The following is a 72089-nucleotide window of genomic DNA, read 5'->3' on the forward strand; positions in this document are numbered from 1 at the left end:
GCATGAAGAGACTACATCATATCAGTATAATTTTACACTCTTATCTCATGGGTATTAATGGCTTTAGAGACTTGAATACAGAATAGGGCCCAAGTGTCAGGCTCTGTGCCACAGCCATGTACACAGTACTCAGTCTCTCTTTTTTTTCCAGCTCTAACTCCCCACCAGGTCAGGGGAACTTTAAATATCTAAAGAGGGATATCTGAACTTGTATTCCGTTTACATAGCCTCAATTTACAGTCTCATTCTTGTGTCTTTCAGACCAACTGTTCAACTTTCCTCCTCTATGACAGACGATATTCGAAAACCTGTCACTGCACTGAAATTGTAATGGACCTTAAACTTTGATCCTGCAAATGCTGCAGTATGTGATTTGAGTTCACTAAGACCTCTTTTGGATAAATTAACTTAGCTGCTGTAGTAATGTATCAGGACCTGGGGCAAGTTGTCGAGGCAAGTGCTTCCTAATGTGTCAAGTGCGTAAGGCCCTAGTAAAACTAAAGAGTAACCTTTTAAAGAGCTGCAGTAAATTGTTTGTCTTGCTGGCTTAATTCCTCAAGTATTAGGCAAACAGTTACGAATTAGAACTCGAGGAGGAATCTGAACATACTGAAGGTTAGAGAAAATGTTCATAAAGTTAGAATATTTCAATTAGGATGATAAAACAAATCCAAACAATTAAGTAGGGTGATTAAGCAGTAAGAACTCATTTTCTCTTCTGCTATTCCAATAAAGCATCTAAAGCTATGTTCACTTTAATGACATTCTTATATCTTTATGGGTTGTAGAGAGTTCTTTACGTCTTTCTGTTGATGATAAGAAGTTAAGGGTATGCAGCAGAATTTTAAATGACAGTACGATAAATGGAAGCATGTCTAGATCTGTTGGACTGGTGATACATGAGGGGCCTGGGGCGTGAAGCTGTGTTTCTAGAGCCCACTGCTGGAGGATGACAGGCAGGTCAGGAACATCGCTGCTCTTCTCCTGCAGTCTCTGGTTCTGAGAAATAGGGTTACTGCAGGATTGCACCAAATGGTAATTCAAATTGTGAGATCGTCATTTACAGGATCTTGTCCTTCCCTTGGCCTGTAGAGTGAATATGGTATCCATCAATCAAGTATGGTGCCTAGGACTGAGTGATAGAAATGCCTTTTTTGAGGGAGATATGACTGTAATTCCAGTGGGGGCTGTAAAGTTTTGGAGAGCCCAGTCACTATTCTCATTTACCACACTTGAGGAAAACTTAAAGGTCATTATACTTGCCAGTCATGTGCAGTAATCTCTGGGGGAAGACCTGTTAGGGTGTTTGTATTGCACATGGTTAAAGGAAGCCACAGTGTTTTTGTGATGAGGAATTCATGATGCAGTCATGTGAGACTGGTTTACAACTTTCATGGATTTCCTGATCTATCATTACAAAACAATCCTTAAGAAAAGTCTATAAAATATTGTTAATGACAGGACTGAATATCATCTGGTACAGTTTAGGAACTCTGTTTTAAAATAGAGGTTTCAGTCTGGTTTGCAGGCTCAGGATTATCTTTGGGTTTCTGTTTCAGTACAGTCAATCTCCCTGAACAGAAGACTTCTTTTCCATCATTCTATAAAATGTTGCCTTGGTCTTATTCTAATTTGGACATGTAATTTGGTCCTGAGCATTCTTTCTTATCCAATTTTTTTGTGTCTCTAAATATAGCTGTACACACTTTACCCATGCATTCCAATGCCAGAAGTGCTAATAAGATCTTCAGACTACTGAAGACATTTACTGTGCCTTTCCTAAATCTTATCTGTTCTTTAAAATAAGTATGTTATGCGGCTGTTCATCTTATTGAAAAGGGTAATATGACTCTGATACTTAAATTGCTCAAATTTTCCTCCTATAATTTCAAGACCTAGTTGCAATTTTATTTCCTTTAAATCCTCCTTGAACACTTAAACTGTTCTATTTATACATATTTATAACAATACGTTTAATAACTTAAACATGTTAATTCAACAGCATGGTTTTTCAACCTGTTAATTTGGTAGTGCAGTTATCCAAAGAAAGTGTTATAGCCAGAGAAATAGCCAAGGACTAATCCAGTATCATGGATGGGATTCTCAGTTTTTTCTTGACAATTGTGGCTGACACTCCACCCCCAATTATGGTTGGCAATATTTGCTTACAGAAATCTTGCTATTTTTTCAGGCTTTCTGAGAATTGTCCTCAGAATATTAACATCACTGAGAAATATTTGACAAAGCACCACAAAAAAGAGGGGAAATGATTGAGTAATGAGAATCTATTGAGCAGAGATTGGTATGAGTGGGGGAGGAGGGCATAAAAGGATGTTAAGGGAATGAAATATACATACCTCCTACCTATAAAAAGCTATAAGGTGAATGAAGGACTTACTATCTTTTTTTCCTTAAAGTTAGGAAAACTACTGTTTGGGAAGACAGTTGTGGTGGAATGTCCCTGAGGATCTATGGAAAACCTGCTAGATTTCATTAGCAGGTCTGGATCTTACATTCATAGCATCTTCAGTATTTTTGAAGTGAGACATCTCGAAAATCTCTTGAGAGAAACTTGATGAAACAGAAGTTGGCTGATTAATATCTTATACTGATACTTATAACTATTATACATATACTATATACTACTCTAAATACTCATAACTACTGATTCCTCCAAGAAAACTCTTCCTTTATACCTGAGATAATACTGGCTTTTTTGTTAGTCTGGGGCAGGCACATGCCATTCTGGCAAGGAATCCCCTTGGCTTTGCTGAACTTTGCTTGCTGTTTTAGCAAACCCAGAGTTTCGTTTTCCTAACGTAGCCAGAAACCAAGTAAACATTGTTTTCTGATTTGGTATTTCCTTAAGAAAGGTCCTCAAATTTCTAAACAGCCAGGTGGGACTTTGGCCTAGAGCAGATATAATTAGGCATTTATGCATGTTTGGCTGGTGGACTTCCTTACAAGTTAGGAGATAGCAAATATCAGTTTCCACCAGAAACAGAGTTAAAATCACAGCAGATCATTTGAAAAAAAATCTGATCAATACAAAAAGTATGCAGACTTTGAATTGCCTAGTTTATGGTTAATGCTCTCTCATGACCACTCTTATGAATTTTTACTCTGTTTTTTTTGTATTTGGATGGTCTTACTTTAGAAATATGCATACAAAAATAAATCAAAATCTCACAAAACAGAGAGAGAACTGTTTATATATGACACTGGAAATTGTTAACATTCTTTGGGACTAGGTATGAAGACAGGTTTTCAGGAGCTTTGGCTTCAGCTCTCCCCTTTTCCTAATTTCATGTTTAAGTATTTGAACCAAGTATGATAATTGTTCACCTGAATTTGATTTCTCCATGTCCATGTAATGCTGTTCTGCTCTGCATGAATTATTGAGCACTCACTGTGTCAGAAACAGTGAGGGTGATGGGTAGCACATTCCTTCAGTGGAGATACAAATATTGCTCTTCTATTTACATTCGATATTAGCTAATGTTAAGTGTAACACCTTCAACAGAACAGAATGGACACTCTGGGTCAGACTGTTCTCATAGTTTGGTAATTAGGCCACTCCAATTGTACGTATGGGTGCTTTGAATCAGATACTTGCTGTAAATTGGGCAGAGGAGAAATGAGACTTAAATATAATCTCTGAGCAAAAAACTATTCTAATAACTAAGTTATAGGATCTTGGGGGGAGGGCAGGGGCAAGAGGAAGGGGTAGAAAATGCATAAATATATTCACCATGTAAATATATAACTTATCTGAAAGCCTTTGCTAGCACCTATGCAAATCTATGAATAATGTCAAGTCAACTGAATAAGCACTTTTGGAAAAAACATTACTAAAAAAATAAAGTTGCTCCAGTGCACAAAACAGACTTCAAGTTAGATGACAGCACTGTCACCAGACTGGTCTTGTTCTATATATAAAGCTGCCTTTTCAGAAAATCTTAAGCAAGTTTATACCCACACTCTCAACTGATCTCCCTGTTTTATATCTTATGTGTGTGGTTATCACTATTATAGAGAAGTATTTTTAAGCACCTCGTGACAAGGCTCCACAACTAAACACCAAATATTATGGGTTTTAGTTAAGTGTCAGTAAGCATATCAGAAAGAATTAGGAAAGGTCATAATTCTTAACAAAAGCCTCATAACCAGAGGCTTTGATCTCTTGCTGTTTGCTATATTTTTACAAAGAGTCTTTTGGGATAGTGTGCAAGACATTTGTGCAAAAAGAGAGTGAAATGATGGATGATTTATGAAACATTTGTTTACTGTGCCTATAGCTATGCAGATTTGAACAGCATTATGTGAGGTTCTGTACAGATCTTTAGTGAGCAATAATCTTTGTCTTAAATCCTAATGAAAGTGTGACATTTACATTTTTAGGTTCCAGCTTTATATTTAATTATGCCTGAAATATGCCCGTGTACATTGCTATGCTGTATGTGAAAAATAAATTAGAAATAATGGTAACATACAGTAACCTTTTTACATATATATATTTTCACAATTAAGAATCTTGGAATGATGGAAAAATCTAGGTTGGAAGGGTCTTCTGGAGATCACCTGTACAAATTCCTGTTAAAAGCAGGGCATTGGACTTGGTTATCCAGGGCCCTGTCAAGGCAAATCTTGAATGTCTTCATCAAGGGAGATTCCACCTTTTCACTGAGAAACCTATTCCAATGATTAACTGTTCTCATAGTAAAGAAATTTTATGGAATTTCCCAGGTTGTGTCTGTTGCTTCTTGCTCTATCACTGTGCTTCCTTCTAGAGAGAGTACCTCTATCTCCTCTATAAGTACCTTTTAGGTAGAGGAAGGCTAGTTCATACTGGTACTGCGCAAGTCCCATTTCAGCTGTTTACTTTTTAATATTTTGTTTAAACATCTAGCATATTTTAATTTAACCTAAATACGACAGATTCCATTGTTCACTAAAAACAGAACTATTAAATAGAGGGGAGAGTTAGTGACCCCTCATTATATATGGGAATAATTAATTTCCTGTGGTAGGGAGTAAAACTTCAAGCAAGCATAAAGATATGCTGCACTGCAGCATCTGCTTTCCAGAGAGAAAAGGAAAAGTTCACTGTAAGTAACATGTCCTTCCATCTCTGAATTTAAGAGAAAATCTAGTTCATAGAGATTATTCTTGCAGACACAACAGCATGACAAATGACTCTGGGTTAGTGCTGCCCATGTCACTTTGCATTAGGAAATACAGCGTGACTGACATGAATAATATAAAATGTCAAATAAGACACTTGTCAAAAATGGTACTTTTTCTGTTTAAATGTAGTAAAAGAAACGGTGGCTTAAAAACAAACCAGGTGGCTTGGGCTTTAAGTGTCATCTGCCCTACTCCCTCTCTCCCCCCCCACCTTTTTTTTTTTTTTTTTTTTAAAGGTAGGCTGTGAATATTTACTTCTAAATGGTAAGGTTTTCCAAAAAGGTATTTTCTGAAAACGTACACTGACAAGTTTTTCTAGTGGTCATGAGAAGCAGTCTTCCCAGAATGGCAATTAGAAAGGCGACCTTCACTTTTGCTCTGTGTATCCCTGAAATCCCATTCCTCTGCCCTGAAGGCATGCTAGTGAGGTACGCTTTACCCCTGTAGAAGGACTGTGTCCTAGACTTCTCATATATAACTTATGTCTAACAAATAAATGACAAAACTAAGTTAAAATTATAGTTACCAAACACTAATAGCAGAATAGATTTAAAGTGATTAACAAATAAGTTTTAATATCTTGAAAATACTTATTAGCTAAACAACATCCCTTTTGTTGTTGACTTTGGGGAAGATAGAACATGGCACAACGTACATCTATAGAGAACTTTGTTTAGATACGCTGGAAAAGAGCTCTCCATTATTGCTCCTGCTCTGCATTGAAGATGCATTCTTCAGTGCATCCTGTGGTTCCGTCCTAGTTTGCTCTTAGAGATCGAACCCAGACACACTTCTTCTTCCATAAACCTGCATTTTGGTGGATGTATGGACACACTGGTTGAGTTCCAAAGCAGCAGCAGAAATGGTTACCACATATTAGGTCACATGCACTCCTCTTCACACAAAAGTGCATCTTACCATTTTAATTTGTGAATAATTTTTATACTGCATAAAACAGAAAATAGATCTTGAATATCTTTGTTAGATGAGTTAAAAAAAAATAAAAATCTACAAAGCTTTTCCCCCAGTGCTTATGAACACAAATACAACCAGATTTGTTGAATTGGGTTGAATTGCAATTATTTTTTTTTTTTTTAGACAAACAATGAGAAATTTTATAGCTAATTCATAGAAAGGAAATATTTCTTTAAAATTAAAGTTAGTTTCTGGAATGCTTTCCAGATAATAAGGTCTTTATGCGCTGTGATATGGCTATATAGAATCGTATAAGAAATTTATGAGGAAGAAAGGTGATCTGTTATAGTAGGGCTTTTATGTGGCACTTGAATGGTTCTGGTGTACAGCTGATAACCAGTCAACCACAGAGAAGACTTACAGATCTCGACTCTCCCTTTAATGTTTCCCTGATCAAGACACTTCTCAGGAAATTATGGGAAGCCAGATTTTCTCAAAATCAGTAAATAAGGGCATGTATTAATCAGACTGTCAGCTAATAGCTTATTACTAGCACAATGTAGGCAGGCTTACTATACTCAAAAGCAAAATGGACAAAATGGAAGAGGATCAGGGCAACTATGGTTTAAATTAGGCAGAACTGTTTCAGCAGTGAAATTTAAGTTGTTCATTACAAAAGGACTGTTTATTTCTGGCTCATAATGAAAACAAATCTTGGGGGAGGGAGGAGGTTTTGGCAATGAAAACACTACTACCTTCTCCATTTGGGCTGGCAGATGTTGACTGACATGGACATCCTTAAATATTTCACACTACTATACTTCAAAGCTTGGCTCTTTTATTTGCAGCTTCTTTTTTGTGCCTCTTACCTCCTGGATATCATTTTCAGTAAGCTTTCACTTGTCTTTTTTGCTCTTCCCCACTTCCTCTGAGCAGGGATTTTTTTTATAGGTCAAACAACATAATGTATTGTGGTGCTTCAGCAAACCCAGCTGTGGCTCCATGTGTTACATAGCCTAAATAAAACATGTAAGGCAAGTGCTTAGGTCATCTAGTTGAATATCTGCAATCAATCTTTACCAAGCTGGGGAGTATCAGTCATATATAATATTACAGACCATGGTAATAGCCAGCATGTTTCAGCAAGGATTACATGGCAAGAGTAATAAAATGAAGAAATACATAATTTTTACTTCTTGCCACAAACACATAAATCTTTTAAGGGAAACAGCATAACATTCACACAACTTGATGTATGGAGTAACTTGTAAGATACGGTATTTAGGGAGGAAAAATAAATTATTTTTCTGTTAACATGTGAATGGATGCTGTTGCTAATAACTTTATAGAGAGATTACAAATCTGTTCAGTGCTGGAGCAAAAAAGACCCAGCATTCTGGGCTGCAAGATCTTCATTCTACATGAATGCCTTTTGCAAGAAGAGATTGTGGGATGGTGAAAGGGGTGGCAGTGAAAAGATTATTTAGGGAAAGGGGAGGAAAAAGTGAATAATTTACATTCTGTTGTAGAATAAGCTTGTCTCTAAATCCTACATTACAAACAGCTGTTTGTCAGCTAGAGCAGTTCAAGAAATTAAAAAGTGCTCATGCAATCAGATTCATCACCTAACTATAACTGTTCACTAACCATGAGCAAAGAAGAGAAAGATAGCTGATGAAAAACATCAATTCCTCAGTCATTACAGATGTTGAATAATCATATGTTTTTGCAACATATGTTCCTGTGACCTTTGCAGAATAGATTGAAGAATATTTTCAGAGGATGTAAGAGTGCTCTCATAAAAGAAGAAGTAGCATATTTCCAACCTGCCCCACCTTCTGAGTTAGGAAGTAGTATATCATTGTATAGGTAACAACACAAGGTACACCCTATCCATAACAGAAATACAAATCCTATTTGTCGTGAGCCTCTTTCTCACAGAAAATAGATCTTCCTTAAATATTTGGAATAGGGTTCTGTAGAGCTAGTTTTATCCTTGATTCTGCACCTGACTTAGTCCTTGTCTTTCAGCAACTCATTCTATTTCTCTTCAGAAGTCTACAGCCATGCTGTTCGGTCATCCCTCAATATCCCACTAACCTGTGGCCATCTGCTGTATGCTGAGGACCTAGCACAGTGTGTTCCTGATTTTGTTTGGGTCATACACATGCTACTGCAACAGTTAACATTATTATTTCTGTATATGTCTTTGCTTAAAAGGACAGGCATTGGCTGTAGGCATAAATATTAAGCTTATGTGAAAAAAGGTAGGGCTTCTTTCATAGATCTCAAAATAATTATTCAATTATATGTGAAAGATGAGGAAGATACAGGAGAATGAACAAAGGAGGAAGGAGTTTGAGGGCTCAGACTGATGAGCTATACTTCAATTCATCCAGTACTGCTGCACCAGCTGAGTTTCGGTTGTTGGCCACAGTCATGCACTTGGCTTTTAGACACTGGAGTGATGAATCCATCTTTTGGGTTATAGGATTCTAAAAATACCATGCAGTTTCATGTGATCAATAACTTTGAAGAAGTAGAAATATTTCACTCAGAACCTGAAACAGCAAAGAAGAATAAAAATACCTTCATTCATTTAGGTTAAAATTAAGGACTCTACTAGAAATTGTGTTTTAAATTTAAATAACCTATTCATTAGGAAAGCTTATCATGCCAGTAAAGAAAATAAGGAATGTGTATACATTGGAAGAATAAAGCAAGCAATTTTGACCTAGACTGGACAAATACAATTTTTGCTTTTACATAATGCTTTTATGGAAACAGGAGGTATTTAGTAGTTTGCTTCTGACAGTAACTTCAGCAACTTCAACCTGAGCAAATATAAATTATGCTTGTGCCTTTGGTCAGGCCAACAGTAATTGATGATCAATACACTTATGTCACATGCAGGAAGACACGAGTCTACTTCTTTGCTTTGAAAAGTAAGGGCTGACCATCTGAAAGGAAACTCTCCTCACAATTCTATTTTGCTCATGTTTTCCTCTGACTTTTCTGTGTTATTTATTTATTTATTTATTTATTTAACGGTACAATGTTTTCTTTAATTTTGTAATAATAGAAATAAAAAGAAAAAAAAAAAAAAGGAAAAAAATGTATAAGGAAAATGTTTAGCTTTGTAAATTCCTAGAAGAAATTATTTCTATCTCAGTTGTATGCACTTTGTGACTAAATGAGCAATGTTCTCTACAGAACCATGTGTAACTTCTAAAAAGGTGTAAAGCAACTTGCTGTTTGCTAGTGAGATATGCTGCTGTGTACTTTTTCATATAGTAACAATGTGGTGATTTTACCCAGCTGGGCAACTGAGCTCCACAACAACCATTCTCTCACTTCCCCTCCTCAAAGGAAGAAGGCGAGAAAATACGATGAAAGGGGCTCAAGGGTTGAGATAAGGACAGGGAGATCACTCAATGATTATCATCGTGGGCAAAGCAAACTCAGCTCCCCACAGACCCCATGCTCCTGCACGGGCTACTCTCCACGGGCTGCAGCTCCAGCCCAGGGCCTGCTCCTGCGGGCGCTCTCCATGGGCCGCAGCCTCCTCCAGGCCACATCCATCTGCTCCACAGGGGGCTCCTCCACCCTTGGGGGGGCTGCAGCGTGGAGATCTGCTCCATGTGGGACCCACGGGCTGCAGGGGGACAGGCAGCTCCACCAGGGGCCTCTCCACAGATGAACTTCTGCTGCATGCTTGGAGCACCTCCTGTTCTCCTGCTGCACTGACCTGGAGAGCTGCAAGGCTGCTTCTCACTACCCTCTCCCAGCTGCTGTTGCACAGCAGTTCTTCCCTTTCTTAAATCTGCTCTCCCAGAGGCCCAAACAGAGTTGCTCCCGGCTCAGCTCTTGCCAGGGGCAGGTCCCAGTGGAGTTGGATGGAGCTGGCTCTGATCTGACATGGGGCAGCTTCTGGATTCCTCTCACAGAGGCAACCTCTGCAGCCCCCCTGCTGCCAAAACCTTGCCACGTAAACCCAATGCAAACATATTTGTAAGAGACTTAACCGAGTTATTTCCATATTATCACTGATTTTGTTAATTTGGATTATTTTGGTATCAAATGTAATTGAAGTGCACACAATGGACAATGTTTGGTTAAAAAAAAATCAAGATAGTAAATTGTGACTGTTTCTTCAGCTGCTTTCAGCAGAGTAGCTGAAATGCTCTCCAGTAAATGTAGATACATTTTCAGAGAAAATTCTGATTTTTATTTTATTTTATTTTATTTTATTTTCCATCATAATGGACAAGACAAGAAACTGATTTGGTGATGAGGCTGTTTTTCCTTCTTAGTGTTATGACAGCTTATTCTAGACTTTTGCCCATATCTGTGGGTAAACTACGTAAGCTTCAAATGGGTGGGAAAATTTCTCAATCACCTGAAAGTTAGTCAAAAGCTAAACAAGCTTCAAATTCATTTTGGAGATATAAGTATGCAGCGTTTCACTCAGCAAATATATAGCAATATATATTGCTATATGTTTTTTTTCAACACTGTTTCCAAATTATCAAATGAGTAATCTTAAATGTTGCTGGACTTGCTTTGAAATTAGATAAAAGCTTGTAAAAACAGTGTGAAATTGCATTGTTGGTCACTTTTGTAAATGAGAATGTTCGAACAATTGTCAAGCTGAATACCAAAGCTAATTTCAATGTTTTAATCCTGGTCTTATTCTTATGCTGGACTCTAATAGTACTATCTTCTGTAGTTGCTTTCTTTCTAAGTCAGGTGGATTTGTTTTTCCAGTTAACATCTAGGGAACAGGTGTTCCTTTTCTTTTCTTCTTTTTAATTCTTTTATGGCAGTATGATCTCACTGGAAGACTGGCTGAGGGTTGGAGTCCAGCGGTACCTTTGCTGTGTTACCTTCCAAGGAAATGTGATTTCTGATTAAAATGGTGCATACTGTTTTTCTTGATGCCTCTGAGTTTCCAGTAAAAATCACTTTAGCAGACAATTTCTCAAGCTGTGAGTAGGCTTGTAGATGTATTTTACAGTTAGTCAGAGAGAAACTATCACTGTATATGAGAGCTTCTAGGACTGTCCGAAGAAGTAAGAGACTTTGTTTTTCTGGAATAAATAAAGTTAAATCTCTGACTAGTTTGAAGCTGGGTGGAACATAAGGTCACAATATATTTGGCTTTCTCAGTGTCTGACTTGCAATTTTCATGCAAGCCTGGGACACTGAGAGACACTTTGTGCCAATACCAAAAAACAGATCTGTGAATGAGAGGAATTTATGCCCAGTAAGGAGTGACTAGTTTCTGCAGTCGTTCCAAGATTAATTTCACACTTCATAATTTCTTGTGGAAGAGTTGTCCAGAAAAGGTTGACTCAATGCAGTGGGAATAGGCTGTTAGCTTGAATAGGAACTCTGTTCTTACTCTGGACCCAAACAAACCAGCATTCACTTTGCTGTAGTCTTGCTGAATTCTGCAATGGTCTGTGTAACTTCCCATGAAATTAAATTGGGCCGAAGCTGACCCTGTGGGGTTTTTGTTTAGAGGGTTTGCACCTTCTCATATTTTAAAAAAATGGGCATGAGTCTACCAGCTGAACCCTTGGCATTGACTGGTTGTTACCTTACTTCAAAATAAAATGTCTACTAAAAAAAAAGGTAGTACCTTGTGCACTAACACAGGAGTAAAGTATTTTCAATATTAAAACCGCATGAAAGACATCTGCGTTCCTTTTATTACCAGCCTGACAATCTGATCCACAATTCATGCCCTCCAACCCTCCTCCCCCACTATCATTTTGCCATGGTTTTCGTAGCTAGCACACCTGGCTAAAGCTGTGATTTCTCTTAGAAGATTAATCATGGGGAGAGACCAGGAAATAGTTGGCAAACAGGTCTGGCACAATTAGTCTGGTGCTTCTTGATGCCCATATTCAACTTCTGACAACAGCAGTCACATCAAAAGGCTACTCTCTATTTGTCTGGATAGTAGAGTAGGAGGGCAATAGATAAAACAGGTTTTGAAAGTGTGCCTGAATCAGCCATTAAGGAGAGTGCTGGAGTAAGGAGCAGAGAGTGGTGCCATGGAGCCCAAAGATTTTTCTGTTTTCAAAGTCTGGTCCAAGGAATCCATGCAGCAGGATGAGCGTGACTGTATTTCTCCATGAGTGGGTTCCTAGAAAAGACAATCAGCCCACATCCAGTGGAGAGAACATGCTAATGGCAGGAAAGTTTAAGGAACAACTGTGCAGAATACTCTTCCACGCTTATAAGTGAAGGTGGATATTAATTTTTTTCCTCAGTCTTGTTCTGTATCATTTTTTTTTTTCCTAGTGAGTACTGAGGATAACTGATCAAAGGCCAATGCAGTCATGCTGTGATTCCCAAGCTGGTTCTGCACAATCTAGCTTACACCTGAGGCAATACAGCTATATTAATGCAGTACTCTGCCCGAGCTAATTAACTCTGAGTTAGCTCACGTTTCTCAAAGTAGCACCGTAAATCTCTATATATACTTGGGAGGAAGAAGCTGGGAGACTGAAGGGCCATAGTCCCACTTTTCTCCTCCCACTGACACCATCCTGTTTGCATACCTTTTCCTGAGCACCTGACGCAGCTGCTTAGCCCACTTTGTTCACTTGGGAGCTGTGAGGATGAGATTTCAGTAAGCGCTGTACAAACAGTAAGCTAGAGACAATCTGCAATGTAGACAGACACATAGCATATGGATAGACAAAACAGATGGTGTGTGAGGGAGGAGGAGAGTAGGAACAGAAGCACAGAACAGTGAGCAGATTTCCTCCCAGTTGTCCAAGTCTAGTACAACTCGGCTAGGGTCAAAATGAGAGTCCAAATTCCGTGGCCTGGAGGCCAGTGACTTATCAGTATTGCCTTAAGTCAGGGAGTAATTTTTTTATTCCCTTAACTCATGCTCACTTTGAGTATAGCTATTACCTTCCAGAGAACTTGAACTGGAGTTTGTCTTTATGTCCAAACAGTTTAGAGATTTTCTAATCACAGTGGTTCTCATCAGGAAAGGTCAGGAGGAATGACATTTTTCATAGTCAGTCTAGTTTAACAGCTGGCAATGGTTCATGCATAACAACAGCAACAATTTGCATTTATATAGCACCTTCCATCCCTTAGGATCTTGGAGTGCGTTATAAACCATGTGTGGGAATAACTTCACTGAAATGACTGTTAAAAATCCCCCTTGAAACTCCTCAGACTGTGGGGTACTGTGAAGCTCTTATCTAGCAGCAAGCAGTTGAGCATTGCTGCGCAGGCCACAGAGAAAGGCACCGAGGAGTTACTGTTTCTTATCAGATGAAACTGGTAGATGAAGGGAAAACAGTCAAACTGCATATCAGAAAATTTGGCTTGAATTGACTTTGAGCTGACACTATCCCTACAGACACAGAGTAGTACGAAATTTCAAGATCACTGGTGATCAGAGCTCTGGTTTTGTGCCTTTCTGCAGGACACATCTGACAGTACAACTCATTGCACTGACTGAGAGCTAACAGATCTGTATACTTATTGCTCACACTCTGCAGAGTCATTATATACTGGCTTAGATGTTTGTTAGTAAACTAAATCTGGTGGTATTTCTGTCCAAGTATCATGTGAGTCTGTCCCTGCTTCAATCTGACAATATTAGTATGCAGTTTTGTGGCTACAAAGGGCCTTCTAGACCTCCGAAAATCCCACAACCAAGCTTGTATACATTCTACTTGTTTAGAGAACAGAGATAACTACTTTATTTGTACAGAATGAGATGAAATGTTATCTAACTGAAGATCGTGAATTAATGGAGGAAATTCAGAAGGCTTGACTTAATCAGATAAAAGTGTGTATGATGGTCTCATGACTAAATTAATCACTTCCATTAGTGAAAAGTAAGTTCTATACATCACCACGTCATCCTCTGGAAGTGCCTAGCAGTGACATAACAAAGAATACAATGACAGAGAGTCTTTGTACTATCTGAACTTGTCTCAGCATTTTCTAAGGTGAGCCTGAGGTTATTTTATTTTTTTCACTGAGTCACAGGAAAAATTTAATTTAGAGATGAATATAGCCTACTAAATATGCAATTAAATTTGTTTTTCCTAAGTACTGGACTTACAACTCATATTAGGGAACAGGCAGACTCTTATTACATGGCTTGAGTCAGAAAAAGGGCTGTACCATATAGCACTCAGTGAAAACAGCAGTTGTACAGCATCTTTTGAACATCCGGATCAGCTCTAAGTGTTGCTTTTCCCACAGTCCTCAAGCAGATCTGTGACATTGTGTGACGGGGCTCACCTTTGTGTGTATAGTGCTGTCCAGGCCACCCCAGCAGTGATTATTCATCACTGCAGTCTCTGCTGTGGCACTCGTAAAGGTGAGGACCAACATTTCTGTGGGGAACTGTACAGTGAAGAACTGTGTAAATGGCAGAGCTGACTTTATAGGCTGATCCTGAAGAAAATGGAACTATTAATGCCCCTAATGATGACATAAAAATAATATTCCCCTGAGGACATAATTTGTCATATGTGAGAGGAGGGCTGACAAATGTCCCTGATAAAGCCTAGTATTTTTACTGTTAAAGTGCAAAATGTTGTAATAACAGGCTGAGAACGAACTGACTGTTTAAATAACAGGTTACCTCAAAGCTTCTGCCAGTCATCAAGTTCCTTCTTTTTTTCTAATATTTCATATTTTACCTCTAGGACCAAGGGAACTCTTTGTAATAAGGTGTTTGGTTCTTGTGACTAATTTGCTCAAAGAAAAAAGTGCCTGTAATCTACATTTACTCAGCAATGCTCTACTTAAACACCTGGAAAGATTTTTTTTTTCCCCAAACCCTGTCTTCATCTCAGTATTTGTTAGCATAGGCATGGGCTTAGTTCCTGAGGTGTATGGGATTGTTTCACTTGGTTGGATAGCGGAAAATAGGGAAGTGCATGAGGCGACTTCAACGTGGAAAAGTGATGGCTGAGAAAGGATAAGATACACGTCTATAAAATTCTAAGTGATACAGTGGAAAACAGGTTAGAGCAGTGGAACTCCTTGCCACAGGGTGTTGCATAAACTAAAAGTTCATGTGGGTCCCTAAAGTAGATAAACAAGCTCAGGGGGGTAAGAAATCAAATGCTGTCTGTGGTTCATGAGCTCCCTGAGCTCATGACCAGGGGGTAAGGGAGCACTATGAAGGGTTATCGCTACACATTTACACTGCCCTTGGCCTCTTCGCTTGGTGTGGCCAAGTGCGCTGTTCCTCAGTCACTGGATTTCAACTTGCCCAGACAAACCATTCCAGCCTGTCAATTTTGCAGGTTCATATTGTATGCAAAAGTCCAGGACTTCCCGAAAATGTTAAAAGGAAAAAAAAAAAAAAAAAAAAAAGAGAGAGATTTGTTTGTGTTTCACAGAAGGAAAACAAAAGTTGGGGTATTCTTCATAGTTTGATCTAACTGCGGTGTGGACACCCAGGGTTCCTTCAGAAGAGGTGAGATGAATCTAATGGCACTTGCAGATAGCGCAAGTGTCCTCCCATGCTGAACAGTCTTTGAGCAAAAGTCATGGACAACGTGAGTGGAGTGGGTGTCCCAAGGCTGGCTCCTGACCTGGAAAGCACCTCTGTTGTTATTTCTGGCTGTGGAATAGAGGCAGAGCCCCCTGACAAACCAGCATTTTGGAATATGACTAGGAAGAAAATTCCCTTCAGCTTCCTTGCTGCCTACCCAAGGGATCTAAATGCTCTGCCTAGCTCAAAGGATACCCTAGGGCAAAACATTGTTTCTGATTCTCGGGCTTGGTGACACAGACCTCTGGATTTCTCTGGGTCTGGAGGTGTTGAGCATTTCTGTATGTAATGAAATTCTCCATATCAGCCTCCTCCTTCCTCCCTTTCTGCCCCTTCCTCTCTCTGTTTAACTGAGGCTATGGGGCCCCAGAGCACTCTGTGGCTGTTCTGTTCATAGCTTTAGCCCCTTTCCTAGTGCAGCAGCTTCATCAAATATTTTTCAAGGACAACTTTTCTCCCTAAAGGTTTGCTCAGCAGCAGCGTCTGTCTCATCTAGGGAATCTATTCTGATTAATTTGACTTTAGCTTTCTTTACTGCTCCAGTGGAGTCCGAATTTGTCAAGGACTTAAATATATATACATACACCAGGGAAGTTTTAAAAAAAAAAAGCTGGAGCACAATGCTCTGCCTCCTCATTTTATTAAGAGGATACACGGTCCCTTGCAAAGGCACTGCGGCTACCAGCCTGGCCAGCGCTGACTGCAGCAAAGCTGACTCCTGCAGCCCGGGACTGGCTGTTCTCTGACGCAACCGCCGCATTTGTGGGGTCACCAGATACCTTGGGGGTGGTGTATATATATATTTTTTGTTGTTGTTATTAACCGTGTGCTAACCGGGGAGCAGGGCGGGCTGGCGGCCAGCAGGTGGCTGTCACCCCCCAGAAACGGCTCGGTCAGCGTCGGGAGCCCCGCGCCGGTGCCCGGTGGGGCGGCAGCCGGCGGCGGCGGGGTCCCGACCTGGCCTCGGCCTCGCTGGGCGGCGCTGCCTGGCCCCCTCTCAGCGGCCTAGCGCCGGGCCTCCGCCTCCTGCACAGCCCTCAGCGATGCAGAAGGGCCTTAGTGTTTTCCACTTCCAGCCTAAGTCGGGGTTGCAGTCTCTTCTGGCGTCTTGCTATTGTCCCAGGCTCGTGCCCCGCACTGCTTGCTGCAGTTGCTGCTAGAAGCGCACCTACTTCTAATGCCGCCTGTCAGAGGAACCTAGTTGATGTAGGTCCATAGCTTAGTCTTATGTAGGTCTCTTCTAGCCATAGTGCTTGCTCGAAAAGTACTGCTTCTTAAGCAGCACTTGACAACTTTATTGCTGTAGTTCAGCTTATTTAAATAGAAATTGAGAATGGAATTTATAAGAAAAGAGCTAAAACCTGTCCCTCAATTGAAAGCCAACAGAGGCACCACTTTCAGCAGAACTTAAAGAAAAACTGAGGGAAAATGAAAAAGCAATGAGACATCTAGCTAAGAGCATCTCGTAAGATGCTGACAAGGTCTTGGATGATAGCAGAAACCAAAGGTTAGTGTGACTGGAAAACACCTTTTGTGATGGGCCATGATGAATTTCTAACCCTGAAAGAAAATAAATCAACCTGACATTCAGCTGTGGTTTCCCTGCTTCTCTCCCCATAGTGAATGCATGTTTCATTAACAGCATATTTTAAAAGAGCTTGTGAAACATAAAAAGAGAGGTGAAGGTAAGGCTTGTCTTTCTCATCCCACATGTGGAATTAGTATCAGAAAAGCTGGGAGTTAACTATAGCACTTACAGGCGTCTTTGTGAAATTCCTGAGCTGCCTGTGAAAAGCAATTTCGCTACCATTTCCTTCATGGGTGGTTGGTACAGAGCCCTCGGTAAGACATTCAGAGAAGGTGGCTATAAATTTGCTTTTTCCCTACCCCCTCATATTCTCTGCATGTAGACACATGTATGCCTGACCACACAGTGTGCTTCAGCTGGCAGTATGATTCACATGGTCTGTGGGATACTTCTGCCTGAACAGCTGCCTTTGCTACAAAGGCTGGTAAAGTATTGTGCAGTTGCTCAACAGACTAATACCTTCCCCTGATCCTGCCATGTTAAGTGCTTATGGCCTTGAGCTGCCATTCAATCCATGTAGAACTGAAGACGTCCTTTACACAATGCCTGAGGGTGTCCACACTTAGAAATGTGAGCTGCAACCAGTGACTCTCAGGAAGGATCCCAAAGCTGCAATTAGAAAAATTCTCTGAGATTGGGCCAGTTCCCCAGAGCTCAGGACATCTGAGCATCTGTGATATTATCCCTCTTGGTTAGCACAGTAAGGCAGATGAGTTTCCCAGTGCTCTGATCTACAGAGCTTTCCTAATTTACTGTTTGGATTGCTTACCTCCCCCCATCTTTTTTTTTTTTTTTTTTTTTTTTTTTTTTTTTTCTTCCCCTCTAGGATTGCCTTTAGATTTGGACTCTTTCTGATTCCCAAGGGAATACTGGAGATGGGGGTAACATGCCTTGTAGGTCACATGGTGCTGTTGGTATTAGCAGTTACTACGTTACTACTGCAAGGAAGAAGCTCATAAAAATGGATTCCAGCTAGTACGGGACGAGCAGACAGAGACTGTACACGGAGGCAGACTCCAGATGCTTGCCTGTATGGTGCATGACCTTTGCTTAGTTGTTCAAGGGTAGCATGAAAGGTGGATGCATTTGAAAGCATTAAAATTCCTCCACATCTTCTGAATAAATTTGCTATTTTATAGGAGTTAATTTTGTTTGAATTTCTTCCCGTTGTTTCCTTTCCCAGTTCCCACTACTTAGGAGGTCAACAGAAAGCTACAGCTTGCCTCATATTTATTCAGTGACTTTTTTTCAGACGAGCACCAGTCTCTTCATGCTGCACATGTTTAACCCCTTACTTTGGGTAGAACTTTGCTTCTAGATTTGGAGATAAGTCACTGTTAGTCTTCATATGACACGAAATTTAGAGAAAGATATCTATCTCACAGTGTTTAAAATTATTTAAAAGAATGTTATAGTCTTTTTTTTTTTTCTTCCTATTATTCATATTATATTTCCCACAGAGGTATCATTTTAAAAATGATATTTTCTGTTTTAACATACCTAAAAGCAAATGCATTAAAAATGTCTATACCAGAGCATTGGTAGATTAAACCCAGGTTACTCCTAAAGGAATAAAATAATCAAGTTGATACTTCTCTCCAGGCCAGTTTTATTATTTTTAAGCATCTTTTTATTGTTTAAAAATTCCATCTAGCAGCAATTACCAGCCAGAGCTGTGTCTTAGGTAATAAATGTTGAACAAAAATTTGCTTAATAGTTTTACCTCCTTTTTTTTTTTTTTGGGGGGGGGGGGGGAAGGGGAGGGGTAAGAAAAGGTTTTGATTTTACTTCATATTTGAACATCAACATCAGTTTTTCAAAAGACTCTCCTGTTGTTTGACAGGTACTTTTGTCTCCACAAATTGACTTGTGGGTAGGAAGAGGCAGATTTCAGGCAACCTTATTCCAAGGTGCACTTACCTTTGCGTATCTGCTGTCTGTATTTAGGCTAAGAATAAAAATCACTTCATGGCCTCCATTGTTTCCTGTGGTGCTAAATGGAAAAGAAAACAGTAAGAGAGATTGAGGAGAGGTGCCCCATCTCTGGGCTTGTTTGTGAGCTGTAGAGTTCACGTGCTGGCTCACCACAGCCTCCATCTTCAGCAGGAGGAGGCAGCAGCCGATTTTAAGTGCAAACACGTTTGCCAAACAGAGCCCTGCAATGGGAATTCTCTGTAACTTCTTCCCCTTGGTCTCTCTTTGTCTAAACAAAAATGATAAAGCCACTTTATACACCATGCCTAGGCTTTTGCACTGCTGTTGCGTGCTTTGGAGTGAGGGCAGTTATAGTAAAGATACAATTCCAAATGCAGGTGGCATTTTTTGAGCCAAAACACTTTTTTTGTTCACCAAAAAGCAAGTCTACATTAACGAAAAATTTCAGGGAAGGGGTTACTAATTTATGTTCCAGAAAAAGGGAGGATGTGAATATTTCATTTAAACTTTTTCACTGTGAATTTTAGTTTTGAAACAACACCTCCATTAGGATTTTTTAAATATATTATTATTAATAAAGCAATCTAAACACTGAAATTACATCAAACACTTCCTGTTACCACCAACATTGTTTTTCTCCTCTTCCTAACAATTTAAAAAGGACTCATTAAAAGAAAAAAAAAACAAAAACAAAAACAACAAAAAAAACCCTTAATATTTCTCTAATTTTAAGGGTTGACCCACAGTGTTTTTTTTCCATACACAACAAACAAAATTAAGAGGAACTGGGCTTTCCTTATTTTTATGGTTGTTCTTCTGTAAAGTGAGGGTCCAAACAGCACATTTAAGTCCTTTATAGACATCTGAGAGCAATTGCTGTTTGCAACATTACAAACTTGAAAATTGATTGAGAAATTTCAAATCAAGCCTTATTTGGAAATTTGCTTCAATTAAAAACAAACAAAAAAAAACACAAACAAACAAAAAAACACAAAACCTTCCTTATTTTATGAGAGCAAATGTAAAAGTAAGCAAAATAGGTATCCAAAATGTTTATTTAAGGCACAGGAGGTGTCTAGTATGGAACAACTGATATGGTCATTTGAAATTAGGGCTACCATATAAGTGTACCTGGTATAACAGGTGCATATAAGGTGAGTAGGTGAGTGCTAGATGAAGAGTACTGAAGAATAGGATCTTGATTCTCAGAGCAGTCTGTTGAATTAAGGGTATTGTTTATTGTGCTTGCAAACTCTGCCTTTCTTTGTTTAACATGAGTAAATATTTCTAGAGATGTACACACACATCCCACTGTGTGGTGATAGAATTTAGATGAATACATTCCCTGGACTACGTTAAAATATCTGTATAATTTTTCATGATTATTTCCTTCTAAGAAGCACACAGCATGTAAAGGATGCAGTTGCAAACCATGTTGCTTTGGCTAGGAAAAATGAAATTTCCTTTCAGAGCTTCCAAACTCATTTGTAATGAGGCACATGCTCTGGTTTAGAAATTAGTGCAACCAAATGATCCAGAAGCAAGAGTTAATGTCATCTTCACCACGTCTGGCATTGCCTGGAGAAAAAATGCTGTGCCCTGCCATGTGCAACGTTATGCCATCTAGCTGAGTCTCCTGGAGGCAACACTGGCTTCTTACTAGAAGTTATGCAGGTACAGCCAGGATATCTGTACAAAAGCACAGACAACATGCTCTGCAGATGTCTTCACACATCTCCAGTGGGAACGTGCACTCTGCTTGGCAATGGATGGACCACAGTCCCCACTGCTCTTTTAGTAAACCTATACCTAGAGAAATTTGGGAGTGTCTTTTTGTTGAGATGCAAATCACAGAGAAATTGGCACTGTAAAGACAAACTATTATTACTTTTGACCTCTTGCAAGTCGTTCATTATAACCATACATTGTTAAAGCAAAGATTGCTGTGACCTGGTCAACTTTGCCATTGTCCCCTAAATGATTTTGTGAGAGTTATCTCCCACTAAAGCCAGTAACTTCAGCAATCTGAGAAGAACTATTTTGAAAAGAGCACTAATCTGTCTTTTTTTCCTTCATTTTGATCACCACATTACTCACTTGGAAAGTTGTATACTGATATCAGCAAATATCCATCTGCTTTTTATCTTAAATGTGCCATGAGTATCGATCATTTCAGTTCTGAAAAATTAATTTCAGACTTGTTGTTATCATTACTTTGCTGTCAAAAAAAAGCACACATTTTATGACTGCTTGATGCTGGTAAGCTCCACTCTTTGTAATTTTTTAAAAAGACTGGATCTAGAGATACACAAAGAACAGACAGCTGGCTGATTCAGAGCCTGAGCATGAAACTGAATGTAAGCTGCAGTACTCTGCTTCTCAAGATTGTAGCTTTCCCATTTTTTTCCTCCCTGTATTTTCAGGTTGCTTAAGAAAAATAACCATGTAATAACCATTAAGAAGAATACTCTCTCTAGACCGTTTAAATAAGAAGATTTATTTATTTATTTTTAGTACTGACCTTTAAATCTTGCTTGGATATATAATTACTACTACGATAATACGATAACTTGTATGATTGTGCCCTGGCTAGAAATTTGGAACTGCATTTGAAGAAAACCATGGAAAAAAAGGGGGGTTGGGGAGAGGTGTGACTCTGTAAGGGAAATGGCTGCTTTTGAATGTTCACTTTATGCTTTCAGATAGAAAGAAAAGACTATGAAAAGACTGGCTGAAACATTTCAGCCATGTCGTATCTTAAATAAAAAATAAAAATAAATAAAAATAATAATTAAAAAGAAAGCTTCAGAGGGTACTGCTCAAGGTTAAATGTTCTGGTAACGCAAAGCAGAGAATGACCTAGCTAGTTTGACACTTGAAGAGTTTTTATCTGCCTGTGTCCATGTAGTACACCAAACATTTGCTGCAAATGCTCTAAGTTCTCTGCTGTAAATCTAGAAAAGGCCAAAGGGCATATTTCCACAGGAGATGCTCATATACTGTGGATGAATTCAGTATAAAACTTTCAGACAGATAAAATTAACTATGTCCCATTATGCAAAATTTGTATGGTCACAGCTGAATTGCTGCAACTGGTGGAATTATTCTTTAAGTACCCCCAATAAATGAGAGCAAATTTAGTGGCAGAATTTGTACATGATTTGTGAAATTCCTTATGCTAAACAGGCTTCTATGGCGTTTTAACTTGATTCTCACTGCAGCTCCATGATCTGTGGAACTGAGATTTTATACAGCCGTGTGGGATTTTTTTTTTCTTCTTCAAGTATACCGTAAACTCTGACTGACTTAACCCTATTGGTTCTTAGAAAGAGAGTTTGCAAAGTCTGTCTGCATAAAGACAGACCAAGAAAATAATTAGTTTCTGAGAATGTGTCATTTAACATGTAGACAAGACAGCATTCTTCTGAAGGTGATAAAACCTTGGGACTGTGTGCCTGGTTCATAGCCTTCTCAAGAAAGAATTAGTGTTCTACCTTTTACAGGAAGAGTTCCAGCAAAATTTTGGAGGATGTGCTTGAAGACTTCTAGTAACTACTTTTTTGGTATTGTGCAGCCTAAGAGGAGTGTAACTGTTGGGAAATGAGTAGACATAAGGATGTACGAACTTAAGCTGTAAAGACAAATTTTTGCCCTTTGTCACATGGTCATATGAACTATATGGAGAAGGTAGTTGGAGCTCTGAGCTAGCTAAAAGCCTCTCTGCTGTCATTCTTGTACTTTGACTATTTGCAAAGCACCTTTTCCTACTCCATATCTTAAGCCCACATTGCAGGATGCGAAGACTAAAAGCACCCCCTTTTTCATTACACTCTTCTTTCTCCACTTACAGGAGGGGAAAAAGGCCTTCACACCCCTTGTCTGGGGAAACAGGGAAAGCCTTGCCCCATAGGATGCAAACTTTATGGAGTCTTTTGTCTCTGCCAGCTTTTTTACACTGAATGCTAGGAGTTGTTGCTCTAAGAATGCAGAGAGCAACCCAGTCTGGAATACCAAAAATGGCACCTTGTTAATTAACTAAGCAATCATTGACTTGATTGAATCTCTTTGAAGTTTTCCAGCGACTACGTGCACACAATATGCAAAGAGATTAGTAATGTAGGAACACCATTGTTGGTAGTAAGGTCGGCTTCTTGATCAATAGTAACTCAGCCTGAGCAGACATTTAATCTAAAAGAAAGAGGTCATCTCCAATCAGGTCTTTTAAAGAGATCGACCAACAAAATCTAATCACTGATTACTGAATATTTAGTTGAGCAGTGACCTTGCTTACTGTTGTTTAATCATACGTTATTAGCTAATTCCTCCATTCAGCTCCAGCTTGTCAATTAGATTTTGTGCTAATTAATATTTTAACTGTTAAAGAAGACAGACCATTATAGTGTATTTGACACTGACTTCATAGGAACTTCAATATAGCCCAGGGGCAGCAAAGTCAAATCCATCACCGTTCTGCAAGGCTGAATCTGTCTGTCTCCTTATCATTCTGAACAAATGTTTATTCAGCCTGTTCGTAAAGACCTCCGATGACGGATAGTGCACAGCTTCACAACATGAAGGTATGTTACAACATCCTGCTATCTTGTATGGTGGGAGGAAAGTAAGGAAGGAACATGTCTTTTCATAGATATCTCTGAGCAAAACATCTCACTTCCAAATCTGTCGTCAGCATTAATAATGAACAGATTGCAGTCCCTGCAGAACTCGAATGAACTACCAGAAATCCTATGTTCACACAGTGTTTGTATTAACGATATCTCATCTAAAGTTTAAGAGCCCTGTGTAAGGGGACCTGTTCACACTAGGTAGCAATGAAACAGCCAGAAGGCTGAATAAGAGAGAGGAAGAGAGAGTTTTCAGCTTCAGTGTTACCTTTCTGTCTTGCTTCCCCCAAATCCTGATGGATCAGGAGTTGGGATGGCAGATTACTCTGAGATTCCCAAACACTTGTCTCCAGAGAAAGCCACTTAGAACATTTGTGTCTATATGTCCTGAGTTAATGAGGTTGCTGGTTATTCAGTCTGCACCTGTATTTAAAAATAAAAACTAATACAAAACACTAAATCAACACATCCAGACTTAGCATAAACTATTAGCTCAAAAGTGGCTCAGAGAGGGTGAGGGCATTTTAAGGTCAACATTATATCCAAGATTCTGAAAACGTGACCTTGATGTGAATGTTGAATCATCTCCCTCATCCAGGATGTGTTAGGTGTTCTGGGTAAGAGGTGCTAACCAGCAATAAAACTTAACTTTTTTTCTTTCCTTTTTTTTTTTTTTTTTTTTTTTTTAATTCAGGCTTAGAATTATGCTTTGCAGTTCACTTTCTTGTATCCCATGTTTTCCAAAATACATAAAAGTCTGACCTGAATTTTTAAAGCAGAAATCATGGCTTTGATTCATTTTTAAGCCTAGGTGGAAACCTGGGCAGCTCTATTTCTTCCTGAAAGCAGTAAATCCACAAGTTCATGCAAGAATCCCCTCTGTGGGATGTGTTTTGGCAACCTCATCTGCCTCACCTGTGCAAGGATCAGGGACCTGTTCTCAATCAGGCACCAAAACAATGTCACTCTTTGACAAGTTTTGGAAGCAATTACCTTCAGCTCGGACCAGTGGCCTCAATGGCTAAGTGCAGACAGCTGAAAACAGATGTCAAAATGTCACAGCATCTCAGCAGAATGAATCCCACTGTCTCCTGACTATGCTTGCCCTTTTAAAACCCATTGGTGAGCTGCACCTGATGTTGCACCTGCCTGCACCAGACCCCTCAAAGTGAAACGGGCATGAAAGATGTGCAAATAGAGCATATTCAGAGGCTCCTGTGCCATGACCACACTCGAGCTGATCTGCAACTCCATGTTTTTCTTCTGTGATCTTTTTTATCTTCTTACAGGGGAATCTTCCCGTCTTCCCTGCCAGCTTAACTGACATAACCTGCACTTCCTTCTTTCTTTCTTACACCATACTAGTGCTCGCTTATGGGACTCTGAGCCTGATTTTTTTTTTCCCCCAAGCATGTCAGCTGTTCCTCATCAAATACATTATCTATTTCTATAAAAATTTGCCTCTGCATCCTTTGACCCTCTTGGTTATAATCATGCTTTACTTACATTAGTTTCCTCTTAAGGGCAATACTGACCCGTTTCAGTTCTTAAAGTTCAGCAGTATCCATGAAATGCTGCACCAGGAGCTATATTACAATTTTCTTCTTCCTATTCAAGGGAAAAAAAGAAAGCAAGGGAGAGGGAGATATTAATTAGATCATGTTCAGTTTGAATTGGCAATTAGTAACCATTTTTTTACTCTTGCTGCTTTCAAGTCATAATATTAGAGTGCTTTTTTTAATGGTTTGTATTTGATGGTCTCACACTTGGTTTTGGCATCAGTATTCTCAGACAAATGTATAACCTTACACAAGATGATTTGCTGCTTCCTGTGTCCTCCAGTCAGGGACTGAAATTAGTCAAATGTTTGTTTTAATATGTTTTTAAATATTTTAACACAGTTATCGAACACACATTTATGATGTTTTGATAAACAAAAAATCTATGAATACTTTAGATGTTAATTACATACCTGATAACCAATTTGATAACCAGTCTTAGGAAGGATTTTAGTTTTCAGATGGAGTAACTGCTATAAGTAGAGGCAGTAAGGCAGAATTGCTTAAATGTATCTCCCAAGGTTTAAAACCAAAGCTTCCATTTGTCTAAAACAAAAGCAAGGAGGAAAGGGACGAGTTGAATGGCACAAGCGCTGTGAAGTTGTTTTTGTTTTATTTTTATGTGGCTATCATAAACCTCATGCAGTTTCTGATGCTATGAAAAGATATCTACAGCAGATTTTTTCTTTTCTGTCATTCCATACCGTAAGTTTTCTTTTTGCTTAGGGTTAATGCTTTCATTGCCTCATCCTGAGCAGAACTGAATCCTCAATTCTCCGTATAGCTAAGGGATGTCGTGGCTTCTCAGAAGGATGGGCACTTTTGAAGTGCAGGGTCTATTGGTTTCTGAGTACCATTATTCTGATTCAGCACAGCTTGATGTCAACAATAGCCGCCTGGGAAAAGGAAAAATCACCCTTGTACTTCACTGGTTCCATTTTAGTGCCTGATTTCCTTTTATATTTTTTGTATATCACAACAGCACACCATTTCAGATATGGACATGTAAGCAGAACATATATAAGTACAATTTTTGTGTATGTTTTTGCTTGTTCTCATGTGTGCATTGAATAGGAATTTTTCTGAGAAATCAATGAATTTACATTAAATTAAAATAATGGCAGAGAAAAACCAGCATAGGCTTCAACCTCTATGCCGCTGTGCTACCATGGGAGAGTAGCTTGTCTACAGACACAGTCTTCCTTTGTAACACCCTGGGCTAAACAGAGCACAGCATAGCAGGGGAAGTTCTGCCACAAAAGGTGGCGGAATTTGTTCATGTGCAGAAAATTGAGATTTTATGTCCCAGATGGTAGTTTTATGGGCCGTTATGATGTCTCAGACTGACTCAGTAGGTGAAATGAAGGAATGAAAATAGTTCTATTACTAAAAAAGAAACAAACAAATGAAAACCCCAAACAACTAAAGCTGAATATTGGGAGCTCAGATTTTGGCCCTCACTAGGACTCAGTAAGTCACAGACCAACTGCTGTTATTTATGCAATGGTACGGTGTGATTAGATTTCCCCTGGATCATTAGAGAGTCTCCGTGGGTGGTGATGTGCCAGTTACTGTTCTCAGCTGGAAGGAGAGTCAGCAATAAACAGCCAGATGGGGGAAAGAGGAGAGAAGAAAATTCTTAATCAGAGCTGAATTTTCAAATTAAAACTGCACAGATTTTATGTGAAGAAAAAAAAAAAAAAAAAAAAAAAAAAAAAAAAAAAAGAAAAAAGAGTGCTTACTTTGTTAATTCCAGAGACTTCAGTTGTCTTTCATTGTCTTTCCCTGTAACAGCAGGATGAGGAAGATCTGTTGCTTGGCTCTAAGTTGATGTCCACAATTTGCAGAGGTCTTGAGCAAACTCTGGCAGTGCCCCGTTGTACATTGCCCATTTCCCGACACAGTCTGAGCACACTTGCAGCAGACGGGTAGGGATGTGCATGTCACATTATCTTGTAGGGTGGCAGCTAGTACAGCACCCCAATCTTTGGCCTTTCCAGTAGTGTAAGTTTAAAATACAAGAAGCCAGATGGATTTCACTATGACGGGACTAATTTGCATTTGGGACTAACTCACATCATCTGCTATTGTTTTCCTGCTAAGGTGTGCTTAGAAAGAAAAGCTTCCAAAGTCGTTATGGGTGTCCTAGGCCTGAACCCATTTTTGTTCACTTACTATGTTTCATAAAGGTGTATTTAAAAAAATAAAATAAAATAAAAAATGATAAGAGGCAATGAAGGTTCAAATCTTTCCTCATCCCAATTTAGAGGCATTGATAGGAGGAGAGTTCACTGGAAAACTGTGCTTCTAGATTTTGCAATATAAACAATTTTTTGCAATATCATCTTATGCTGATGAAGAATAAAAATTTAACTTTTCAAAACATTGGAAAGGGAGGTGTATACTTGTCTTTGAAAAACAATCCTCCAGTTCACACTCATATTGTAGTGGGCTGTGCTCCAGAGGTTTGAGGTCTGCTGAGCTTGCTGAGAGAAGACTCCAAATTGATTCCCCCTAGACACCCTCTCTGCCCTGTCCATGTATTGTGGACCACTGACAAAAAGGCTGTGGCACAGTGTTACAGATTTTCACATTCAAACAATCAGGGTGAGCTTAGGGAGGATCAATTCAGGGGCAGTAAACTGTGAAAACACTATTACAAAGGATTCATTCTGTAAAAGAATACAGCAAATCATGTTAAAACAACTCCTCTTGTCAGGGCCTCAGTTCTGCAAATGGAATAATGTTTCAAATCACATTGTAACATTTTACACCAAACCCCAAGGCTTTCAGCTGTAAGGCTGTATACAGTAGCGAATGATATACTCTGTTGAGCACTGTGTCGTAAACTCTCTTAGCTATTTTCCAAAATATTTTGGATTTTACTGTTTCTCAGCACAAAGGTAATGTTTTCTAAAAATCATTTTTATATCAGCATATGGCATAATAGCCAGTTACATGGCTTTGAGAAACCTATATCATCTAATTATTATCCTTTAAAGATATAAAGATATAAATCTGTCCTATAAAGATATCAATCTCTTTACTAATACATTTCCATTAAAGATGTGTCTTTTTCAAATAGACGTCATTGCAATAAATCACTGTTAAAATACTAGACCACAAAAAATGTTTCTCACCTTCTCCCAAATGTGGAATTTCAGCTTTACCTGTTTTCTTCTATAGCACCATTCACAGTGATGTCAGCATGTCCAGTTTTCCCCTCCCAAAGGCCTAAGACTAAAAATACCCTCCTTCAGATAAGTGACAGGTCTAAAATTTACTGTCTTAGGAACCATCAGGGCTAGACACTGCAGCTTGCTGTCATTCAAAAGTCATGATTCACCACTTACCAACAAGACAAGGCTTTGGTTTCAAAGTCCCAATATTCAGGAAATGTGAACCAACTTACTGGAATTACTTTGTGAGAAATATCTATTTTAGAAACTTCTAAAACATCTAAAACATATTAATTTTTGTCTCCCTCCATCCGAGGCCTTTATGTTTTTCTCTTACTGTCACACTCTTACTATTACAATAGTGCTTGAATTTACACACTGAGAATTTAAGGAGGAAAAAACCCTACTCTTTCTATAGCTAATCTGAATGGTATCCTGTACTTAGATTGCATTTCTTCCCCCGCCACAGATAATATCTACATGCAAATTTTTAATTTCTGGATAATATTATCTTTCCTGTGCTATCCTGTGTGTTTTCTTTTCCTGTGTTATTTTTCCCGTGTCATATCTTTAACCGTATTCTTGTAAATTTGGTGTGCATCTCATGCAGTTGTTAGATCAATAAATCTTTAATATTTGGGGTTTGAGGTAATTCAAAAGTCAGAAGAGCAAGTGTAAGAAATAGAAAAAATGCATTAATGTTCTGGATAATTTAGGGAGGGGAAAATCATGCTAGAGGTACTTTAATTAAAAGGGAGGCCAAGCAAGGGGTATGTGAGGCTGGGGACACTGAGTAGCTGTTACTACTCCAGTGCTTATTAAGTTATTTAAAAGAAGTAGAATAAGGGAGGATCAATACCCATTTCCCTTCCTTGCTTCCTCTTCCCCACCCTATGCTGTAGCCTGATGGCTGACCCACACTCTCAGCAGCAGCAATGTTCACTCAAGTCTCTTCAGGCAGGAGAAAAAACTAGCAAAGTTCTCCCTCACTATGGGTGGAAAAGAAGGCCGTTTTTCTTTTTCTTTTTCTTTTTTTTTTTTTTTTTTTTCCTTTTTTTCTCGTACTTTGTAACCACTGCTGTGCACTTTATTTGCCTTTTACGCAGTTCAACTCAATCAGTACATTTAGTAGGGGACCTCTTGGGCTGTTCCATTTAATATACAGCATTTTTTTTCTGGGCTGTTAATTTCAGCAAGGAAAACACAAAAGCAAACAAAGGACGTCTGATTTGAGAAAGACTAAACTGCTTCTTTGCCTCTTTCTTTTGGATAGCCCTCTGGAATATCAGTTATTTGCAGAGCTGTCATTGTAGCAGACAAATTCTCTTACCTGAACAGACCTTGCTGGAGAGCCCTGCATCACTCTGAACTGAAAGCTCCCACAGCTCTCTGAGTGACAACATCACTCATTTTTTTTTTCTGACCTAAGTCAAGCAGAGTCTTGCTTGAATGACTGATATTCTAATTACTAAGATCTAATGCCTTATGCAGTGTATACAGGTGTAGAGTATGAGAGAGGATTGCAATGGTAGTTATATACCAGTGTAAGCCTTTCAGACAACATTTGTACAGGACCTGGTTGTGAACTACTGGTGATTTTAAACAGAGGGAGCCTTACCTAGAAAAAATGCAGATGTTGTGTCTTAAATGGAGTTGCTCAATCCATTCCTTACTGATGAGCTATCCACAATACCATTGCTGGTTCTCATGAACCTTAAAAATATGCTGGCTATTACTTAAGTTCTACTTTTTAACAGACCTTGTAACACCATGCAGCCATTTTCCAACCCCAAATCTCATCTCCTATCTTTTAAAATCGTTGTTCTATCTTTATAGCATCAGAGGTCTAGCAGGGAATAGGGACATTGTATCACTTTGCACAGTAATGGGGGAAAGAAAAGGGAATTGTCTATAATTTGTTTCTCCATCCAGACAAGTCAAGCTAAGTTATGATGGGAGCGGTGCAGCAGTCATGATCACCTACCGTTTTATAGCTGATGTGATTGTTTTTATGAAGCCTATAACATTTTTAACAGTGCTGTTGTGCTGATCATTGCTCTTGTCTCAGCAGAACAATATTACTACAGTCAAGTCAATTCAGCTTGCAAGCAGGGCTTTCTACTGGCAGGATGTGAGAAGAAAGTGCACAGAGAATTCACTTTCCTTCCTCAAACACAGGCAGGGGACAAGAGAGAGCAGGGACACTGGTCAGTTGGTCAAACCTTTCAATGAATTATTCAAATATATTTTTTTTCCTTTTGGCAAGGTGAAGAGCGATTCTGCCACATTTCAGATAGATAGCAGCCTGCCATTTAGCGTGACTCTTCAGCTGTTGTTATTCATGCAGTGATTGGGTGAAGGGCACAAGGATGGCTAAAAATAAAGACTGGAAGAAAAGGTCGTGGTTTTCATCGATCTGTCTGAATTCTTGAAGGTGCTGCTTTGCAGAGGGTCACATGAGTGACAAAACAGTGCTGCCTACAGCCCCACAGCAGAAGGGAGTCAGGTGGAGGGGGGTGAAGAGGGAGACAGACAGTAATCCCCCATTGTTCCAGCTCCTTCATGCTTGGTTCTTCTGCCTGCATGCCCTTGTTTGACTGCTTACTTGATTGCTCATATTTCTGGTCTGAATTGCAGCAGGACATGACTTTTAAGCAAACGAGTAACATCTTCCTAGCATGAGACAGGGTCAAATTCTGTGAAATACTCCTTTGCTGGTGTTGGTAGCCTTACTGAAAAATCCTTTTTACCTTCCACAGCACCACAGAAATTGCAGCAGTTTTTACCATTGTGATAAGAAGAAAGACTTAGCCTTCTTCTCCAGTCTTTGGATATTCCTCATGTCATCAGCATGTCTCCCTGTTTATTCCCTAATTCTGTGCAGTAGACTGATGTTTCAGTGATGAAAAACAGTTACCTCAGCTACTTTTAACTTGTCTAGGCCATTGCCCCTCTTTCTTGAACACTGAAATACTGCCAATCCCCCAATTTTTTTAAATTATTTGCCACCAGTGTCTGTTTTATAGCTACTTATAAGAGAATAATACTCAACTGACAAAAGAATCAGACCTCAAGTGTAGCCTCCCACTTACCTTGATGTTACCTTGGAACATTTGCTTTAAAGTCAGTGAATTCACAGTGGTTGAAAAAGATTCATTTCCATCATATTTTTTTTTTTCCTGAAGCATGTTCTCCTCTGTTTTTGCTTTCCACCATCTGCCCGCTGTTGATCTGATGTCAGGATTTCTGTTAGAGTCCATTGTACGGACAGGGTTTGACAGTTCTTCTAGTCTTTTGGCCCCAGGAGGCATTTTTAAATCCATCTTTCTTTCTTATCAGAGTGTTAGTTGGTCTAATGAAGGATATTAATTCTGTAAGAACGGAAAAGAAAACAGACAAGCCATTAGAACCCTGTTGTATTTAAAATTGTGGCTTGTGGAGGCAGGTGAAGACCCTCTGTCTGGCCTCTCAGCTTCCTGGGAAAACTTGCCACTTTCTGAAATATGTCTAGATTTAGTGGTTGCCGGTCCTATTATTTTATGTAAGAGTTCTGACTTAAAAACAGCTGTGCTACATTTTACACATCTAGGGGAAATTATTAGCAAAACAGCCAGACTCCAGAATGGTTTTATACACACAGATGTAACTCCTGTGGAAATCACTGGGAATCGCAAATAGTTCCTTCAGGCATAAGTGCCTGAGGAATGAGTATTTCTTAATGTGGGCTACTACTGCAGGCAGGAGAAGTCTAGTAGACTGGCACAAAGTTTGGTGATTGTGGATGTAAAATGGCATTTCCACTAGGTGGATATGCAGGGATTTCCTTGTATTCTTCTTCCCTAAGTGAGCATTGTGTTACTGAGAAAGGATTGAACTCTCTGGGCCTTGATTAAAAGTTAAGGTTTGCTCTGATTTATTTTTTAGAGATTTGTGTGCATAGAAGTGTCTGTGAGCATCTCTGTACACATGGTTTTAAAGAGTCTTTAAACCAACAGTGAACATCTGGCAACATAAGTTACCAGCTGAACTCTTCTGCTTTTGCCAGGTGAGATTTAAAGAGCTAATGGACATTATGGAAAGAATAAGAAGGAAACTTCTGGTTTCAACTAGCACTTTCTTCTTTTTACCAAAATAAGTTCTGACATCCAGGCCTGTGTTTGAACTAACAACTGCTGCATGACTCCACTTACAGCTTCCAACTCATTATTCGAAAGTGCTGTAGGATAACTTGAGTAGGAAATGTGTCATATAAAAGCAAATTTTATTTCATTCTCTTTGGTACTTTGTTTTGAGCACATAGAGATTTTAGTTTGCTGAAGGTCTGCCGTATATGTACGTGTTTATGCAAAAAAAAAACACTATGATTATATCTATAGAAGACTGAAAAGAAATTAAGTATGAATCCCAAACAGGAGATTCTTGTTATTCTTTATACAACTCAAAACCTACTACTTATGATTCCTTTAGCTCCAGTTAAAATATAATGATCGGTTTAAACTTGAAGACTGTATGTACATTTGTATAATGTGCTCCCCTGCAAGCTCACTGCCTAATGATTTTATAAACAGTGGCCATATTGGAGGATCACATTGCTGCATTTCAAGACGTGAGTTCTTTGATTTCTTTTCCCATTTTTGTGTTTGTATTCCGGCATATATTTAAAATTTACTTGAGAAAAATAAATGTATGTATTACACACATATGGGTTTAACCATTGCACACACAAGAGGTATGTATGCCTTGGACAAAATACATTAACAGTACTAGAGATCTCACCCTCACACTTTTGCTTTGCCAGGCCACAGAGAGCCTAAAGCATTCAGGTGCATGAAACCACACAGCGCTTTCAATTCTGGTTGATTTTGTTGGCAATCCATATCAGCAACATCTGGTTCCTAATTGGCTTTGATGTGGCTTTTCCCAAGTTTTCAATATATGGCCTTGAAAAGACCATTGTTCTCTTTATTAAAATAACCTGCTTTGAAACAAAGAGTCATGTCTGCCACAGATTCAGAAGGAGCAGAGAGAGGATAAAAGGTTTATCCAACCTGTGAGCTGTATGGGTAAGTGTTTTATCATGGAGGATCTGGCATGTCCAGGTTTGCAGAACCCTGTGGAAGTCAGAGGCAAGCAGGGATTCTGGCTTCTAGTTTGGATGCAGTTATAGGCTCCTATGTCACAAGAGGCGGCTAGTTAAATCCCCCTGCTCCTTGGTCCAACAGGAAAACTGCATGAAAGGCAAGACCTGGTTAGATACCAGATGCTGTCTCTGAAGGGAATTTTCCTAGGCAGACATGCAGACAACAGTGCTTTTACCAAAGTCCTTGTACCCTCATTTCAGAGCATTTGAAAATGAAGTGGAGGGCTGACAGCTTTCTCTCTTAATTGTGTAGTGCTCAATATTCAATATGGCGGAAGGGGAAACATCTGTTCATGAGATTCTTAAAACAAATGTGGCATCCTTTTCCTTCTTTGTTACTAAAGCGCAGTCTGTAGAAGAAGAGATACAGGTCATGCAAATATTACTTTCTATGAGCTTCTATTTCTGGTAAGTGAATTGTACAGAGAGAGATCAGAGATGGGAAGCTTCCATTACATAGTTAAGATGGCAAGGCACAACTGCCCTCCAGACCAGGAGAGAAAGCTGCCGTGGGAGAGATATACTTTTTATGTGGCAATGTTTCACCCTTCTAGAAATTCCGCTGCTGAGGATTCACATCTGTTTACCACATGAGTACCTCAAATGGATGCAGATAGAAACATGAACTGGTCATAGGTCTATACCCAGAAGCATATTCACTTCACCATGCACTCATGCATCTGCTAGGGGTGGTCTAATTGTTTTCAGCATGCCTAGGAGTTTTTATTGTTTTCAGGAGGTTTTTATAATACATGGAAATCCACATTAAAGAGAATTAACAGGTGGATGGGAATTGGTCTTTTTCTGATTGGAGACAAGCTGGAAATGGAAAATATAACATGAAACATATTTTGAGGGATGGCAGAGAAGGGTTGTCTTTGTGCAGAAGGGAGTTCAACAGACCTGTAGGAGGTCTTGATTTCACTGGCACTGTGACTTGTGTCTGGAACTCTTGTGGACTTGCCTCCCCTCTTCTCCTTTGGAGGGAGTCCAGATGTGATAAAGCCTAACAAAGCACAAAGTGATCTGTGGCAAAGCCAAGACTTGCAACTGCTTGCAAGACAAAGTAGATCAGGATGCCTCATACAGCTCTTTCACAGCACAGTTGAAACAGTTCCTCCTTCTAGCCCCCTTTCCTTTTCCAATTCATTCATCATGGTTCTAATGTATAAGGGGAGTTTTTTTGGTTTTTCTTTGGATAATGTTCACTTTGGAGAAATGCAATTTCCAAACTGAAGTTGACAGTTCCGTCTTTCCCTACGTTTCTTTACTCACTTCTAAGGACTTCCCTGTGGTGTCTCAGCTGGCTGTCTCTCCACATTGTCAGTTGATTTAAGGAGAGAGAAAGCATCAGTACCTGAAGTGTGGGGACTAGTCATTAGAAGCATACTTTACTTGATTGTGCTGTATATGTGATGTGATGTAATGGATCATACATTGCTTTAGTTAAGCAACAGTGAAAAAATATTGAGGGAGGCTCTCACTTTAAAACAATCTACAATTTTACTAAAACAAGGCTTCTTTAACTTTCTACATCACAGCAACTTTTGTTAGGATTTTAGGACTGATTTCACAGTTGAAACTCCCACCACGCTGCAAACTAGCACAGCAATTTCTTCTACAGTTACGATTAAATTCAAGGCAGCAGCTCTGCCATCTGCAGCCCATCTGCTGGCCCTAACATCTAAGACTCAGACTTCAACCATGAACAGCTAAACCCCACAAATTGTCAGTAATGAAGAGCCCATCATAATCATTTAATGTGTCAAACACCTGTGTGAGCAAAACAGCGAAAGAATGTCTTTTTCAGGAGAGTGAATATAGGATTTTATGGAGCATTACTTGGGGCCAGGATGGAAATATTTAAGGGTCAAATACTTGGAATGGAAAGTGCATTCAGTGTAGCACTTTGTAATGAAAGAATGACACTTCGGTATGACTATTTGAGTTATACATATGGTAAGAAATGGTTAAAGATGTCTACAGATCTATTTCTTGTAGCAAATAATCAACCAGAGAAGTCATAGAACAGCACACATACTAATTGGCAGCAGTTTCCTAATAGAACCAAGAGTGATGTTTAAAACACAGCAGCTTTGACAGCCATGGCCCTCAGCCATGCCACGTATATATGCAGACTCACATAGAGGTCCCTCTTTGTTGAATGTCCCCAGCTGTTTACACCCCAAACTGGAGGGACAGTGCAGCACGGGATACCATGATAACCAGGATACCATGAAAGTTTTGTGAGATTCTTATAAATAACCTACTGCGTCTGTTGTGCCCATTTTCCTTTGCTTAAGCATGTTAATAGGGAACATAGCTACCCACTGCATTACTCTTCCAGAGAGGACCCTGTTTCCTACATGGTGCTGCAACAAGAGCAAATGAACAGAGACCACAGTGTCCAGTATTTTTGCTATAAATCCTGAGGACAGGTGTTAAGAGTCATTGTGTAATAGGCATTCCTGTGCTAATTTCTGGCACAGGGATGGAATCCTGGATTACTAAAAGTGCAAGCATATTTTTTAAGACTCTATTGCATTTCAAAGAGTGTGTAGCCTGTGTTTCTATGGAGTACTTGTAGCCAGCCGTGGTGAGTCATGCCCAGTACTTATAGTAGTATCTTGAAATGAGGCCAGGTAAAATGCCTCTACAGGTATGTTGCTAGAAGGTTCCATGAAAGATGCCTTGAGGATGCTTCAGAATAAATAATAAAGTTATTTGCATAAAAAAAAGAAAAGTACCAGGCAAAACAATAAGGGAGAAGAATGCTTTCTGTGGAAGGAAGATAAAATACACAGAGAAAGTGGGAATGAGAATTTGGATGTTAGTAGATTGTCGCTTGTACCAAGGAGATAAGGATTTTAAATCTGATGTGGAAAGTGATGGGAAGTCATACAAGGGTGATAACTAGAGGAATGACCTACACCGAACCTCTGACTTGGGAAGTTAGACAGAAATAGAGCTGCTTGAAGAAATGGAAGGTGCTATGCCCCTGGGATATGATGAGAATGTTCAGCAGTTCAAGTAGTAATATTACAGAGTTGATATCAAAAAAATAAAGGCTTTCCCTCCTCTGCCCTATTAGTTTCTTTTTTTGTCGTTTGTTTTTTAAATTGAAGATATATCCATGCACACACATATGTCATATTTATTAAATGATATGTAAATATAATATAATAATAATATACATATATTATACATACACACATTCATGTATATATAATTTCAGAGATTATAAAATTCCTGCATCTGCAGAGAAAAAGTCTTGTCAGTTTCAAAACTGAGAGTGCTAGTGGAGTTGAGGAGATGGCAGAGAGGAGATGCAGAAGCCATCAATGGCACAGAGGAGATGCAGAAGCCATCCATGTGTTTATTCTGAATAGACTTGATGGGAATATTGTCCTTGTACCAAGGTGGCAGGAGCCATTGGCCCATATGTGAGTTCAGCAGGACCCCAGGCATGGTTCCTCAGAACAACACTGTGGATTCAACAAAATATTGCTGAAACCAAGGTGTTCCAAACAAAATTAGGAATTTTTTGATGGAAACATCTCAGAAAATTTCTGAAGAGATTTGGAAACTCACATCTGCATAGATCTAGCGGTCTAAGAAAACAGGAAACGTAAAGAATGCTTTCATATTCTTTATCCACAATGAAGGAAAATACTTTCCATCTTCTCTGCAAATATATTGTTGAAATCAAATTCATATCAACTGACAGACAGGTTTGAAAAGAGTCACCAGCTGGGCAGCATTTCTACAACAGAAGTCTGTGGAGATGAGACACGGGTGTCAAGGTCTGGATGAGACTCAAAAGCCTATATTCATTTTATTTTAATACATTTGTTGTGAATCTCTCTTCATCTGTAGAGCTCTAGAGATTTTCTGAAGCAAGTGTCAGCCCTTACACAGAAAATTCAGTCCTGGTGACATCAATTTTGCTTTTCTTGTTTGTCTTTCACTGACTGTAAAAGTGGAAAGAGGTCATTGGGATCCACAGAATGTACACTGAAAGAGGCCGATCTAATGTAAAATGAATCAGAAGTATGCAGTGGGTTCCAACAAAGCCTTTTACCACCCCTGCCTAATGACCACAGATCAATCTCCAGCATTGTGATACATATTGGTAGGTAAGTTTCCAAAATTTATCTGAAACTGGTAAACTGAATAACGCTGAATTTCTGAGGTTTGCACTGCACAGGTAGCCAAAGGTGAGGAAAGGCAAGAACTACAATCGAAATAGATCTATTCTTAGTTACTAGCTTCAACTCAGGATATTTTTGTGTACTTAGGCCAAAAATTTAGTTTACCTAAAGGTATTTAGGGATTAATCTGCACAGTTGTTATTCTATATCCAGTAGGATCATTGCAGTTATAAGCCTCTCACTGCTTTTGTTATCGGCCTCCCTTCTAAAGGTTTTAAATGTGGATGAAAGATTCAGTTTAGACTGGGAATTGGCAATTGAGTATAAAGATTTTTTCATTTTTATATATAGTTAAGGCACATCATTGACAGCAAGTATTGGATTCTATGTATTTACTGAAGTCTGGGGATATAGATAAGTTTCTCTTTATAGTATCAGTGTGCTCAGTCTCTGAAGATGGATGGTCATTTTAAGTGCCTGAACAATTTTATGGACCTCTCTTCTCACAGTGACCTTGATTTTTTATTATTATTTTTTTTCAGTTTGTCAGTTTCTGCTAGTTCTGAGTACATATAATGTGGCCTTGTTACCTGTTGACAACAGAAAGTTGGCTACCATTTCAAATTATCTGGTCTCTAGAAAATACAAATCTGTAGGTTCTTTGTATTGAGCCCATATGAATATCAACTTCAGAAATAGGAAGATTTATTTTTCTCTCTGAGAAGAGAGAACAAATAAACTGTTATTCTTATTCGACTGTTTCTACTTCCAAAGGATTTCAAAATCAAAGCAAAATGGTCAAATTTCATATAGGACTGAGTGAAAGCAATGTATCCTTCATGGATACTTCAGCAAATTCATTGTTTGTCTGGGAAGGTGCTGAACCTTGACTGAATTTTGGGTTCTTCAAACAAGGATCATACACATTACCAAGGGTATTTCATTGCTAATGACTTTCATTTTCTACCACCTTGAAATGAATGAAAGCCATCAGCTTAGAGAGGTAAGTTCATAAATCATTAAAAATTTCATAAACAAATTTTCAGAATTGTGCTGATGTATTTTTTTTATTATTATTTATATTTGATTTTATCAATGACTATTCCAGGTGGAGGTTTTTACCCTTTTGGCTTTTGATATACTTTTTGAAGTTAGCTGAATAATGAGTCCTCTTTCTCCATTTTTCTTTCAAATATTTCTAAAGAAAAGAAAATGTTAACCTGTAACGTGACTACAGTATGATCTTCTCATACATTCAGCCTCTGAAATAATGTGTCAGATTATAGGGTAATGTGTTGAGTCTTTACAGATGGCATGGATAGATTTACTTTGCTTTGGCTTTGGAAATGAGTAGAGGAAAGTAAGTACAGGGAAGCAGGAGGAGTAAAACCTTTGGAAGTTCTTGTGGTAGAAATGAGGTAGAAATGTGGTAGAAACTGGTGGCCTTGGGCTCTTATAGCTTGAGCTCTGCATGACTTAAGTTTCTCCTTGATTGTAGCAGTGACCGTGGGCAAGATAATTCACACAGTTTTCTCTATGTTATCTATCAGATTTTGATTGTCATTTTTTTTTCCTCTAAAGGAAAATACAATTCATGGAAATTTTCCTAGTGAAAAACATGAAACAACATTTTTATGGAGGATAGGTGGGTGGTCACATGATGTTCTCTGAGTTACTTCTGTTTTCCTGAAAGCACTGCAGGGTGCTATAGAGTAATTTCTAAATTTTATGTTCTCTCCTACTTAACTCCTATTATTCTTGACACAAAAGGAGTTAAAATATTTCCTGGGCTTGAACAATTCTGAGGCATAGAACAAAAGAAAATGTAACTTCCTAAACTACCCATCAAGATGAACAGAAAAGCCAGCAGCTCCTGAGGAACTCTCAACACAGAAGAAAGGTCAGGTCAGCAAAACCGTGTAGTTCAGAGCTCCTGCCTGAAGAAGGCTAGGGAAGTGTAGGACTGTTTTTCATGAAATGAAGTAATTCCACAGGATGTACCACTGCAGTTTTTCCAGACCTTCTTTTCTGTCAATGCTGTAGTTAACAATGCTGATGTTTAATCTATCATCCATGGTTATGCATGTTAATGTCCCAGAGAGACAGATAAGGACTTAGAGATACTGTTTTAGGCTTTCTGCTGCAGGTATTCTGTTAGTCACAACTGATTTTGAAGATTTCATTGGCAACCTGTGAAATGTAAAGATTTTATGGGAGAGAGAAGGCCTGTTGTGCATTAGAATATGGCACTGATTTCACTAAATCTTCTCCTGGCTACATAAGATTTTTGCATTCTTGATTAGAGAATAGCAGAAAATAGCACATCAGCCTTCCTTCCTCTCACATGGATCCCATCTCTAAATAGGCAGTCGCTCAGAGATGTGTAAAGGGAAGATGGTAATAAGTATTTCATTTCGGACAGAGACATATGGAAAATTCTACTTTTCCAAGCTTTGTGCATGTGAATATGCACAATATTATATGTGAAGGTTGTGATCTTAGAGTCAATTTGTTTACCTTCTAGCACTGTTCCCGTAACATCTAGTATTTTGAATACTGAGATCCCTTTGTACCAATGGTTTGTATAGTAGGGTATAAACATCAACCAGACTAGTAGCAAGTATTTTCCTTGCCTGTTTTCAGTACTGCAGTAGAATTCAAAAGCACAGTCTTAAATGACATGTCCCTACTAACTTACTGCTGTTCTACTTTGTATTCATAACTCTTCTGTGTTTGCACCTGCTCTGATGCAGTATTGTGTCAAGGAAGTAATATTAACCAATTTCGTCTTCTCTCTGCATATTAAATAGAGTTAAAAGAGCAATGTTATGGTAATGAGATAAGGAACCCACTTTCTGTGAATTAACAATGTATTTATAAGTTGGCAGACAGAGAAATAACTGTTTCTAAAAATACAGTACTTCTCTCTCATCAGTTAAAAAAATCCACTCCCATGTTTCATTTATACTACAGGGTTTGGCAGATGTTAAACTATAGAGCTGAAATAAAACATGCCAGTTTTAGGTCAGTGACAGCATAAAAAACACATGCCAAAAATGAGTACCTGCATTATGTTGAAGTCGACAATAAAAATCCTGTCTACTTCAGGAGAGTAGTGGCCTCCTCTTTAGGTAACTTCTAAATAAGAAAATTCTAGGCTTGTTAGAGTCTGCCATCAGACCCATTTGTCTTTTTTATCCACTTTCACCAGCTATGCAAGGGATTTTCTTCAGCTCTACCATGGCTTCAGCTGTAAGTCAGCTGGTCCAAGCTTCAATATTAGATTTAATTGTGATGAAAATTTAAAAACTGGGAAGATGCTAAACTTTCTGCTATATTTTAAGATGTCTTCAGTTTCTCACTGGCTAACTATTGTGATTCTTAAGCCTGGCAGTTTCTCATGCTTCGTATGCTATCCAGTAATACCTGTCATGGAGGCCAGATGAACAGGAACAATGATAGACATGGCTGGAAAGCTGATGGTGGCCCCTCCCCTGGTATTTTCTGCCTTTGGGTCTTACTTCCCAAAATGCAATAGTTTGACAGGAAGGAAAATATATTTATTTTCTCTGGTAGACCCTTTACGTATTAAAAAATGCATTTCTGAAGAAGGCCCTTCAGTTAGATTGCTCTGCATTTCTGCTGTAATAGCAATATTTTTAAAGGCTTTGAATCCGTTTTCCTAACCACATATGTGTTAAGTGAGGCACTCCTTATCCTCACAGTGTTTTTAATAAAGCTCCTCACTAGACTGCAGCTTGCTTTATCTCAATATAAGCTTTCATACTCCGTGTGCTCAGTGCTCACACTACGTACACAAGATCTATCTCATGTGGAACAAGCCCAGACTGAAAAGTGTCCATGCAAGGGGCAAATTTTTCATAAATGCATGCACCAATACTCTACAATACTCTAGCTGGTGTCATACACTTTCAGTTTCACTCTGACCGTCCTAAAAGTGGAGGCTATTTGAATGTATCTCATGTCATCAACTAATTTTTGGCACACGTAGGGTACTCAGTTAAAGGACAGGACAGTCTATAACTTTCAGACAGTTGAGGTTATTCCATTACTTTTTCTTCAGGGAGATAACATGAAAGCAGTTCTTTCACAGCTTAGAATAAAGTGAAATATCTTTCCTGTTCATTTGAACCAGACTACTAAATCCAAACTTCCAAGACTGTGGCATTCCCTAGTGTTTAAATGAAACTTTTTTTCACTTGTTGAACTTTCTGGCACTAAAAAGGCAGAGAAATCATGGACAGCAGAATCTCAGCTTCTGCTGCTTTTTTTTTTTTAAATGTATTATTATTTTTATTTATATTTTTTCCCAGAAATCACGAAGGATCTATCACATTGTTTCAGCCTTTGTTTTTCCCATGCTGTCAGACTGAGTCAGTTTCAGGAAGTCCATAAGAATGTGAAAACTATATTTTAAATAAATATTTTCTATTTTCTAATGGAGAACAAGTTTCACAATGACTGATTTTAAATATTGGTTTTAATTTAAGCAAATAGTCTCTAAAAAATAAGTTTTGGTTACAGACTATAAATAGAGCACTAAGTATATCAGTTATAGGTGTATCACTTGTCAAGTGCTTCTGAATAATTAGCCCCTAGGCATTCTCTTTGCATTTCATTTGCAACCTCATTTTATTTTTAATACGGAATATAAACATTTCTATTTCTTCTGACATGGAAAATAGCTAAACAACTTCTGATAATATAAGTTGTGATCAATCTCATTAATTGTTTCATCAAGCCCTTGAACTACCAAAAATATTTCTATGCTTCATTGGATTATTATTTCAGTAGAATTAAAACCAGCAGGGTCTTTAAATCTGTAAGATTTGAATACAATTTTAGTGGTGTTTTTAAACAACAAATCACTCTATTTTTTTTTTAGCAGAACCTAGACTTTTGAAAATAAAAAATATTTTATATTTTATATTTGTCTAGAAATACTAAGAATGCTCTTGAAGGAAGTTTAAAAGTACTAATATATATAAATACGAGAATAGGATTATAACATTCATCACTCACTTTTGGGAAGTAATTAGGAACTTCAGTGATTTCTGTAGCATTGGATATGACAGGATTCTGTGTATTAATGGAAAAAATGTCCTTCCAAGAGTCTCATGAGAGTTTTAATGAATCTGAGTAGCTGAGAATTTTATGTATCACGTTGTTCTTAACCTCATGCCCTTATAACAATTCAGCTCTCACCTGGTAATGAGTCCACACCAAAGCCCTCAGTCACAACACTCCCAGACTATTGGAACTTCAGACCTCAGCTGAATGACTTTGTTGCAGACCCACCTTTAACAGCAACTCAAAGGAAAGACCCTGATGGTAGTGGCTTGGATCTTGCATCTAGCCAATGACCCGAGCTAACCTCAGTTAGCTTGTGACATCTTGCAAGACCACCATCTAAGAAGATGTAATAAGGAAAACAGGAGTGAACAGGAGAGGCAAGGTAAAAAAAGTAGCTTGTTCTTTTGGGGTCAGCTCCACATAAAAGGTTAACTCTGCTGGTTTGCTTGTGGTATTGATAACCTTGAAAATAAATGTTGATGGAGTGAAACCACTGTGTGAAGAGATCTTTTGTGTGAACCCACACCTGGGATGGAGTTAATACTAATTCCAGTCTGACAGAAGTTATTCTGAAGATTTCATATGGAGTTTACTGGCTGGCTGCCATCCACCACCTTAGTGGTTAGTAAGCTGAGCTTTGCAATTTGTTTCTTTATCTCAGGCTGTGTGCACTCAAGCTTTTCTTGAGCTATTGTTGTCAGTTTGGGTACATTAAAATATAGTGGCCTCAGGACTGCTAATACACAATGCCACGGTATAAGTTTTTGTCTTGTTGAATACTTCATAATTCACCAGTGCTTGTATGTAACTAGTGGCTTTCAAAGACAGTACATCATGTTATGCCTTAGGAGACTGAATACTTTGTTCAGGGTTATAAGTGAATACTGCTCTGATGTCATACGGACACTGAAATATCTCTTGGGTTCAGGCCTCATTCATCTCCCTTTACATTATCTCAGTGTAGCCCTGTGCAAAAAAAAAAGGAGTGTTGTAATTGCACTTGATGTTTTACTGCTTGTGAAAGGGCATTCAGGCTGTAGAGGGAAATATCTTTGTGAGATGCAGAAAATGGGCAGGGTCTGTTGGGGGGGCACACATCCTCAGTTCTGGGCAGAAGGGCTGCAGGGCTTCATTCTACCTGGCACTAGAGGATCCAGGTCACCTGCCATCCAGTGTCTGCTACTAATAACTGAGCAGGTAATAAGTCAATCAGTGGTTTCTAATATTTTGAACAGAAATCCTTTGCTGTTGACTACATTGATTTCTGGAAGTTTATTTTCCTTTGGATTGTCTTTTCAAAGGGTTCTTTAGTTAGTAGAAGGACAGGGAATTTGCCGACTCATACAGCTAAAGCTTGTCTCTCACAATCATCACATGATGTAACCATGTGCTTTTCAAAGGCAAATAACTAATCTTCAGAAAAAAAAAAATAAATAAAACTTCAGAAGGCTGTAATCTCAAAGATAAGTACTTGCTGGCAGGGATAACATAATAGTACCATGATTAGGACAAGTGACACCCTCGGAAGAAATGCAAGGAACAGAAATGAAGCTTTCTGCTCACTGTCAGAAAAAACACCAACAGAACCAGCCTCTCCAGAGCATTGCTCCTCTGTAAAAATTAGGAAGAAGAAATCAAACCTCTGCATTCAAATACCGAAGTTGTTTTTTTTTTTTTTTTTTTTTTTTTTTTTTTAATACTTAGGATGAAGGTAAGACTGAGTAGCTCCAGGGTTTCTTTTGGTCCAGATGGCCTGACAAGGAGATACATGGTTGAACGGGGACAGGTACTAGTGAGCATTTCTGAAGGGCTTGGAAATGACATACTCTCATGACTGGAGACAAAGCAGATTTTCAACACTTTAAATAGGCAAATTTATCTGCTTTGAGGTAACACAGAACCCATGCTAATTAAATAATATCAAGTCTCCTGATCTGCAGGCAGTTGTCTACAGCAATTCTGCTGAGCTTGCTGTTTGGGAGGAGATAAGACTTTATCCATTAACTGTTACTTGGAATGACATTGAAACTTTAGAAAACAATTTAAATGCATTATTTTTTGTCTTGTTTCTTCCCTGCCACTAAGTAAAAATGCATTCTCTGACATTAAAGAAAAAAGGATGGCACAGATATATCTGTGGCAGACATCCCAGAAATCAACAATAGAATAAAAGACTAAAGGTGTTCATTTGATGTAGTGACATCCCAGATCATGGGGGAAAATAAGCTTGGGACCTAGTTTTGTCAGATGCTAAGTGCATTTCAGCTTTCAATAAAGTCAAAAGGAGAGAGAAAAGCTCAATGGGATTGGTCTCTGGGAATTTGGCCATTAGTCCATACTTAAATGATGTTTATATGTTTAGCCATCCCTTACCATCACCCTTTTTCATCCCCTCTCTTCATCCCCTCATCCCCTTTTTCATTCTCTAAAGCATTAATTTTGTAGCTTGGCTCACTCAGAAGACTTATCCTACTGAAGAGGATATAGTGGGAGGTTTCATCAGCCAGCTGATAGCTGAGCCACTCCACATGAGGGACCAACAACAGAAAGAATTATATGACCTTACCCTCAGTGGCCTGGTGTCTAAGAGTGGTGGTATCCTGATCAGGATGGAGGGCACTGTCTCCTTTCCATAACCTTTCACTGTTTTGGGTGTGCTTTCACTGCATTTTCTGTGTGCTGGTGGCAGAGATGAGCCCTGACACCAAGGCTAGCAGATAGCTCCGGGCAGTAGTACCAGGAAGTTTAGCTGAAGGGAGCGTGTTAACTGTCACGGACTTGCTTTTAGGGTGAATGAACAAGAATTTCCCATCTAACTGCTTTGCAGTTGTTACCCATCTGGAAGAACATAGAACAGTAGTGTCCTCTTTAATCAAGTGGGTCACTGGAAGGATGGCTTGAAATTGAACATAAATAGATGAAATTGAACATAAATAGAAAGGACAAGTAATGCTTTGAGAATAAAATGACACCACCCTCTCCCATGCTCCTACCAAACTTTACATAGTTTATGTACTACTCAAACAGGATGTTAAGGCAGAGATGCTTAAGTGGTACAAAGACATTTTAATAGCTTTCTGTGGAAATTTAATTTCATATTTCTTCATTTTCTCTCATAAAGTGCCATTGCAGGAACAGAGAGGATGGTTTACATTTATGGAATGTGCCAAAGGCAGAGAAGAAATATGATGTTCAGCACAGTGCAGGAAAAGAAGAACAAGCATGAAAAATAGATTCTGTTGCTCCAGCTATAAGACACTATGTATTTCAATTCAAACCTGTGTTGCCTCATGTGCTGAATCCTCCCTGATGGGCTGTTCTGTAATCTTCTTCTCTCTAACTTCCATTTATCTTATCAATATATCACTTCAGAATACAGGCAGCAGAGATTTTGGCTAAAGTTGTGGTCGCATGATAATGTAAATCTGTCCTTGCAGATATTAACACTAGATGAAAAACACTCTGGTCCTGTGGCACAGAGTCCTTATCTGCCCCATTCTCCTGGTTCAAGTGCATCTAGAAAACATTGGCTTGTGAACCTGTGGCTTTATGGCAGATTAGCCTTACCTTTGCAACTCTTGTCTTCCACCAGACTGGCACCACCTGCTTTTTCTTTAGTGAGTTCAAATCCGCTATAAAGCTGACATGAGCTTATTGTGTGCGCTAGTTTATTTAACAGAATTTGGCAATTAAGGCATGTCAAATACAAGGACATGCCTAAAGCCTGAAGTTGTGTACTACCTTGCTAGCATGAAGATCTGGCATTAACATTGATGGGCAAGTAGAAAGGAGAGAACCTGTGTGACTGGGTGTGTTCAGAATTCAGAATGGATATGCTTCTGGCACTGGTTTATCAAAGTTCTGCATTCTCTGTGAAGAGCTAACCAAGTAGGATTATACTTCTTTTGGTGAACGATTCTTCTCTTGTATTAATGACTTTTAAAGTCACATAGTAGAGGCATGAGCTCAACTTTCAGCTTCTTATGTGCTGTAATGAGAAGAGAAGAGAAGAGAAGAGAAGAGAAGAGAAGAGAAGAGAAGAGAAGAGAAGAGAAGAGAAGAGAAGAGAAGAGAAGAGAAGAGAAGAGAAGAGAAGAGAAGAGAAGAGGAAAAGAAAAGAAAAGAAAAGAAAAAAGAAAAGAAAAGAAAAAAGAAAAGAAAAAAGAAAAGAAAAGAAAAGAAAAGAAAAGAAAAGAAAAAGAAAAGAAAAGAAAAGAAAAGAAAAGAAAAGAAAAGAAAAGAAAAGAAAAGAAAAGAAAAGAAAAGAAAAGAAAAGAAAAGAAAAGAAAAGAAAAGAAAAGAAAAGAAAAGAAAAAAGAAAAAAGAAAAGAAAAGAAAAGAAAAGAAAAGAAAAGAAAAGAAAAGAAAAGAAAAGAAAAGAAAAGAAAAGAAAAGAAAAGAAAGAGAAGAAAAGAAAAGAAAGAGAAGAAAAGAAAAGAAAACTGCAGAGTATACATAAATATGTTTAAATGATGTGTAGTGGAGAATAAGTAACAGCTAAAGGACTTTCATCTGAGATGAAAGATGTACAGGTTTTAGTTCAGGAACCTGTCCAAGTAGGCAGACTTACAACAGACTTTTATGTTGTTTTTCTATTTCTGTGCTTGATAGGAGCCATTAAGAAATGCCAATATATAGTGGAGACTTCTTATAACAGTGCTGCAGACTATTGTCCTTTGCAAGCTCATGCACGCAGACATGTATTTGTTAATATCACACATTTTTAGTCCACTATTAATTTAGTCAGTGTTATATTTTTCAGTAGCATGTTCCTAAATGCTAATAAATAATACTAGCAATCCAGTTGTCAAAGCAAAAGGCTCCCTGAAGATCGTGGTTTGTACTTGGAGTTGATCTAGTGCCTCGCATGCACTTGTGAGAAGTCCCTTAAATGGGGCAGTGGGGTATGCAGTAGAGATTTTTACCCTCTAGAGTAATTAGGTAGTTTTATAGTTGCATGACTCCCAAATGGGAGATAAGTTGTTGATTTCTGCAGCTCATGATCAAACAGTCTGCTTTAATTACTGTCAGTCCACTGCACATTTAGTTCCAATTAGATGTGTCTTTTCCTCAGAGTTCTTCTACACCTGGATTTAGTTGACAAATCTTTGCTGGTCTCTTAGGTTGTTTTGTAACATCAGACCCATAAGAAATATTGATTTGATTTTCAGTTCTTTTTCTCAGTCCTGTGCCACTCTTGAAAATGTTGGCTTTTGTGACTTGCCTATCAGCTCACTACCAAAACAAAGAATCTGGCTCTCAGTTATTTGTTTTAATCTCTTATTCTAACATACCACTACACATTTTGAACTCAAATGTGGCAAAAATAAGGTCAGTCACCAAGCTAGATGTAAGTCTTTTCAGATCACATGGGGAAAGTGATCCTGGAAGTCATTTAATCTGTTAGTTAGGTTTTAATTTCCTGTTCATATGTATGCCTATGCTTGTCACTTCAAATATGAAACTATTTTTGGCATCAAATTTTTTCAATGTCAGAATAATGCTAAATGGTTTCCTTTCAAATTTGCAAGACATACAGTGGCAGCCTGAGCTTCCCACTTTTGATTTAATAGGGACCAAGAGCTTATTTTATAGAGCCAGATAGAAGTGTTTTATTTTATTTTATTTTATTTTATTTTATTTTATTTTATTTTATTTTATTTTATTTTATTTTATTTTATTTTATTTTATTTTATTTTATTTTATTTTATTTTATTTTATTTTATTTTATTTTATTTTGTTATTTATTTTATTTTATTTTATTTTATTTTATTTTATTTTATTTTATTTTATTTTATTTTATTTTTTTCCTGAATTATTTCTCTTTTGCAATCACAATTCAGAGGTCTGTACTTTCCAGTTACTTTTAGACAAGAACATCATAGGAACCTGTTTCATAAGTACCACTAGAAGGTCTTACTTCATACCCCTGTGCTCTACATGTAAAAAGTTATTATATAATCTTATCTGTGCTTATAACTGTTTCTCTACTATGCATTAAAAATCCACAAACCAAAGCAAAACTCGTGGGAAAAAAAAAAAAAAAAAAAAAAAAAGACAACCTTTTTCTGCCATCAGCAGAAAAAGAGTTCATGCTACAAAAAATTATCACTGTAAAAATGAATGAAACATTTTTTTTGAAAAGCTTAGATTCTGGATGGGCTTCAAACAAAATGACAAATACAGATATTGGATTGGTTTTATATGTATTTCAGAGAACTTCTAGAGTTAAATAATGAATACTAGCAAACTACTATGCTATGTAATCCTGACGAGGTTATTTGTTTTGCATTTTTATGACATTTCAATATCATATACAACTTTTTTGTTAATGTTCTGTATGCTCTTCTTGCACTGCCTAGTCAAGAAATTTAAATAAGCTAGATGAAAAATTATGATTTTGCTCATTTATGCCATAAATGTTTAAAAGTCTTCATTGTAAGTTTTGCTGTTTTATCTGAAAATTAGACTCCTACGTTTAAACAGTGCATTAGCACTTCTTCTTAGCATTTTGTACTACGCAATCAATACATTAATTGTTTTTCCTACAGTTGGCTTTCTGGGCTGCAAGCACACATTGCTGTCTCACATTGAGGTTCTCGTCAACCAACAACCTCAAGTCCTCCTCAGAGCTGCTTTCCATCATTTTGCACTGAATTTTGAATTCTACACATCTCCAGATGCATTAAAACCTCAAATGACTCACTAAACCAAAAATGAGTGTGAGTTTGCCAAGCAGACAAATATAACTTTAAAGATTATTCTTACAGTGGCTCTCTAATGCTCTACTGTCATTAAATGGACTACAACTAAGAACAAATACAATTTCCTTCTTCTGGCTTTTCATTGCATTTGGAAGTAAACTACAGATGAGTTATGGATAAGCTGTAGAAAATCATAGCATAGTGTGGTTAGATGGAAACAACCAACAGAACTCCACTGCCATGTCAGTTTTGGAGGAAAGAGAAATACTGATCTTAAAATCAGTAATGCTAACCAACATTTAAAGAAAGTAGTCATTCTCATATTGGTTATGCCTCCAGCTAAGAGTATGGTCTTCTAATAGTGTGAACTGTCACTGCTCCAAGTTATGTTCAACAGGATCCCAGATCAGGACTAGATGCAGGAGGATCTTTATCTCCTGCTGATGCTTGCTGTGTGCACTTAGTTCTGTTCTGTCCTGATTTGTTTTCTATCTTCAGTGTCATGTGAACGCTAATAGAGAAAGTTCTTGTGAAGACTTAAACTTCAGCTTCCATTAAGCATGCATGATCTTAACTTTCCTGCATCAAGATAATAACTTGAAATTGAACAGATTCAATTACATTTTGACACAGACAAATATAAAAGGATACTTAAAAAAGGTAAAAAATTCCTTTAGTCTCCATACTTTCTGATGTATTTTAATTTGTTTCATTACTTTATACTCAGATATGGAGAAATCTAAGAAATCTGCCTGTGTTGAAAGATGTATCCTGATCTCTACTTTTACATTGCAGAAATCTGATGATTTACTTTAAGAAAAGTAACTGATGATAAACTAAATTTCCAGCATGAGAAGGCAATGGAATTTTCCGTCGTAAGGCTCTAAATGATTCTAAAAGATTTATAACTAGATATAATAATATGCTGTTACAATACTATCCTGAAATCTTTATTTAGTTTTCATACCAGTAATTAACACAATCATGAATAGCAAAGTTTATATTTCCACATATAGGTTCTAAGAAGGAATACGATTCTTGAGCCCATATGACATGAAAGCTTTTGAAACAAGTATTTTTTATACATAACTCTTACATGTGCTGAAAGTTGGAACATAGTTTCTGGATTGTTTCAGAAAAAGATGGACACATTTGCTTAAGGAATGTGGTTTTCTGGCTTGCTCATGTTCAGATAAAGTCAGCTGGAGCTTGCAAAACTCCTGCAAGCATGTATGGACTTTTATGTGTCCATAAAACTTCAGACCTGAGGCTCAGCTTCAGAATGTTTGACATGCTTCAGACCTTTCTGCTTAAGAGTTTCAGAAAAAAACACATCATATTTTTGTTCACTACCAACCAAATTCCTAGAGCCTTTGAGCAAAGTATTCCACCATGCATTGAAAACCTGCCAATTCTGCCTTTTCTGTCCTTCAGAAAATGAAGGCTTGGAGACAAAGATGATATTGGTATGATCAGATTGGAAGATAGCCTGCAGCCATTTAACATCCTGTTCCCAGTCTGTAGAATCAGAGGCACATTTATAGGAATGCAGTGCACTGACATTCACCTTGAACCATTTTCTAGGGTCTGAACCAAACCTCTCTGTTCACCTCCCACTGACACAGATAGATGGAGAAAGCAAAATGCTGAACACTGTTTTTACCCCTTACTACTTTTTCAGCACATCTTCATTGGTGCAAAGTTCACAGTGCAGTAACTTTCCTGTGCAGATAAGCCCTAAATTCCCACTAGAATGTGTGCAAAATTAATTTTCACTGCTGTCCATTAAAGTGGCAGAAAAGCTACTGCCTGAGGTCACCTCACAGAAATATTACATCTCATAGCAATGCTGCCTATCTTATGGTAGAAGAGTAAATAAATTATGTGTAATAAATTATTACCCGGGGAAAAGAAAATGATGTGGTTAAAGACATCTGTTGGCTGGAATGCAGTATAGAAGTTAACTAACAGATTACTGTTGTTTAAGTTACTATAAATGTTCCTCCTGTCTTAAATCTTGCTTTCTTGTTCTTTTCAAGGGTTATTCCAGGTACATTAAAACTTTTCTTTGCTGTGACTAACAGCATACAGCAGTAGTCTTGTCATTCTCTCTGACTACTGCAAAGCTCTCAGAACTATGAGATTCAAAGCACAGATTCAAGAGACACACATAATTTGTAATCTATGAGCAATACCATTTTCAATAATTCCGAAGTTATTATAGACAAGAGTTCTTACCATAGATTAATATGAACATTTTTAGTTTTACAATAATTTGGAATCCTGGGACTCCTACCAATTTGAAAGGAAGGAGGTTGAACCAACTTTTGCTTTATTGAAGTTTAAAGTTTATCTCAGCAGTGAAACAACCCTAGATAAGTTCATATATATATAGGATTTTTTTTATAACATCTGTTTTAGGCATCAAGACTAGGTGTTCTGAAGATTGCTTAGCTTTTTACCCTGATAAAGAAAAGTTAGATTTCTACTAGGTGCCCTTACACAACAGGTTTGAGGCCCTGGAGCTCGACAGACCAGTAGCTGAGGAAGAGGTAGCAAGTGTTCCCAGGAGGATGCCTAGGGCGAGGAGGTTGACTCCACGCCTCAGGACTGCCTCCACCAGGAAAGACAGGAGGGTTATTGTTGTTGGAGACTCGATTCTTAGGGGAACAGAGGGCCCTATTTGTCGGCCTGACCCTACCCGTAGGGAAGTCTGCTGTCTCCCTGGGGCCAGGGTCAGGGACGTTGCCAGGAAGCTTCCCAACCTGGTACGCCCCTCTGACTATTACCCTCTTTTGATAGTCCAGGCAGGCAGTGACAACATCGAAGAGAGAAGCCTGAAGGCTATCAAAAGAGACTTTAGGGGACTGGGTCGGTTAGTGGATGGAGCGGGAGTGCAGGTGGTGTTTTCATCCATCCCTACGGTGGCAGGGGGGGGTTCAGAGAGGACACGGAAAGCCCACCTGTTAAACACGTGGCTCCGGGGCTGGTGCCAACACAGAAATCTTGGGTTTTTTGATCATGGGGCACTTTACTCAGCACCTGGCCTGATGGCCGCAGACGGGTCCCTATCTTTTAGGGGAAAAAGGATCCTGGGCCAGGAGCTGGCAGGGCTCATTGAGAGGGCTTTAAACTAGGTAGGAAGGGGGATGGGGCTGAAGCTAGGATTGTTGGGGCTGTGCCAGGGGGAACGATGGCAAGGCCGAAGGATAAGGCAATGGCCCAGCTGAAGTGCATCTACACCAATGCACGCAGCATGGGTAACAAACAGGAGGAGCTGGAAGCCATCGTGCAGCAGGCAGGCTACGACTTGGTTGCCATCACGGAGACATGGTGGGACCAGTCTCATGACTGGAGTACTGCAATGCCTGGCTATAAGCTCTTTAGAAGGGACAGGCAGCACAGAAGGGGTGGTGGTGTGGCTCTCTATATTAGAGAGTCTTTCGAGGTTGTAGAACTCGAGGCTGGGAATGACAAGGTCGAGTCCCTTTGGGTTAGGATTGGCAGGGACAACAAGGCTAGTGTCCTGGTCGGGGTCTGCTATAGACCGCCGAACCAGGATGAGGAGACGGATGAGGAACTCTACAGGCAGCTGACAGAAGTTGCAAAATCGTCAGCTCTTGTACTCGTGGGGGACTTCAACTTCCCTGACATATCCTGGAAGCACAACACAGCCCTGAGAAAGCAGTCTAGGAGGTTTCTGGAGAGCGTGGAAGATAGCTTCCTGACGCAGCTGGTTAGTGAACCTACCAGGGGTGGTGCCCCGCTAGACCTTCTCTTCACAAACAGAGAAGGACTGGTGGAGGATGTGATTGTCGGGAGCTGTCTTGGGCAGAGTGACCACGCAATGGTGGAGTTCACTATTCTTGGCGAGGCCAGGAAGGGGACCATTAAAACCGCTGTATTGGACTTTCGGAGGGCTGACTTTGAGCTGCTCAGGACACTAGTTGGTGGAGTCCCTTGGGAGGCGGTTCTGAAGGGCAGAGGGGTCCAGGAAGGCTGGGCGCTCTTCAAGAGGGAAATCTTAATGGCGCAGGAACGGTCTGTCCCCACGAGCCCAAAGACGAGCTGGCGGGGAAGAAGACCGGCCTGGCTCAACAGAGAATTGTGGCTTGATCTTAGGAGAAAAAAGAGGGTTTATAAGCTTTGGAAAAGTGGGCAGGCCACTAAGGAGGACTTTAAGGATGTAGCGAGACTGTGCAGGGACAAAATTAGGAAGGCCAAAGCTCATCTGGAGCTCAATCTGGCTACTGCCGTTAAAGATAACAAAAAACGTTTCTATAAATACATCAACACAAAAAGGAGGACTAAGGAGAATCTCCATCCTTTACTGGATGCGGGGGGAAACTTAGTTACAAGAGATGAGGAAAAGGCGGAGGTGCTCAATGCCTTCTTTGCCTCAGTCTTTAGCGGCAATACCGGTTGTTCTCTGGATACTCAGTACCCTGAGCTGGTGGAAGGGGATGGGGAGCAGGATGTGGCCCTCACTATCCATGAAGAACTGGTTGGTGACCTGCTACGGCACTTAGATGTGCACAAGTCGATGGGGCCGGATGGGATCCACCCAAGGGTACTGAGAGAACTGGCAGAGGAGCTGACCAAGCCACTATCCATCATTTATCAGCAGTCCTGGCTATCGGGGGAGGTCCCAGTTGACTGGCGGCTAGCAAATGTGACGCCCATCTACAAGAAGGGCCGGAGGACTGACCTGGGAAACTACAGGCCTGTCAGTTTGACCTCAGTGCCAGGGAAGCTCATGGAGCAGATCCTCCTGAGAGTCATCACGCAGCACTTGCAGGGCAAGCAGGCGATCAGGCCCAGTCAGCATGGGTTTATGAAAGGCAGGTCCTGCTTGACGAACCTGATCTCCTTCTATGACAAAGTGACGCGCTGGGTGGATGAGGGAAAGGCTGTGGATGCGGTCTACCTTGACTTCAGTAAGGCTTTTGACACCGTCTCCCACAGCATTCTCCTCAAGAAACTGGCTGCTCTTGGCTTGGACTGGCGCACACTTCATTGGGTTAGAAACTGGCTGGATAGCCGGGCCCAAAGAGTCGTGGTGAATGGAGCCAAGTCCAGTTGGAGGCCAGTCACTAGTGGCGTTCCCCAGGGCTCGGTGCTGGGGCCGGTCCTCTTTAATATCTTCATCGATGATCTGGACGAGGGCATTGAGTGCACCCTCAGTAAGTTTGCAGATGACACCAAGCTATGCGCATGTGTCGATCTGCTTGAGGGTAGGAAAGCTCTGCAGGAGGATCTGGATAGGCTGCACCGATGGGCTGAGGTCAACTGCATGAAGTTTAACAAGGCCAAGTGCCGGGTCCTGCACCTGGGGCGCAATAACCCCAAGCAGAGCTATAGGCTGGGAGAGGAATGGTTGGAGAGCTGCCAGGCAGAGAAGGACCTGGGAGTGATGGTGGATAGTCGGCTGAATATGAGCCAGCAGTGTGCTCAGGTGGCCAAGAAGGCCAACAGCATCCTGGCTTGCATAAGAAACAGTGTGACCAGCAGGGCTAGGGAGGTGATCGTCCCCCTGTACTCAGCTCTGGTGAGGCCGCACCTCGAGTACTGTGTTCAGTTTTGGGCCCCTCGCTACAAGAAGGACATCGAGGTGCTTGAGCGGGTGCAGAGAAGGGCGACGAAGCTGGTGAGGGGCCTGGAGAACAAGTCCTACGAGGAGCGGCTGAGGGAGCTGGGCTTGTTCAGCCTGGAGAAGAGGAGGCTCAGGGGCGACCTTATCGCTCTCTATAGGTACCTCAAAGGAGGCTGTAGCGAGGTGGGGGTTGGTTTGTTCTCCCATGTGCCTGGTGACAGGACGAGGGGGAATGGGCTTAAGTTGAGCCAGGGGAGTTTTAGGTTAGATGTTAGGAAGAACTTCTTCACTGAAAGGGTTGTTAGAGACTGGAACAGGCTGCCCAGGGAAGTGGTGGAGTCCCCATCCCTGGAAATCTTCAAAAGACGTTTAGATATAGAGCTTAGGGATATGGTTTAGTGGGGACTGCTAGCGTTAGGTCAGAAGTTGGACTCGATGATCTTGAGGTCTCTTCCAACCTAGAAATTCTGCGATTCTGTGATACTATGCCTGAGGTAAGTTTCTATCTTCTTTGGGTTATTTGGTCCAGTGGAGGTACTGCAACACTGAAAATTATGCTCCCAGTGGCTTATTTATTTATTTATTTATTTATTTATTTATTTAAAGGAGGGATGTTACCCACATGACTGATAATGTTTAAAAGAAATAATAGGTGGACTTACAAAATTTTGTGGCTGTATGATTTTGATATAGCATATTTACCACAGAGATGGATGGAACATTTTTTTTTTTTCCCTGCTTTGTTTGATATAACCTTTGAAAAGAGTTTTGACAATATATAAGTTGGAAAATCACTGGATTTTGTAATTCACATATCAGTGTAATGCTACTTTATTGCTCTCTGTTGAGTCTTGTTCACAGATACAGGGGTGACAAACATTAATAGTGTCATTACTGCCTGTTAACATAGCTCATTAATGTGTTCTAGTAGTCATTAACTTTGCAAGAAAGTATTGATTCCTGTGGAAACCAAAGCTGCAAGTTAAAAATAAATAAATGAAGAAATGTCTCCAGGAACGATCTGTGCCTGCAAAAACATTTATATCTTATCATGGTTGTATTTTCATGCTGTTCATGGGACTGCTCGTTTATAGGACAAATTCTGGTGGAGTAATCAAAATGCATTGTATTCAATTCTCATTTGATATTTGTTTCTCTTATAACTATAATGCCATTGCATGAGGAAATATTTTGGCTGAGATCAGAATCTTGCAGTAAGATGGGGAAGGGGTCATCTATGGCATACCTGTAAGTCCCGGGCATTTTGTGGGAGACCTGTTAAATCACTGTTAAATGTTTCTGAGTGTTCTAAAGAGCTCAGAGGCATAGGCACTCATATTTGTTTTGGGGTGTAAATAAAGGTAAATATTTTTTTTTTCTATAACTACACTGAGTTAATACAGAATTCATGTGAGTAGTGGTTATACTTCAGTGTTGAGGAAAGCATGCCTAGTTGATTGTCAACAAAACAGATATTCTCAGGCTCTTCTCAGGTCTTTCATCAATGAAAATGTTTCTGCAGACTTGGAGGTTGACTTTGAGGGGATTTGAAATCCAATCCTTTTATTTAAATTTTTTATTACCCCTCAACAGCAAGATGTGTCTGATTTATCTCTTTTGGTTCACCAGTGATATTGAATACCTAAGGCAGGTGTGAAAAGTATTTTTTTTTCTAAGTTATTTGATCTTATTTCCCTACCACACCGTTATGATCTGAGGACCTTTGAGATTTTAAAATTTGCCTTTTAATCTTTATATTGTTTTTATTTTCTGGAAATACTCAAGTCTATGCTTTTCATGTGTGTTTGCTGATTTTCCAGATTAAGTAGACTGCTACTCAGAAGTGCATTTCTGGGTGTCTGATGACTTCTGCTATAATTTTTCCTTCCTGGCTTCAGGACATGTCTGTATGAATTATACTATGATATACATTTCCCTAAAAGGTTAGTTTTCATTTGTTTGCTGAATTAAACTTATTTAACAATTGGTCCAGAACATGGTCTAAAATCCAACAGCATTTTACTTGAGATAATCTGGCCTACCTGGAATGCTCTGGTAAATTTGACTATACTTGCACCATCCTGAATGACATATTTTTTATCACTGATGTTGTGATCTATATTGCTCTGTCTCAATGACATGTTATTTTTGGTATTTATCACTACCTTGAATCTGGTTTCAGTTTGATTCCTCCCCCACAGTCAATTTATAAAAAATATTAAACACTTAGGGGCCAAACACTACTCTCTGTGGTAATTCCCTTGGAGATATGGCTACAGTGTGGTGATTTCCAGTTAGATCAACCAAACCTATCCTGGACTGTTTTTAATTCATTATATATATATATTGCTGATTTTGTGATCTAGTATATTAATCAGGATATTGTGCAGCACACAGGTAGTTGTGCCTTACAGGGTTCTAAGTATATTGTATAACACTACTAACATTTATCAATCAAACAGGTAATCTCATAAAAATATTAGTCAATTTAGGTTAGTACTTCATTGTACTACTTTTTCCATTGAGTCCCATATCAGCTATTCCATTATTTTCTCTGGGATCAACACAGGATAGCAAAATCTATATTTACTTTATTGCCCCAATTACCCTTTTCTAAGTCTTGGCAGATTATTTTCTTAGTTTAGACCTTTGGAAATTATTACTAGATGTTGGAAATAAACCTTTGGTCGCAGTGAAAATCCATGTTATCAGTTTGGATATCTTCTATACCAGTTCATTTTTAGCTATAAGTTGTGAGTGATCTGTATTTGCCAAGTTAATAATATTTATGAATGAAATTAATTTTAAATAACTTCTGTTTTAACTTCCTGCTTTGTTACTAACAGAATGTATCCATCACAGCCACTAAATATATTTACTTTTTGCAAACAAAACACACAGCAGAAATATTTACTCTCAAAATTTCTGTCTCTGTGTTATTAATGTTTGCCTTTTGTTTATTGAACAATGTCCCAATACAACTATTAAGATAATGTTAATTTTTAGTGTAATATAAAGAGTCTTCTTCTGGCATTAACTTTGCTGGTCACAGATTCTTCTTACGACTTTCAACTTTATGAATCTATGACTCATTAGTGGCTGTACTTCCTACTGCCTAATTCATATTCACAACTATTAACATCTCATTTTCTACATGACATTTTTCAAGAGTTTTATTTGTTTTCCTATGTTTTATCTAGTTTCTTAATTAGTATCTCCTTTTTCCTTGGCCATAGGTATGCAAATTTTGTGGCCTCTAGAGAAATATTCCAAATCACAATCCACTCTTTGTTTTCATTTAAAGTACTACTATTATTATTATTATTTCCACATATGATCTAACTCATATATGTTTCAGTTTTATTTAAATCAATTTTGAAAGTACCAAAAGCATATTACTGATGTGGTTTTGCACATAAAAATTACGATGAAGTTGTGAACTCTTGTATTCAACCTATCTCTTTTTGCTTCTGGAGTGAATTCCTAATTCCATCAAGATAACATAAACTATATATTTTTTAATTTGTTTTCTTTTGTTTTTGAGTTGTAGGCAATGCCTTTTGAGTCAGGAAACTGTCATCTGCTGTTTGTGTGTTGTATCTGCAGTGGCTGCTACACTGGAAACATGAGACTTCCCTTCTAACTTGTTTCTCTGTGATATTTTAACAGTCCTTCCAGTCAAGATGGACTATTCAGTCTTGACTTTACTGTTCATTCAAGTCACAGAAGGAGCTGCGTATGATCTTTTTAGATGAGCAATTTGAGTATCATCCAGTCACAGGCGATTCCATTTGAAGATAGTGATATCCCCCAAAGTACCTATTTAACTTTTTGGACAGAGAGTGAGTGAGACTTGAGAGGAATGTGAAGAGGTGAGGGATCTGTCTCTCTGAGGGCTTACAGATTTATTTTGTATTAGCTCTTTCCTCTCTTCTAAGAATATTATGAGACCTGTGGTTGACTGAAGATTTTGGATATTGTGGCTAGAATATTCATATTCCAGACTACAATATTATTGGAAAAACAAAACAAAACAGTACAATACAAAACAAAACAAAAAAACACAGCAACTATTTCTGATGCTTCTGATGCTTTGGTTACATCTCTAGTGAATTTTCAGAATTCTTGTGCAGACACAGAAAAATAAAAGTATATTATTTGGGCATGAAAGTAAAATCAAGGTTCTAAAGTTCCATCAAATTATTTCTCCTTCTTCTATTTATCATTTTGCTGCCAGACAGGTATCCTATGTTGCTTAAATAAATTGCTCCTGTCTTTCTTGAAGTTCAACACAATCCCCTCTAGTTTAACCATCTCAAAGCAGTGGTTGTGGCTATAGCTACTTTTTATGGGAAATATTCTTCTAAACTAAAACCTCAGATTAGATAAGTGACTTTTTATTCCACTAGTTGTAGACATATCTGATAAATAACTAATCAGTGCAGGAGGTTTTTCAACAGCTATACTCCAAAGCAGTGTGCTGAAAAGGATAATGGTGCAGTTGGATTAGTAATGATCATACCAAAAGATATATTGACTCTCTTCTACTAACAGTCCATCAGTCACTACAGTGAGACAAATCTAGCAATATCAATAATAGCTCTAGCTGAAAACTTTTAATAGCAAGCCATACAGGCTACTTATTATTGTTTTAGGTATTGTTCTAATTATTTTTACATTTCTCTTTGCCAGCAACTGACTTCTGTACTACAAAAGTATAATTGTTTGTTTGTTCGTTTCAGTGAATATGATTTCTGATAACCCTCAGCCCCAAATTTTGTCTATTCTGTCTACCTCAGTGCACTCCGTATGGTGAAATGTCACTTTATTCCTGAGTTACTCAGTAAAGCAGAACACTCTTGAGGTCTTTATGAGAATTTTTTTTTTTTTTTTAATGCTTCATCATAGAGTCTGCATGGCTTCCTTCAAATCTAGAGGAAGCATGATTGGGTTAGGGCATGCAGGTTTTGATAAGTGTTCCTTAGATGCTGCACAGTTTCTGAGCAAAAAAAGGTTCCAGATGTTGACAGTTTCTGTCCCCTCTGAGAGCAAACATTGGCAAAAGGTCTCCTTGCAAATGAGTGCCAGTTTTCAGAATCACTCACAAAGTAAAGACTATATAGAAATTTTGATTTAAAGAGCATATTAGAGTGCTTTCCAGAATACCAGCTTGGCTCTTTAAAATATTGGTTTTATAACAAAAATAAAAGTGCAGTTCAAATATTTAAAATGAAAACAGCAAAAGAAATGAAACAGAACAACAACAAAAACAAAAGAAACAAAATAAGCCCCCCACATAATCTCATTTGTTTCTCACTGGTTATGTATATGCTGTAGTCAGAGGTTTTCTCTCTCTCCCCACTTAAACCATGTATTTTAAAAGAATACGTATCGAAGGGGTAACATCATGTAATTTTCAATCTCTTATGTAGGAGAAATATTGAAAGAACAGGATCTGTTTTTGCAGGAAATTATGTAAATTTTGTTGCTCTATTCTAATTGGAAACTGAAGTCCTAGGTAAGAAGGCTCTTTAATGAAATGGGAGTCTATTCCTTTTCTTAGTGCTATAGAAGGACTTTTTTTTTTTATCAAAAATTCTGAATGGCAGATATTTATGCGATTCTGAAATGTCAGCTGAAACAATACCATAGTGCAAATGCTAAGACTTGCCTGATTTCTTTTTACCCTAAATTTATCTTCTGATTTTTAGACCTTACTGTGTAGAAGTTGTCTTGTTTGTGAGTGAGGATCTTGGCAATCTAGACTGTAGTCTTTGCAATCTAGTTACATGATGTGACACCCTGGCTATTTGGATCAACCTCAGACTTGTTTGAATAAAACCTTAGATTTGTCTGACAAGTCTGAGACTATCAAATATTCTTTCTACTTCTGACCACCTACTGATTAGCTGCCTCATCCCCTTTATTTAAAGTTGTCAAATGCCATTTGTTTTTTTTTGAACTATTGTAAGGGAATGGATAATTCGTGTCCAGTAGAGAAGGCTAACAAGAAAGCTTTTAGATGCATTGATCAAGGCCCAACATGTCAATGTTGGGTGCATTCTTTATACAGAAGGTGCATTCTAATAGGTGCATTCTTTACACAGAAGTGGTTGATTTTTTTTTTTTTCTCCTGAAGGATGAGTAATATCTGATTTGACAGTCTCTGGCTCTGACCTGCAAATGCATGTTTTTGAAAGATTCAGTTTTGCAATGATTTCTTTTGTTACTCCCTCAGAAATGTGAATCAAAATCTGGAATTTCTATTCAGTTTAGTTGTGTTTGAAAAAATGTTTTAACTGCTTACCTTTTTAGTTATGGCTACACTAATCAACAACACAATGAAGACTTTAGTCTTCAGAACACTCACTGAATATTCCAGAAAAAAAAAAAAAAAAAAAAAAAAAAAAAAAAAAAAAAAGGAAATAAAGGAAATGGAGATAAAACTCTCAGGGGAATTGGGAGAAAGGGAAGGGGGGTAGGAGAAAAAGTAAAAGAGTAAAAACAGACAATTTGGCACCTCTAAGGGCCTGCATCTGGAACTGTTTGAGAATAAAATGTTTTAAAAAGCTTGTGGTATCACATAAAAGCTGGGAAACTTGTTCTGAGGCAATGATGGAAAGCCTTTAACTGGAAAAAAAAAAAAAAAGAGAGAGAGGGAATAAAACCACACCTACTTCCAGACCTGTAGTTTTCCAGCAGACTTGTGAGATTAGTGCTTATACCTCAAATAGAAATGATTTTTAAAAACAACAAATATATATATATATATATATATATATTTGATTGATCAAAGATCCTTCTACCCTCATTGAAAAACACACAGAGAATATATTACCAAGCCAATTACATGGTTAGTGAGAATTGCACATCCAGTGTGCCAGATTAATCTCCCCTGGAGGCACCGTTTTTTACTTTTTGATGCAGAAAGCTGTGATTTAAATCTAGAATACCAAATCTAAATCCTAATATCTAAGTCCTATGTAAAAATTCCCATTATTTCAGGAAGACCAATTGTTCTCCAATGTAAATTACAGCACTGTCTTGGAATGGCAAAAAGGCTAAACTAAGAGAAAAATGTTATTCTAAACTAATGCCCGAGACATTAACAAAAAATTACCATAAGCAATGATCAATTATTATATTTGAATAATAATTTTTATCACAGGTTCATGCAAATGAATTTGTTTATCCCAGTAGCATATCCCTGTACTAGGAGTTTTCATACTATACTTCACAAACCTGGAACCCTTAACAAGCAAACAGACTGCAGGGGATCATATGCATATAAGCTATGCATCTGAATATTTAAGACTGCAAGCATGATATTTCACCCTGAATGAAGTTGCCAACAGATGATGAGGTAGAAGAAGGGGTTGATGCTTCCCACTGGAGTTCTTCCTGGATTTTATGACTTTACCTTATGGATCAGAAAATTTTTTGTATGTCAGTTTAATGCACATAATCTTGTAACACAGTTTTTGGCCGATCAGTGTGGATAACAACATTTTGCTCTTGTTTGCTCAGGCTTGTTTTAAGATAGAGGTATGATCCAAGTTAAGCTTTTTGTTTGTTTGTTTTTTAATCTAGTCAGATAAAAATCATCATAACACATAACAATAATTATGAGGTGAAGTGCAGTCTTAGGTAAGTGAATGTAATGTTTAATTGGGGAGTAGAGATTACTCAGTCTCTTGAATACTGAGTGCATACTTTGATTTGAGACAGAAAGATAATTTAACATGGCTAAAACTGGTAACTTTTTTTTTTTTCCCATTGGTTTAAAAATAAAATAATATTGTACAAAAATATTTTGTTTGTTTGTTTTTCAGGATATATATGTATATAAATGTATATATATCCATAAAGAAAACTCTAGACAGCAACAAGATATGGATGTGTAACTGAAGGACTTCACTCTGGGTCATAACAAAGAGTCTGTGGACCCTACCTTGGCACCTAGAAAAGGGCAATATACATTTAGTTGTCAGACTGAAAATCTAACAAGATTTCTGGGGACTGAATTCTATTTCGTAGATGTACTTGATAAAAGTAAAGGTACATCCTTATGGGAATTAAGTGGTCTTCATCAGAAAAAAAGTCTTTCCACAGTCTAATCATCAGTTGATTGTTAGGGAAGACAGGGTCTCTCCAAGAATATGATTATCTGATGATAATTCAATATAATGAAATCTCTTGTCCAATCTCTTAAAATTTCTTATTTGTATCTACTATACTTTTAAGATAGCAAACTCATTTCTTTAAATTTATTATCCTATTTACAAATATGTCACATTAAAGAATAGAAATGCTGAAGTGGAAGGAGTTCTCTTCCAGTGGGAAAAATGAGGCAATATATTTTGTGAGACTGAGATTCCAGAAAGGAGAAGAGCTATTTTCTGTTCCTGATTTAGCTGTTACGTTTAGCAAGATCTGTAGGGGAATAATGGACTAATAAAAGACTTATTAGTATTACAATGCCACAGGTTGTCAGATATTCTCTACCCTTCATTTCTAGACTGAGTTCTCAAGGTATTTGAAATACATGCTCACCATGCTGTAGACTCAAGATAACACTCCTTGGGATTAGAAAGAGGGCACATAGGAAGCCATCTATCTAGATAAAAAGTGGGAACTGAACTAATCTTATTTTGACTTTAATTTGCTTGTACGTACACCAAGCATAAGATAGAATGGACTGCCTTCTGAACTTTTTTTGCCCTTTATTTTTATTTTATTGCCTTTTATTTTTCTAATAGTTCCTTCTACTCCTTTCTTTAGAAAAATACTATCCAACACTTATGCATGTGTTGACTTGGCTCAGCCTCTCTTTATTATTTATAGATAAACAAATCAAAAAGAACATAACCACCTATATCTAAAAAAAAAAAAAAAAAAAAAAAAGCCCTATCAATAAATGATATTGTTGCTATGAAAAGCATACTGAGTAAATGCATTTTCTGCTAGCTATACATTAAAATCTTGCAAGAGCATGGGGAATTGAAACTGTCTTTCTAATGGACCGTAAATCTTAGAAATGATTTGAATTCATGGATTAAATGTCAGCTTTGAAAGCTTTTGGTGATTTATTTTGGATCTTAGAAGAAAGAACATTTCCACTGCAAATCAAATTATTGCATTTTCATATTCTGCATTAGTTATTTCCAGAAAAAGGAATTCCTTCAAAGGAATAGCCTGGGGATACTTTTTTCCCTCTTTGACTGTTTCTGGCATCCCAGGTAGAAACTGGAATTAATAGAATTGTGAAGACCAGAGGTGAAAACAGGCTAGGGAGAGAGCTGTCTGTGAATAATGTGCACTGTATGCTGAAAAGATGACACTAACTGGATGAACTTATGGTTTTTCAGGTGATGGTAAACAGAATTCATCCTGCTGTAACTAGAGGACAGGATGTAAGTCGGGTGGAAAAAGGAATTGAAGTATTGTAGCAAACTAAAATTCTTGCAACAGTAAAGAAATGAAATATCAAAAATATTTTTTAATTTGACATGGTCATTTCAAACTGGGGTAGAGAGAAGGCTGCTACTCAAGCAATGTGAGAAGTATTGACAGAGAGATGAGCTACTGTCAGTAAAAGCAATAGAACAATCCTTTGGCCTTTTCACAGATTTAAATCAGAATTGAAAACATATATTAACATATATTAAATACAGTTAATTTCAGATATTTAATTGTAATGCCTGAGAATCAAGTTACTTTAAACACCTCTATAATTGCAGGAGATTGATAGGCATTTTTGAAGGCAATTCAGCCTACTTTACATCTGGACTGTCTCCTTGGTATCACCCCACTCTCTCTGTGATGTAGAGATTCCTGACTGAGGTGCTTCAAATGAGATAGGATGAGCCTACATCTAACAAGCCAAAATAATTTTGTGTTGATGAAGAGAAGCACTGATGAAATTATTTGTGGCCCTAACTTTACAGGAACTGAACATAGTGTAGCTCTGTTTATTTGTTATGATTTACCTTTAGTTTGATAGCATTTGTTGCTGTGGTATCTAAGGAATTTTCTCTCAACTGATTTCTTGTACTACTCTACCAGGAAGAAGGAAAAAAAAAAAAAAAGAAGTAAAAAAATAAAAGGAGGCAAAGCCATCAAAGTTATTCTAGATTAGCTTGTAGGTACAGGTGCAGTCTCCCTGTTCCAATAATTAGGAAAAGTATCAGTACCATAGCGTGTGGTGATTAGTTTTACTTGTTGAACATAAAAGTACTGTCTCACGAGCCCTTTAAGTGTTCCTCTAGGAAAGTGCTGAGGAGAATGTAAACTGAACTTTGTATATAATAGCTACTGAGTTAAGAAATAGATAGTGCTAGAGTTAAATATAGTTTATCAGAAATAAAATATGGATGAATGAACTGAAATATTTCTGAATGTTACAAGGAGAAGTTAGAGAGAATTTCAAAATCTTCATATGTGAGTGAGAAGACGAAGGACTGAATTTTAATGAATTAAGGACTGTGAACAGGTTCTGAAAGGGTTTGCCAAACAGATGAGGAAAGTTCAGATTTAAGAGTGAGAGGCCTTTGGGTAAGCAGAATTGCAGATTTTGCATTAAGATCTAAGGGAAAACCATGAGGCTCTACTAAACTTCGTCAAAAAAAGCTTTTGTTCAGTAATAGGCATAAAAACAAAGCAGAGGAACTGTGAACAGGGTAGGAGGAAACCCTGAAATACTCTAACATCATTATACCTATTTGAGAAAAAATCCAGTTTTTAATACTGTGGTCAAGTCTGGTAATTCTTCCTAGCAAGAGTTATGGAAAGAGAAGTGTTTTTTATATAGGAGATAAAAGTGATTGAGACATATGGGAAAAGCTTTGTATCAAAAAAAGATATAGGTTGAAAGACGTTGATTGTATAGATTGAAAATGTTGGGAATATATGTTATATATTATACTGTATAATTATAGTGTATATATATATACACACTATATATACTATTTACTAGACACTTTATACTATAATAATAATAACAAAAAAATATCAAAATGAGACAACGTGACAGAAATTGATGTATTAATAGGGTAATGTGGGCTTTTTCTTTTCATCGTAAAAGATCAAAATGAATTCAACTGAAAGTAGTGCATATAAATAGGAAGATGTTTCAGGTTGATGTGTTTTCAGTTGCTATCCACTACCTTACCTGCTTTGTGCTTTCCTTAGGCATTGGTGGTAGAAACCAATTTATGATCTAATAGAGTATTTTGTTTCCACAGTGGAGACCCAAGTCCAGATTACAATACTAACATATTGGTGTTACCTGAAGACTATGGTTTAGACTGTGTGACTTGAGTAAGTGCTTTTTAGACATTCTCCAGAGGACAGAGAGCTGCACCTCAGCCCTTACTTTTTAATGGTTTCTGGGGGAAGACTAACAATTACTAGAATTCCAGATGGCGACAATACTATTTTTTTTTTTTAATTATTATTATTTATTTTTATTTTTGTACTTGAGGTTGATTTTCCTTTGCCATAGGATAGAAATCTTCCAGCAGGTGTTTCCAGAATAGTCACCCAACTAAATTCATGCTGACTACATCCAAGATGTAGAAAAAAAAAATGAAGTAAAAAACCAAGTGAAAATACACATCAGATAGCCAGAATAGCTGACTCCATACTTTTTTTTTTTTTTTTTTTTTATTGCTTTGGTGATGCTTAATGCTCATTTGGTGAGATTGAGCAGGCCAGTCTTGTTAAGCGTTGTGGACACATACAAAGGCTGAAAATACATGACAGCTATGTGGGCCAAAATATCAATGCAAGTTTGTTGCCTGTAAAGCACTCAAAAACATATTCTAAGAAAGAGCAGAGTGTCTGAGGAAGCTGTTTGCCATCAGAAAAGAGGAAGTGGGAAAACATGGAAAAATGCGATGGAGATTAAAAGTACTTTCATTCTTTTTTTACAGCTCATTGAAGTATGCTGAACAAACTGGGTACAAAAAAAATCCTTCAAACTAGGGGTCATGGGCTGCAAGTGTGAAGAAGATATATAAAAATCTCTATGACTCTGTAGTCTTTCTTAGTCTTTTTTTTTTAATCTTAGGCACACAGATGAACAACAACAACAAAAAGAGACAACAACAAAAACAAGTTCATGAACAGTAAATTAAAAAGGTTCTATAGATGGTAAAAGTATATTTACTTTGTATATTTAGAATATGAATGAGTGTTCATATACGCTGACTTATGTTAATGGATAGTTATTATACCACACTTAATGCTGCTAGAGAAGATAAATACCTGAAATTGAAAAATTTCACTGTGGCTTGTTTCAGAGACACATAGAAACAGCAATGAAACATGCTTAAAACAAGATTTTACATAACTTCATATTTATATAACTTCATTGAAAGACAGTCTTTCTCCCCTTGAGAAAAAATAAATTTGAAAACTGGATCCAAGTTATTCTGAAGATACAGTTAACCCAAATGTTGCTGGAATAGCCTACATGTGTGAAAAAATATTAAAGATTATGGAGTTTTACTTTAGCCAGAAAGCAGGATGAAGGAGTGGGAAGGATATAATTTGATTCTTGTTGAAAAAGGAAGACAGGAATTTTGGTGAATAGCTTTTTAAAACCTCGTGATGGCTAAAAGACATATCTTAAAGTACAAAAGAAATACCATTTAAGTGAGTTGAGTGTTAGAACTATTGTAGGATGAACTAATGCAGTCCTGAGTTTTTGAAGCAAAACAAGACTGCTCTTTGCAAGTTGCTTTTTAAAGGCACCAGGAACATGAAAGAGAGCTTTAGCATCTGCCTCAGTGGGGAAGGTTTCAGACCATGCTGTGTGTGAGCACTCTGTTTGCCTTCTGCATTGTTTGTGTGAAAGCCAAGTGTTTTCTGCATGTATTACTCTGAATGATATGACTGCAGGAGGTACAGAAATGCGTGGTTGCTTGCTCGTGAGTGATGTTGTTCCTGAGGTAAGGTGAAAGGTTAGTTGTACATGTTTTTCCTTGCCAGTCCTCACCTACTGGAGACTCTTAAATGAACATGGCATGTGCCTCCCACATAAATATACTAGACCATTTGATTTTATTCAAACTGACCTCTCAGTAGTTCATATGGGTTGTTGGTGCTGGAGATCCTGTAAATTCAGGCTCTGAGGAGAAAATTAAGATTTGTAGGTTGATAATTTGCTCCATTACTTTTCTATTAGTTTGATTTTTTAACTCTTTTTATCTTCACATTCTTTCTTCTTCCTGAGAAAGAGAATTATATTGAAACAAATTAGAATCAGAATTTGGTTCAGGAGTTAACAGAAGCATGATACGGGAATAGATAATCCAATTAAACATCAAGCTGTTGTGTAGTCTGTCTCTTTGACTGTCTCTTAATCTGTGTGCCTGTCATTTAAAACGAAGTACACAACAAAGTTGCTTTGCCTACCATGTGAGGTACCATGTCTGTCTCACATTTAAAATGTTAACACTGGCATTTCAGAAAGATATTGCCCTCTGCCAGATGTTTAAAATATGCACTGACACCACATTAAAGGCTAAGAAGCCCTGGATCAACAAGTGCCTTATTGTGGGATTATATCCAATTATTTGTACGGACTATAAATCTAAGAAAGAAGTTTAAGTTTAGGTGTTTAGGTGGGATGAACAGCCTGATATCCTGTTTTCAGAAATACATTAGTCTTAACTGATTTGGTTCATTGCAGTCCCCCATTTATTCTTATATTGACTTTTGAGATAATCAAATACATTATTTTACAAACTCCAAAAGCCCTTGAGACAGAATAATGAATGGATCATTGACTAAACTGTAGTCAATAGTCTATTATAATTTCCCTTAATACAGCAATATTGAAGAGTTCTACTTAATGTGAAAGATTACAGTGACTAAACAGTAACTGTAAAAATAATAATAAATAAAAAAAAAAAAAAAAAAGAAACAGAGCATCTCACAATAAGGAGATGACATGAAAAAATATAGTTATGAAAGACAAAAATATCATTTTCAAAGTCAGTTTAAGTTAAAAGGTAGTTGACTTTGTCATCCAAAAGTAACACGGATTCTGCTGCCACCTATAAGGGATGGGTGAACTTATCTTTTCTGATTTTGGAAGCTATCAAATATTGTGCATTCAGAAGTTTATTTCTGAGGTCAGCATCATTGTATTAACATTTCAGTTAAGATCCTCTGTAACCAAGAGTAGAAGATGGGGATAGTGTATCTAACAAGGACACTAACAATGTCATTAAAATGGAACCCTGAGGAACAGGTCCTCTGCAAAATTTCTTTCCAAATAACCTCCATAGACCCATCATTTTCTGTATTATTGGACTTTTCAGTATGTTTCAACAAGCTCAGACTCTGCAGAAAAAAATGAAAAACTGTTATGGTCCACCAGGATAATCCAAAACTCCCTGTTAGTGTAGCTATTGTAGATAGATTAAATCAGATCTCATTTTGAGAAGAGTATCTTTTTGGGAAAACTCTGAATAGTCACAGAGAAATGATACATGAAATGGAGGAAGTTATTAAAGGGCTTCCACCTACAAAGGAACTTGTTAAAAGAAGGTGGTTATTGATTTTGTGATTACTGGGGAGCATTCAGACTAAATGACTCCTGTGAGTATAGTCAGATAGATGAATGTCTATAAGCCATCAGTTGCACCTGCCATTACCTGAGCTTGCAATTAATCAAAGGCCACTTTTTTTTGGAACCCACTCTGTTAAGGGCTTCATGGGAACATAGACAACATGAAAGTTAACAGTTTACATCTGATAAATGAAAAACTGAAGTATTTACAAATGATGTAGCTGTAGCTATGCAGATATTCAATTGTTATTATTATTAATTATTCGTGGTGAGTTTTCTGGGTAGCTAACATAGTAGTAGTGAGATAGTTACAGAAGCAGCTGTAACTTCAAATAGCACACGAAAGTGATAGATAATGTGAACTGGTGAAAAAAAATAATGGAAAACTCTAGAACAACAACAACAACAACAAAAACCACAACAGCTCATGTGCAGCAGATGAGCAGGGCAGCAGACCCCGCTGCACGAAGCGGCTGCTCCCCAGGAAAGTCTATGGGTACCTTGGACAGCTACCTCGGGTTCAGCCCTGAGGCTGCCAAGAGTGGAAGTTGCGCTGCACCGGGACACACTCAAGATGAATGATGTGATTGCTGAGCTGGAAGCAGTGGGTCTTCCATTAGTAGATACATTGCTTCCGACTCATGATGGATGTCTTCACGCTATGAATCAAAACAGTACAGGAAAAAAGCCTGAGAGAAGGATAATTTACAAGATGGTGTTAAGAAAAAGAACCAAAGGATATGTTAAATTAAGCCAATATCAGTGAACAAATATATCAAAGCTCAGTAAGCTATTTGGCACCTCCTTTCTCCCACCATGAGGTAAATGACTAGATAGTGGCAAATATAAGATTCATTTTAATGAAGTGTTCTCTAAAACATCCTTGGTACTGTAGATAACTGTATGTAAGAAGAAAAGGCCAAGTTCCTAAGCATTTAACTTTAGTCTAAGGTTACACAGATATTCATAAGGTAGAATTTAGCTCAGCTTCTAAATGATTAGGTATCAAATGATGGTAGCTATGTCGTGTGAGGAATTTATGCATTTTTAATTCAATTAATTATAAAATTCAAACTTATTGGGAAGCAGCTGCAGAAATTGTATTTCAACATGACTATCATGGTTTCCTCTTAAGAAAATTCCTGACATTCAGGTTTAGAATGAATACAACTGATAATGACCTTGAAGAACTGACAATAACTACCTTCAGGGGACAATGTATTCTTCAACCATGAAGATTTTAAGACTGGTTATTTCCAAGGGGCTAAGGATCTTGGCTTCCAATTGGTATTGAGTGGGACTCAGGCATTTCATTGTCTTTAAGTGCTTTGTAACTCCTGGCACAGAAGCATAAGGAACTATACCTCCAGGGTCCTTTATGTCCCCAAATGGATGCAAACATAGCTGGAATAGTTGCCTTTTTATGGTGAAACTCGTTGTATGCTATTTGGAGAACAAGTACCTCCAGATGTCCTGCCTAATTGCATATGTATTCACTATTGCACCAAGAACGAACATTTTTAATCCATGGAATTTGGCTGAATCTCAGGTGTCCCTGAGGTTTTTACTTCTCTTGTATTTCTGGAATTTTTATCTTTTAAAATGGCTTATCAGCTCCAGAAATAGCTGTGTTCCCTTGCCCAGCAATGCTGACTTCTTGCTGGATCCTTTCTCTCCTTGCTTTACTTTTGTGTTTACAGGAACTAAATATTCAATCTGAGATACATTTATTTCTAGCACTGAATCTTGAGGATTAAGGTGTATCATTTGATATTCAATCATATGTAGAAAAATGTGTAAATATGCCTCTATGTGCCTTTATGTGTACTGTTTGAATGTTTTACCTTGGGTCCCATTTTCTCTATGTCCTCTTAATTACCTTAAGGCATGTCCACACATCAGCGTTTATGTAGTCCTACATTTGCACAGATAAAACCTATTTCAGATAAGCCGTCTCTGGTATAAGCAAATATGTATGTATAATCCATTGTTTGAAACATCTATTTGGATCAATGAGAGTTGTTTCTCATCCAGAATGAGTGCTGCCTTGAAGGGAATTCTGGTGTAACAAGGAAACAAGGAAAAAAAATAGAAAGGGAAGCAAGGAAAAAAAATAGAAAAGATGCAAACTATTCTTATTAATATGAAGTCTTCTGAATATGGACTACAGAACTTGGAAACTTAATATAATTTAATTTTTTTTTTTTTTTTTTTTTTTTTGCTGTTCACCTATCTGTTCACCTATTTAGTTATTTAGTTCTCATCATCCTTTTTCTCTTCTTCCC

At 38.1% G+C, this 72089-nt stretch overlaps 1 long non-coding RNA gene across 1 annotated transcript; it reads left to right on the plus strand.

Moving 5' to 3' along the window:
- The first annotated feature begins 16671 nt into the window (after window positions 1–16671).
- Window positions 16672–18387, plus strand: LOC311430717. Its single transcript, XR_014688970.1, has 2 exons — window positions 16672–16868; window positions 18073–18387. It is a non-coding gene; the product is annotated as an uncharacterized lncRNA (long non-coding RNA).
- The last annotated feature ends 53702 nt before the right edge of the window (window positions 18388–72089 follow it).

This window comes from Aythya ferina (assembly GCF_964211825.1).
Source record: "Aythya ferina genome assembly, chromosome: 2".
Classification (NCBI taxonomy): domain Eukaryota; kingdom Metazoa; phylum Chordata; class Aves; order Anseriformes; family Anatidae; genus Aythya; species Aythya ferina.